The sequence below is a fragment of the Telopea speciosissima genome, chromosome 11 (genome assembly GCF_018873765.1).
Source record: "Telopea speciosissima isolate NSW1024214 ecotype Mountain lineage chromosome 11, Tspe_v1, whole genome shotgun sequence".
In the NCBI taxonomy this organism is placed as follows: domain Eukaryota; kingdom Viridiplantae; phylum Streptophyta; class Magnoliopsida; order Proteales; family Proteaceae; genus Telopea; species Telopea speciosissima.
The window spans coordinates 29,119,366-29,191,454 of record NC_057926.1 but is presented as its reverse complement, the minus strand read 5'-3'; the positions used below and the strand labels follow the sequence as shown (position 1 = coordinate 29,191,454).

At 40.8% G+C, this 72,089-nt stretch overlaps 3 protein-coding genes and 1 pseudogene across 3 annotated transcripts; 3 read left to right on the top strand and 1 right to left on the bottom strand.

The window, feature by feature from the left end:
- Positions 1 to 22,574: 22,574 nt before the first annotated feature.
- LOC122646089 (rust resistance kinase Lr10-like) lies at positions 22,575 to 23,951 on the top strand. Its single transcript, XM_043839563.1, has 2 exons — positions 22,575 to 22,603; positions 22,697 to 23,951. The coding sequence occupies exon 2, from the start codon at positions 22,735 to 22,737 to the stop codon at positions 23,812 to 23,814; it is 1,080 nt and encodes a 359-aa protein (XP_043695498.1). The 5' UTR covers positions 22,575 to 22,603; positions 22,697 to 22,734; the 3' UTR covers positions 23,815 to 23,951.
- Positions 23,952 to 27,522: 3,571 nt separating this feature from the next.
- On the top strand, positions 27,523 to 30,013 carry LOC122644922 (annotated as a pseudogene).
- An 8,732-nt stretch (positions 30,014 to 38,745) lies between these two features.
- Positions 38,746 to 48,292, top strand: LOC122646090. The gene is made up of 3 exons (XM_043839564.1): positions 38,746 to 38,917; positions 40,682 to 40,800; positions 48,138 to 48,292. Exons 1-3 carry the CDS (start codon positions 38,836 to 38,838, stop codon positions 48,249 to 48,251), a joined length of 315 nt encoding a protein of 104 aa, XP_043695499.1. The 5' UTR covers positions 38,746 to 38,835; the 3' UTR covers positions 48,252 to 48,292.
- Positions 48,293 to 69,152: 20,860 nt separating this feature from the next.
- On the bottom strand, positions 69,153 to 70,306 carry LOC122644921 (rust resistance kinase Lr10-like). Its single transcript, XM_043838287.1, has one exon. The coding sequence runs from the start codon at positions 70,242 to 70,244 to the stop codon at positions 69,153 to 69,155; it is 1,092 nt and encodes a 363-aa protein (XP_043694222.1). The 5' UTR covers positions 70,245 to 70,306.
- Positions 70,307 to 72,089: the final 1,783 nt, after the last annotated feature.

Below are 72,089 nucleotides of genomic sequence, written 5' to 3'. Positions count from 1 at the left end.
AAATGGAATGGTTGGGTCAAGTATGTAGAGACCACCATGCTTGCTACCCGTCGCAATAGTCTTCATCAAAAGTGGGTCCTGAAAGAGACATGAATCATTAGAAAAGGTGACAAGGAAATGAGAAGAAGTAATGAGTTTACTGACAGATAAAAGGTTATACTTAAAGGAGGGAACCAACAAAACATTATCAATGGTAAAACCAGGTAACAGGCAAATGGAAACAAAATGAGTTACCGATGCAACGGAACCATTAGGTAAACTAATGGGTAGGGAGGAAGGACATTCTTCAAGTTTATGAAATAAAGAGGCATCAAATGAAATATGAACCGTTGCACCCTAATCAATAATCCAAGAAGGACTAGAACGTGGCATATTGACCACAGGATTATTACCAGGCGGAATAAGTGCTAAGAGGTGTTGTAACTGCTCGGCTGTGAGAGTAGGTGCACTAGTAGCATCAGTGGTGGCAGCGGCAAATCGTGACACAGAAGAACGAGAAGAAGAACCATCATCAGATTGCTTGGCCTCATTGCGCTTGGTCCACCATTCGGGATAGCCATTTTTCTTAAAACAGTGACTGTCATAGTGGCCATCTTTATTGCAATATGTGCAATGATACAGTGGTTTGGTAGATGAAGTCGATCGAGGAGCACGGGTATTGACAGTGCGCATTCGGCCAGCAGCCATAGCGGCCTGATCGGGGACTGTAGGGCGCACTACATGAAGGGAATGTTGGCGTTCCTCTTAAACTAACAGTGCATATGCCTTTTTGATCGAAGGTAGAGGGTCCATGAGAAGTATCTGACTACGCATAGCAGCGTATGAATCATTCAATCCTTGGAGGAAGTCCATCAAATAATCAATCTCCAAAAATTCTTGGAGAGGTTTCAAAGCACCACAAGAGCAATTTGGCAGTGCACAATATGACAATAATTCATCACGATAACCCTTGACAGCAATGTACTAAGTAGACAATGATTCTGTACCCTGAACATGGGTAGATAAGGCACGGCGTATCTTGAATATACGCAGAGCGTTTTTTGGAGAGAACCGATCGCGAAGATCAGTCCACGCAGAGAATGATGTGTCATGCCACAAGATGCTATGAGATATAGAAGAAATAGTCGAATGGATGATCCACGATCGAACCAAACTATTTCATCGCACCCAATGAGGGTGATCTGGTGAAGAAGGATCTGGGCAGCAAAGGGAACCGTCCACAAAGGAGAGTTTGTTCTTGGCTTCTAAGCCATGATCATGGCCCGGTTCCATGTGGGGTAATTGTCCCCATCAAGTGGTGGAGAGACCAAAGCAGCCCCCGGCTGATCTGAAGAATGCAGAAAATATGGAGAGGTGGGAGATAAGTTTGAAGAAGGAGCAATGGCAGCCATTGCTGCAGTAGGCGTTGCAGCCATGGAGTCATCTTCCCAAGGCACATTGAGAGAAAAAAAGGATTGTATCTATTAGGCTGATACCATATTAAACTTTGGAATACCAAAGTGATTGTTTATACAATTGTGTAAAGAATACAATGAGGATAAATAGTGTAACCTACCTAAAATGTACAAGTAAAAAAAAGGAAACCAAGATGTACAAGATGAAGAGGGTAGGTAAAGGGGTATTATCGTAAGACTTACCTACAATTCTCTTGGTCTTAACCCAGAGTATCCATGGCCATCTTTGAACCAGGAGTCTACTTTTGGGGTTGGAATAATTTTGACTTTTCTTTACTTGATGACAAAACATTTTTATCTCTTGACTTTTTCTTGGAGAGCATGCATGATAAGAATCCACACGGACAGAAGTTGTCATCGTTGTTTGTAACATCTCTAGACAATGTTTTGTTGGGATATGTAAGAGGTAAAGTGAATTGAATGATTCAAAAAGAATGAAGCCAAAGATCTTCAGTTTGAACCTGTAGACAAATTTAAAAGAAGGTTGTCGGCTTGGAAAGGGTGCCTATTGTCCATGGCGGGGCGTGTGGAGTTAGTCAGATCAGTGATGTGCAGTATACCAATTCACAATTTCTCTGTGTACCTGTGGCCAGCCTCAGTCATTGTTCTAATGGAGAGATGGATCTGTAATTTTATATGGATGGGGGAAGCAGATAAATCCAAGGCAACTACGGTTCGTTGGGACAGTCTCTGTAAGCCCAAGAAGGAAGGTGGCCTTGGGATTCGACGCCTCAGAGACTTAAACTTGGCCTTAATTGCGAAGCTGGCATGGTCAATAAAAATGGAGCATACTGCCTTTGCTGCTTTCTTGGGATGGCGATTTATTGAAAAAGGATGGCACCCCAAAGAATCCAATGGGATCGCTCATCGTGCTCCCTGGGCTTCGCAGGTATGGGATTTCGTTCAATCTGCAGAAAAGTGGGTTGTGGGCAATGGATCCTCAATATGGTTTTGGTATGATAAATGGGTGGCGGAACATAGTGTTGAAGAGCTATTGAAGCCAAGCCGGATTCCCTCTAGCTTAACGGCAACAGTTTCTGAATTTTTAGAAGGGGATCATTGGGACTTCCCGGCTGTAACATCTCCGCCAATTCAAGCAGTGTTTGAAAAGATCAAAGCACTGGGCATCAAAGCAACAGCTAGAGAGGATCTTTGGATTTGGGCACATTCAAAAACAGGGAGTTTTACGGTGAAATCAGCTTGGAACGGCTTGAGGTTGAAGGCTAACCAGCCATCGTGGATCTAGGCAATATGGCAGCAAGAGTTACACCCTTGCAGCTCTCTGTTCGGTTGGCAGATGGCTCATGGAGCTCTCCCAACAGACGACAAGGTAAGGCAGCGATCAGTGCCTATTGTTTCAAGGTGTGAGCTGTGCCATAATGCATGTGAATCAGGCCAACACATTTTCTTGGACTGCAATTTCTCGGCTTAGGTGTGGAGAAAAATTCTCTCTTATTTTAGTGAAGCCTGGCCTGGGTTCCCATCGATTGAACTTCTTTTTTATGGTGGCGAAGGAAGACAAAGAGTGTGCCATTAAGCCGAGCTTGGGAGCTGGTTCTCATCATTGCCTGTCAGCAAATATGGTTGGAACGAAACTACAGAAGATTTGACAAGCGAGAAGGAACGCCGATGCTAGTGGTGAAACGCTGCTTGAGAGAACTTTCAGATTGCTCACGAATCAATGCAGTCATGGTGAAGACAATAGACGAACTGGTCATTGCAAGAAAGTTTCAAGTGACCATTGTAAGGTCATCAGCAGGCCCCATATTAGAACTCAAATGGGGTCACCCACCCCCAGGATGGACGATGTTGAATATAGATGGCTCGTCACTAGGAAACCCAGGATTGTCAGGTGCAGGAGGGATTTTCAGAGATCACAAGGGACATCCAATCAAGGGCTTCGCAACGTTCCAAGGAGTGGAAACAAATTTTAATGCAGAATTGGTGGCATTTTATGAAGGAATGAAAGAAGCGCAAGCACTACAAGTTAGTAAGCTTTGGGTGGAGTGTGATTCGGCATCGGGGGTCTCCTCCATACTCTCAAGCACATACCCATGGCGCTTTTTACAACAGTGGTGGGCAATTTCTGGATTCCTTGGCTCCATCCAATGGCGCATCACTCACTGTTTCCACGAGGTTAACACAGCGGCGGATGCACTCGCCAAAAGAGCAGCAACCCAACAAGAATCTTTCTTTTGGACCTCTGCTCCCCCTTACATTGCCCAGGCAATCGAGTGGGAAGCAATAGGTCGTCCCTATTATAGATTCTAACCAGCTTGTGGTTAGAGCCATGATGTCCCATTTAGATGTAACACTCGCATTTTAATCTTAATATATACGTTGCTGATCTTTACCAAAAAAGAATAACATTACAAACGTAGTTATTGAACAATTATCAAAGTACAAATATTGGAGCTGAGAATTCTCAGTGTAAATTTCATTGATAATCTTAATGTATATATACAAGAGAAAGGGAATAAATTCCTAGAAGGAATGGGCAGATTCTCCACATGTGATAATAGGAGAGAAAACCTATCTAAAATAAACACAAGGATCGTATATAGAGTTTCCATATGCATGGAACTCTATGTATGTCAATACACTCACTCAAGATGGAAAATCAAGGTAGCAAATCTTCAGCTTGTCCCTTAAAAATTGGAAACGCTTCGTGGCCAGCGGTTTTGTGAGAGCATCAGCGAGCTGATTGATTGTGTAAATAAATTGAACTGACAGTTGGCATTTTGCAACCCGATCCCAAACAAAGTGAAAGTCAATCTCTACATGTTTTGTACGGGCATGGAACATCTGGTTTGCAAATAAATATGTAGCCCCAATATTATCACACCATAAAATTGGGGGACCAGGTAAGAGAACACCAAAACTCGATGAATAAAGATTCAAGCCAAACCAACTCAGTAGCAGCATCGACCAAGGCTTTATATTCAGACTCTGTAGATGATCGGACAGTCATCCATTGTTTTCTAGATTTCCAAGAAATGAGGTTTGGCCCAAGAAAAATCGCATAAGCCCCTGCAAATTTGTGATCCTCACTACTACCAGCCCAGTCCGCCTCATAATAGTCTTAGAGAGTGAGGTCCTTAGACAGGCTAATGAGAAGACCATGATTCCGGGTAGCTTTCAAGTGTCAAGACATATATCCTCATATGTTTTGACATCAAGTAACACAAAACCCGTTTAACAAGAGACTAGTGTTGTTCTGGGGGGGCATGCATGTACTGGTAGACACAGTTGACAACAAAGGCAACATCAGGGCGTGTAAGAGTGATATATTGAAGAGCACCCATCATGGAAAGATATTTAGTGGTATCAGGAAATGGAGCACCCCCTGCATCAGAGGATTTTATAGTGGTAGCCATAGGAGTGGAGCACGGCTTGCAATCCATCATACCAGCCCGTTGTAATAATCAATCACATACCGTGATTGGGAGAGTAAGAGTCCCATAGAGTTGTAGGTAGCCTCAACACCAAGAAAGAAGGACAGTGGTCCAAGATCCTTGATCGAAAATTCAGAAGATAATTGACTAAGAAGAGAAGTTACCCAATCTACTGAACTACTTGTGGCCAAGATGTCATCCACATAAATATGCACAAAAATAGTATGATGCGCATCCTTAAAAATAAACAAAGATGGATCTGTTTGAGATGCCCGAAAACCCAATTGAAGAAGGTACTGAGAGATGTTGAAACCAGGCACGAGGGGCTTGTTTCAGCCCATATAAGGATCTGTTAAGCTTACACACATAATCTGGATGAGTGGTGTCAACAAACCCCGGTGGCTGCACTATATATACGTCCTTAGAAAGAATACCATGCAAAAATGCATTGTGCACATCAAGTTGTCGAACCGGCCAACCTTGAGAGACTACAAGTGATAAGATGGATCGAATAGTGGTGGGTTTGACAACAAGGCTAAATGTTTCAAGGTAATCAATTCCAGGTTGCTGATGAAAGCCTTTCGCAACCAATCTAGCCTTATATCGTTTAAGGGAGCCATCAGTCTTACGTTTGATGCGGTACACCCACTTGCAACCCACAAGATTCATAGAGGAAGACCGGGGAACCAAGGACTATGTACCATTTTTTAGAAGCGCATTAGACTCATCAGCCATAGTAACTCGCCACTCAATAATTTTGGAAGCCTGTGAAAAAAAAGTAGGCTCAAGGGGGGGGGGAACATCAATAGATAAAGCATGAGGCCTATAAGGCCGAGGGCGTAACTACATAGGGTGACCAGATGGTGGAGTGGAAGGATGGGCAGCGGGTGGAGGAGGGCCAGCATAAAGCTCTTGAAGAGAGTGAGTACAGGTTGGTGATGGGTTCGGTGAAGGGGAAGGAGAGGTGTTTGTTTGAGGAGAGTCGGGTGGGGTTTGTAAGGGTGGCGTTGAAGTGGGAGGAGGCAAGGCCGTTGGGGGAGGGGATGGCATAGCCGGTGGGGGGGATCAACAACCAGTGTGGATAAGGGAGGTGCAACCATTGGAGATGGTACTACACAAGGGAGATAGCCCCAAGGAGAAGGAGAAACAGGAGAATGAGAAGAGGCAAAACGAGAATGAGAAAGAAACAGAAAGACATGCTCATCAAAACGAATATGACGAGCAATCCAAAATTTTTTGGAATGAAGATCAAGGCAACAGTAGCCAGTGTGCAAAGGACTGTAACCAAGAAAGACATATGGGGTGGAACGAAAATCCATTTTGTGACGATTGTATGGGCTTAGATATGAAACAATAGAAAACACAAAGAAAAGAGTTATTCGGTGCTTTGTGATGGACTAATTGAAAAGGTGAGATTTTATCAGACACACATGAAGGCATTCGATTAATAAGAAATACAACGGTTTCAAATGTAAAGTGCCAATATTGATGAGAAACATGACCACGGGCAAGTGAGGATAATCCAATTTAACAATGTGACGTTGGCGGCGCTCAACAGCCCCTTGCTACTCATGAGTGTGAGGACAAGAGAGGTGATGAGAAATCCCAATAGATGAGAAAAAAGTGGGGAGAGTATGATACTCACCCCAATCAGTTTGAACAACATGAATTTTACGATTAAAAAGGTGCTCAACAAGCAATTGAAAAATGCGAAAAGTGGAAAAAACATCAGACTTGCGAATAAGAAGAAAATACCAATTATATTTAGTGTAGTCATCCACAAAATTATAAAATAATGCTGACCCTCAATAGAAGTGGGAGGCAATGGTCCCCAAACATCATTGTAAATTAAATCTAACAGAAACAAACTGCAGGAAGGGGAAGGTCCTAAAGAAAAACGACTTGCTTTGCCAAGTTGACAGGCATTAAATTAATTAGATAGACGAGTGAAATGACAAGACAAATTATTTTGACTAAGCATGAAACGTAAGAGACATTCATGGGGATGACCAAGACGTTGATGCCAACCATCTAGCGATGTCTGTTCAGCAATATTGGCAATTGGAGAAGAAACTGGATCAAAAGAGACAATGTAGAGACCATTGTTACTTGGTCCGGAAAGGAGTTTCTTGGTGACCTGGTCCTTAAAAACAACAAAAAATGAGATGAGTGAAATTCAAAATAAACACCATTTTCTTGACAAAATTTTTGAACAAAAAGAAGATTTTTAGAGATGGAAGGAACGTGCAAAATATTAGATAAACAAAAACAAAAGAGAATCAGAATTAGAGGGAAAAGTAGCAATACCAACATTAAAAATTGCAAGTCCTTTACCATTGCCAACATGGAGTTGATCAGGGCCATGATAGCTATCATATGATGAAAATGAGTTCAAATATTTTGTGACATGGTGAGAAGAACCAATGTTTGGATACCAAGTAAGGGCAGTGGAAGATGGCGGTGGAGGAAGTAGGGGAGGGTTAGAAAAGTTGGTAGTGGTTTGGGTGGGGTTGGTGTAAGGGCGGTAGGGTGTGGGGTTGGGGTTGGCTTTTAGGGTGGGGTGGTGAAAGAGGTGAGGCATTGAGAAGCAGTATGGTAAAGCCTATGACAAACTGTACACCATGGAGTGGGCCCTTGTAATGATGAACAACCCTTAAAACCACGGCCACGACCACCACTACCGCGGGTAGAGCCTTTAGAAGAAGGAACAACACCTGAATCAGAGGGAGGAGAACCCCATTGAATTGTGTTTTTCGTTGGTTAACTGGCCGAAGAAGATGACTCATTGAGGTAAACCTTGTTTAAAGCAGAACCATGAAGGAATTCATGGCTAAGCAGCATAGCATGTAATTCATCATAAGAGATCGCATCATTGCAAGTGAGCAAATAAGATACCATGTCATGGGAATCGTCTTTCAAGCTGCGATAAATATGCATGTTGAAGGTGCTAGGGTGAAGAGGTTGACCGGCTGCATAAAGCTCAACCGCAATAGCCTTAGCACATGTGAGAGGAATTGGGATATTGTCTCATCCGATTTCTGAGAGAGATCTTGAAGGGCCATGGTGAGTAACATTAAATGACTCTCAGAAGGGGATGAGAAAGAAGTAGAGAGAGCATCCCAAATTTCCTTACTCGATTGTTTGCCGAGGATGAGCGAAAAGACCTCCTCAATTATTGTAGTTGATTATACCAGACATATTGGTTCAGATTGTGCGACATACCACATAAGTTTATGACATCAGACTGTATAGAGATAAGCCATTGAACATGATAGTATAAACACAAGCCACTAGTTTAATTTCAAATTGCCACTATGACATTATGAGTATATAAGTGGGTCTGTAATCTATTTAAAATTTTGTGAATAAACCTCCAATGTAAGAAACCAGAGTACATAACTTAGTCCTAAACCTTATAAAGTTCTCATATTGGCAATTGGAGAGGTGTTAATAGATAAAGATTAACTTAAGTGAGGTTATTGATGTTGGATCACATTAATGTGTTGATTCACAAAACGTAGGAGAAACTGGAACACTCCATCATGCTGAAACATTCACTGCACCGATCCTAGGGTTCATGAACCCCCTGTAGAGATTTATTATGTTCCCCATCCAATTGATACTCTTTGGGCATTTGAATCTGTTGGCGGAAAAATTCAACACTCACACTCTAGGGCACATGCTCAAGGCGAAGACAATGCGGGCGTGCGAGAGCCTTTGCGTAGGCTCAAATGAGGCTATAAATAGCCTAATCTGACTTCCAACCAACAGGTCGGTCTCCCTCTTGCCCGAGTTAACTCTAAAATCTTTTGGGTTAAGCCAAGAACACCGATCAAACTAAAAGCCTCCCGGAGCAGATTAAAATGGGGAGAAGAACAAGGAAATGACAAGGACACAAATGAAGCAATAATAAATAAAAAGATATGCATTCAATCATACCATATACATGTGGGGACCCCAAGCTACATGTTGTGCCTCTCCACGGTGAATGACATAATTGTACATGCTTGAAACAAAAGTACAAAAGAAAAGAAAAGAATAAAAATGCAATCTGCAGGTGTTAACTATTGATAAGTATCTTCTCTTGATTAGGCTTTTGTCTTATATAGAAGAAGCCTTTCTCCCACCGTTTCTACTCGCAGTGCTTTTGTATCCCCCTTTTTCTCAAGGTTACTTCTCTCTTAACCGTTGCCATCTGCCATGTGTCCCGAAGTGGTTGCCACTTTCCACTGCACAGTGGTGTTGTGGTGGTAGGTGCCGCTCCCATAAACTATCACATTCTGCGGTTAAAGTACCATACCCTTGGAAACAACCGTCAAACTCGATCGTGCCCTGGCTAGTCACAGTTCAAGCCCTTCGGCCTGATTTCTCCCAGGTCTAACCTTGGCCATTCTTGGACTATTCGTGGCCCTAGTTCTACGGCTCAGTTCACATTTCTGGTCTTTTCTTGGCCGTCAACTTTAGGGTGTACACAATGCCCTTCACAACCCCTTTGAACGGTGCCACGTGGCTCAAGTTCATCGAGGGTTGTGGCCTGGCTAGCTCAACTCTCCGTTCGAGCTAAGCCGCCCTTCTCGGTTGCCACGTCTTCTCCCTTTAAGTGTTTCGCCGCCAAACTCCTTATCCTTGGCAACTTCCAACTCTGCCTCCCCTTTTTCCTGAATTTTAAATTATTAAAGAAGGGTTTCCTGATTTGATTGACAAACCTTTTCTGCCACGTCTCTATTGACGCTTGGCCATCAGTTTTCCATCCCTTTCCCTTTAAGAAGGGCACCACCTTTTCCTCTGACTCTCCACTATTCACCTTCTTCTCTTTTCTTCTCTATAAAATACCCCCTTTCTGCAAAGACCTTCCTCTGTATTTGTAATGGCGTAACCTCTTGCCGCGGACCACGACATCGAGGAGCTTATACTGCATAAATGAACCCTGCTTCCTCCTTCGACCCAAGTTAAGGTACAAATTCCTTTCCCAAAACCTCCTTCCTTTAAGCTTAGTCCTGCCTTTCCTTCCTTCCCAGCCAATGTCTCCAACTTCCTGAGATAGGAGAAGGAGAAAATCCATCTCCGCTCAAACCAACCCTTAGAGCTCAAAGAAAGAGCATTCGGCCATCTCTGGCCTTCTTATCTTCCTGATTGGAAGTTGTGGGTCGATTGTATGATTAGTCATGACGCCCCTTTCTTGTCGGATCATGGAATTCTACACACTGTAGTTTCCCAGCATCTTCATCCCTCTAGACGACCCTCTTCTTCAGGCAACCCTTCGTTTCTGGTCTCGGTCCACAAACTCTTTCCATTTTAGGTGTGGTATGATGACCTCCACCCCCACTCTTCTGGACGTAGGGGCCCTTATTGGCCTCAAGGTCGAAGGGGAAGAATTTATGGCGCCTCCCTAGGCCACACTGATCAGGACGATGTTTGGATAGACCATGGCCTCGATTTTTCTAAACGATCCAGCTTTAGTTTCTACCTGAACCAACTCCGAAAGGAATCTGGTGCAATCTCAAGCATAGAGCGAGCCTCATTTCTTCTTACCTAGATCTGTCGTTATCTAGCCTATGTTCGATCCAACAAGATTTCCAAAGCCTATCTCCTCCTGGCCAATGCCTGCTGATAGGATGCTTCATTGACCTGGCTTCTTTTGCTTTGGCCGCCCTCTACCAGGGTTGTAACGAGATTGTTCAGTCTGACTTTCTACATGGAGGCGGTCCCTTATGGCTCCTCCAATTGTGGCTTAGGGCTTACTTCCCAGCCCTGTATACGATCCAAGCCCCCCTTCAGTACCACACGGTAGCTAGTTTTCTCTATACTTCTCCTCCTCATCCCGACCAATGGATGCTAGAACAGTATCATGATTTTTTCCTATCAATTGAGTTTGACAAACATGGCAAATCCTTCATTCCCTCTACTTAGAGGACATTCCACATTGACTCTCTTTAGCCATTGAGCATCCCATGTCTGCACCCGCCTGATGGGGATGTTATTTGGTCTATTGGGACCTTCATTTTGGGGTTTTTCTTGAACCCTCCTACAATAATATGTGCGAAATTGAGACATATAACCCTCATTTCTTCGCATGCCAATTTGGCCTGTATCAAGCTATTCCCTGCTTCGACTACTACTCTGCTGGGAATTGCGAGCTTGATCGGTCGGTCTTTATTGACGTGAAGCGCATTCAATTTACCTCGTCTATGAATGGTTATGTCTTGTCCGAGTTCCAACTCCAGTATTTTAAACCAAACCCTGCAGTTTTTTAAGAATTCTCGACTTGGTGGGCGAACTACTTCTTTTCTTCCATTATCGATTGGCCTCTTCCACCTCCTCTCCCAACAAAGCAATTAACAAAAAGTCTATCTCTGGTGTACCTAGTCAAGCCGAATGAAAGAAAGGAAGAGTAGACGCTCCTCGAAAACATTCTGGTACATTTCTTGGCCTATGCCCTGCCTAGTGTAAGCAAGTCTTTAGCTTTCATACTCTGCTTCTTCACACCTTTTTCAGCTGCTCTCTCTGCCCGATCATCTGATGATGTTAGGGAAAAGGCTGTGCCATCAAAAATAGCCAAGAAGTGTAAAGTGGTTCCTTCCTCATCTGTCAGGCCGACTGGGCCACTTAGAGAGATACCCAAGAAGACCAAGAAGGATATGGTTAGGTCAATTGTTCCCAGGCCTAATCTCCAAATGACCCATAAAAAGGCAAGCAAGACAACCCTATTGACGGCCTCATCTTCCCTATCTGTGAAGGATCGTACCCGGTCTAATCTTCGCTCGAGCACAAGGACCAAGGCAGTTAAGGGCTCATTGTGGATCGGTGTTTCCAGCTCTAGTGGATCCGAAACTTCTTCCTCCAAGGGTGGCCCTGTACCAATCTCTCCTAATCCTACTGGTGGCATTACTCTCCCTACTGTGAAGGACAGCAATGAAGCAGGGAGCTCCTCTCATGGCCTCTCCCAACAACCTGTCCTGTTAGGAGAACCTTCGATACTCTTCGCTCTAAGACCCTGTCTTACTTGTGTCAAACATTAGCATACTAATCGTTCATCTTTCGCAGGCCACTAACATGGAGGCCTTCCTAGCTAGGCTTGACTCTTCTGATGAGGACGATGATTCCTTGCCGGCAGACATTCCTGATTCTAACCTTATTGAGAATGCGAAGATGACTCTCCTTCTGGCCACCAGGCAATTCTCTTTTAGTGATGGAGTAAGCGCTGAAAAGTTGACGGGCATTGCGGATGCCTTACAAGGTGATGTTATCTACTCTTGCCCTCTTTACCACAACTAAGGAGTTCCTAGACCAGATTGTTGTTCTTATATCAGATTTGGTGACCATGGCTCCTCCTATCTTAAAGGACATCAAGCTTCTAGAAACCGTCGTTGGAGAGGGCGATGCCCTGGACGAGAAGGCAAAAAGCATCCGGTCTAGGCTCAACGCCCTCTGTTCCACAATAAAATCTGGGGAAAACAAGCCGGTCTATCTTGATGCTGAAATCCAATGCCTAGAAATCGAACTTGCCAACCGCCGTACGGACAGAGCTTCTCAAGTGTTGTTGGTGAAAGAAGAACAACGAAAATTTCAATCTCTGGCGGTTGAAGCCAATTCCATTAAAATGCAGGTGAAGAAGTTTAAACCACTCTGGGTGAGTCGTACAGCATCATTGGCCTCCGCAAAAGATAGGATTGATGGCCATCATGGAGAAAAAATGGGGTGATACCTGGGCCTCTCTCTCTGATGATACTTTTAAGTAGGCCTGCGTACCAGTCACGAAACCTAGTGGGTATGCCCTCCAGTGCCTCCAACACCTATTTTGCTCCTTCGTATTATTTTCTTGTTTCAATCCAGCCTATTAACTATATTTATGAAATTTTGCAAGTGGCTACCATCAGCCCATATCCCGCATCGTGGGAATAAAAAATGTTCTTTCTTCTTTGTTTTTTATATATATAGCAGCTATTATAAACCGGCCTTAAGTAGCCGCTCAATTTCGTCCTTGATTTTTAAAACTGCTTCAGGGGCCATACGTTTGGGCAACTGTTTAACTGGCCTAAAGTTTGCTTTGATGGGTAACCGATATTCTATCAATTTACAGTCTAGACCTGGCATCTCAGAATAATCCCAAGAGAAGCAATCTTTGTATTCCTTCAAAAGAACTAGAAGCTCATCCTGAAAGTCGAGGTTAAGTAAGCTACTAATAAAGATGGGGTGTTTTTCATCCTCAGTCCGTAGGTTTATCTCAAGCAAAGGGTCTTAAACTTTGGCTAACGTTTCCTCCATCTTTGGGGGCGCGGGCCGTAAGTCTTCCATCCTGACCTCTAGCATGTGCACTGTTTCTTCTCTGGCCATTGCTTTGGCCACCGCCAATATCTCTTGTGACATCCTCTACTCCAGGCCGGATAATGTTAGCCTCTTCAGGATGTCTATCACTACTTCATGGTTCTTCTTCATGTTCGTCCTTGGTTGATCAGCGGCTGCCCATCTTCTATAGATGGCAGCGTTGCCCTTCTTAATGGGAAGATTTCCTCCATTACCATGGTTGTAACAACCAAGGAAGTTAGATTCCTGTGTGCATCTTTGCCCGTGAACTGAATAGGCCCAATCTGGCCATTATACAATATAGCCTCCACGTGGCTCACATCCACCATAAATGGCTGGTTATCAGCCATTATTATCTGGAGTTTTCCCCTATCCCGCCATAGGATGAGGGACTGATGTAAGGACGATGGAACACATGAATTCACATGGATCAAATCTCACCCCAGCAAAGCATTGCAATTCGCCATTGTATCCATGACAAAGAAGGTGGTCATCGACACATGACCCCCTACCAGGATCCATGGACCCCCATTTAGGGTCAATGGCCATGGATCTGAGGATACTTTATTGATCTTCGAACGCCCTTGGTCTAGTTTTGGGTGTGATTCACATCCGGATGTTGGATTTTTCTATGCAATATACAATTGGATTTGTATTTTCGAGCACTATCTAAAGGTGTAGATAATGATCCATGTTTTTGGTGCTAGGGGAATTCCCGGCAGCCTTTTTTAACACTACTTCTGCACCACTGGCTAATCTCAAGTGTTTTGTACTCAAAGTCGTTTATCTGAACCTTATCGGGGTCATGGAGGGGAAGGCTTGGCAGTTGTGGGGGTAAGCCCTTATTGAGAGAGATACAATGTCAATCCACGTCCTGTTGTCGTCATCGCCAATGGGGGAGTTGACAAAATTCAGCATCTACCGGCTCCATCCAACCGAACCCATCAATCAACCCCCTTCCACTAACCTATACCTATGCAATGATTGGGTGCTAGCCCATACATGACCAGAACATTACAAAACATACAACATTAATAGAAGATCTATAAAACCACAATTCTAGATCATTTTCGCATTGATGTCGCAATTCACTGCTTATGCGTTATAGAGACATACATTTAAATTCGGATATATATAGACACACACACATTCAAATTTCACATCCTATTCCCACCTATGTCGTGACTGACCAGTTCATGTCGTTCTTCTTATTCTCGCTTTCGTACCTCCCCAGAAAATCTGGTCACCTCTCTTTCTCTCTCCTCCACGACATTGTTATCTCTCTTTGTTCATTGACGGCTGCAAACTTTTTTTCACTATGTGCTGCAACTTCCTCATTCCAGCCACCAAGAACCAACAATAGTTGGGAATATTTCCCTATTTTAGATTCCATATTGTATTTAGGATTGTACAATGATATGGTATTTTCTTTTCTTTTTTTTCCTATAATATGTAAGGTATATCCATACATAGAAATAATGTATACATGTTATATAGAATATAATTAGATAGCATCTCATAAAAGTATACGTGCTCACATGCAATGGCCTAAATTTAATGATCCAGATCTGACGGATACTGAAAAAGTGGCGAAGGATCCTTCCTTGACTATGGCTGTGGGAAAACTTACTATGTCATTTTAGGAGAAATGTTTCTTGTAGGGTGTAAGTACCGTGGTCCTCGGGACGAGGGTTTCTCAGCCTCTTGGCGACAAGGATTGGCTTCGATGAATAACGGTGTATCGTTCTGATATATCATCATAGGGATTGGGATCATGCTTTATAAAGAAATGGAGTCGCCGCCTAGGGTTAGGGCCTAGGACCCAATGGGTGCAGCCCCATCCGGGGTTAGCGGAAAGGGCTACGTGATTCCATATGGTTTGGTCAGAGATTCAGGGTAAGTAGTCAGGCTACGAAGGTGGGAAGGTGTTAGGTACCCACCTCGCCCGGATAAATCGATCTTTCTACTAGATGCTAGTTTTCGAATATTCTCCCTTAATAATATATCCTATACTAACATATAAGGCTAAGTTATGATGCACTAATCATGACAAAGAAAGAAAAATCATTTTCTATGTTCACTAAAATGAGTTACTTTAATTGTCTACATTATGCCAAAAATAATAAGAAGGAAAGATACAGATACCTGTCAAGAAATACACGAAATAAACGAAAGTGCACTGAGTGCGAAATATGTGATGTCCCACGGCTCAGGTGGAGACGGACGATCGGCTTGTCTCTCTCTTGTCGGACAAAGTAAGGACTATATGAGATGGGTTTCGCTACTCAAACTTCGGGCAGAGTAACGGCTATATAAGGGATTCTTGTTATCTGTATGCAGACAGAGTAACGACTGCAAAAGGGGTTTTTATGTTATCCGTATACTGACGGGATAACCAATTCAAAGAGCAAAATCGCTCTAAATTCGGATGGGAAATCGAAGGATCTACCCCACCGAAACGACTTCACTCATTCACACACTCACGGTATAGAGAGGGAGAAAAAGGGGGAGAAAGGAGCAGAAAAGGGATAGAAATCGCTTGTGGAGGGTCCCCTAGCCCGAAAAACCTTAAAAAATAAGGGAGGGGGACCCTCAGCCCTGGCCAGATAAGTCCTCCACGGCTCTGTGGAGATGTCCACGGTGCCATGGGGGACTTTTCCAAGGCGTCGTGTGTGACGTTAGCAGGCTGATGTCACACCCCTTCATGGCGCCATAGAAATCAAGTACACATCCCTACGCTGCCGTGGGAAGGAGCCCACGGCGCCATGGGAGCGCAGTACCACTTTTTCAATCCTTTTGGGCCTTAAATGGGATCCTTTTGGGCCTTAAATGGGACCGTCGTGGTGGGGGAGGGTGAGCAATACCCCCTTCAACGTTTAGTAAAAGGGTCTGATAAGCCATTTTAGGGATGTTTAGGATGATTTGGTTCAGATGTAGGGACAAGAGTCCTTCTTGAGAGAGATACCGATGTCTGTCCGTGTCCTGTTGTCATCATTGCCGGGGGTGACAAAATTCAGTTTCTACATAGGGGAATGTACCACCGGAAAAAATGCCCACCCTGTAGATGCTTTCGTACACTATCTCATTAGCCACCACTTGTGCAGGGGTCACGCCGGCCACGTGACTAGGTAGCATTGTCTTGCCTTTTTTTAGATGGAAGAAAGATTTCCATAAAATAGGTACCGATCAAAAAAAAATTATCATTAAGAAAACAAAAAAGAGTTAATATGTACATTGATTCCTACTGTGACTTCTTGCAAAATCGTTTTCTAAGACACAGTGGATTAATTTAGCATTGGTAGCTGGATTTTCATCCTCTGAAGTATGGTGCAATGGACAGTGTGTGTACTATCTAGTGCACCACACTTGAGTTGATAAAAATTCTTGGGAACGTTATCCCTCACTGATGCTGCACCTACATCTACCCCTCCAGCTGCCAATACCGTTCAACGGTCCCCCCCCTCCTCAACAGAATTCGGCTCTCCCTCATCAGGCTGTGGTTCCTATAGGGGTTGTGGGGGGTGTGGTAGATCCGGTAGGGGTCACGGTGGTCGTGGTCCCCCTCAGTATGGCCGTTTCTTCTGTATAATTTGCCATCACACTAATCACCAAGCCCAAAACTGCTTTTACCGATCTCCAAACCCTTACCCCTATTATCCATCCAATCCACCCAACCATGGTCCATCTCCCTATACCCCTCAAGCCACTATGCCCAACTGCTACCTTTTCCATATCATTCTCCTCCACCATCATCAGCCCTAACTTGGTACCCAGACACTAGCACTACCCATCATGTCACCCCTGACCTTCAATCCATGACATCCTTTGACAGCTACAATGGTCCGGACAATTTACATGTAGGTAATGGTAAGGGTCTCCAAATATCTCATGTTGGTAGTGGTAAAATCACTTTTCCCACTTTCTCTTTTCAATTATCTGATATTCTCCATGTTCCCTCCATCACCAAACCTCTTCTTTCTGTTCAACGCTTTGCATAAGATAATGGAGTATTTTTTGAGTTTCATCCTTCCTATTTTTGTGTCAAGGATCAAGTCACCAAGGCGACGCTTCTTTTCGGTCCGAGTATGGGTGGTCTATATACCCTTCCCTCTTCCTCCACATCCTCCCCAACTGCCAGTATTGCTGAAAGGACTAGCTAGCTTGGATGGATGGCATTCTCGTCTCGGTAACCCTCATGAGCGCATCCTCCGTACCATGATTCGCCAAAATAATCTACCCTGTAGTTCTTCTCGTCTTTGTTTCGTGTGCCCTGCATGTCAAATGGGCAAGGCTAGCCATCTCACATTGCATGAAACTAGTTCCCGTAGTGAATTTCCCCTTAAATTAATTTTTAGTGATGTATGGGGTCCATCCCCTGAACTTTCTTGTGATGGACATCGTTATTTTATCATTTTTGTTGATGACTTTTCCAAATTTATTTGGTTTTATCCTTTAAAGGCCAAATCTGAAGTTTTTGGTGTCTTGCATCAATTTAAATTATTAGTTGAACGACAATTTTCTCGCTCCCTAAAAGCTATCCAAACTGATTGTGGGGGGGGGGGGGGCAGTACCGTTCTCTTCCCACATTTTTTGTAAAACTTGGCATCTCCCACCGGGTTTCTTGCCCTCATACCCATGAGCAACAAGACTCGGTGGAGCGACGCCATCATCATATTGTTGAAACGGGTTTGTCACTCCTTGCCCATGCTTCAGTCCCTAAGCAATACTGGCACTTTGCATTTGAAACAGCGGTGTATCTAATTAACAGCATGCCCTCCAAGGTCACAAATAATCTCTCTCCCTTTCAATTGGTCCATAACAAGACTCCCGACTACAATTTTCTACGTGTTTTTGGGTGCTTGTGCTACCCTCTCCTTCACCCATACAATCGTCATAAGATGGACTATAGGACCATATCGTGTGTCTTCCTTGGTTACAACTCCACCCATCATGGTTATCGTTGCCTTGATTGACTCCATAATCGTTTCTAAATTGCTCATCACGTTCGATTTGATGAATCGAATTATCCCTTTGACTCTCCCTCCATCCTTGGTCCGCCGCCATGCTCCCCATCTACTAGCTCTCCTTGGGGTGTGGCTCCCATAGGCCTTTCTCCCACCCAACCTGTAATGCCTACACCACCACCACCACATGTGACACAAAGTCCCTCTCCATTACCATTGTCCTTAGACTCCCCACCGGCAGTCTTACCACCCTCCCCAATTCCATTGGCTCAAATTACACCTTCCCCATCGGCCTCCCCTCCTCCACGAACTAGACTCATTTCTGAGTTATATGCCACCCCACCCGCACCGCCTGCACCACCCACTCAGCTTAACCCCATGCAACTCCGATCTAGAACCCAACGCCCACAAGCCCTAACCTCTTCACCCACCACCTTTAACCCGAACCTACATGTTTTACCCAAGAGAACAAAATCCCTGAATGGAGAACGTCCATGACTGATGAATTCAATGCCCTAGTGCGCAATGGCACATGGACCCTGGTTCCTCGACGCCCCTCAATGAACCTTGTGGGCTGCAAGTAGGTAAATCGCATCAAGCGCAAGGCTGATGGTACCCTAGAACGTTACAAAGCCCGCTTGGTGGCCAAGGGGTTCCATCAACAGCATGGAATTGACTACACCAATACATTTAGCCCGGTGGTCAAACCTACCACTATCCGCACTATCTTGTCACTAGCGGTCGCTCATCAATGGTCGGTCCGCCAACTAGACGTGCATAATGCTTTCCTACATGGTCACCTCACTGAAGAAGTGTACATGACTCAGTCTCCTGACTTCACTGATCCTAACCGTCCCGACCATGTATGTCACCTCCATCGGTCCTTATATAGCCTTAAGCAGGCACCCCGGGCTTGGTTCCATCGACTCACACAGTTCCTGGTTTCTTATGGGTTCAATGCTTCCAAAACCGACCCATCACTCTTTATTTACAATCATGGTGGTACCTTGACCTATGTTCTCATCTATGCAGATGACATCCTGATCACTGGCAACAAACTGGCCCAAATAAGCCGCCTTCTTTCATCCTTTGCTAAGGAATTCTCAACAAAAGATCTGGGCCCTTTACATTTCTTTTTAGGGATTGAGGCTCTATCTCATCCCCAGGGGTTGCTCCTCACCCAGTCTCAATACATTGGAGATCTTCTTACTCGCTCTGGGATGGCTGATTGTAAAGGGGTCCTTACACCTATGGCTACCACATCCAAACCATCTGATGCAGGGGGTGCTCCATTCTCTGATGTGACTTTATACCGATCTATTGTTGAGGCACTGCAGTATGTAACTCTTACCAGGCCAGATGTGTCATTTGTTGTAAATCGGGTCTGCCAATTTATGCATGCCCCTACTGAAGAAAATTGGGAATGGTGAAGCGTATACTACGCTATCTCAAGGAAACTCACGATCATGGACTTCTCCTTCAAAGAACACTTGACTTCCATCTTCAGGCCTTTTTTGATGCTGATTGGGCTGGTGATGGGGCAGATCGTAAGTCTACAGGTGGTTTTGCATTATTTTTGGGCCCAAATCTGGTCTCTTGGGGCTCAAAGAAACAAAAACCAGTGGCACGTTCATCCACCGAATCGGAGTACAAGGCTTTAGCCGATGCTGCAGATGAATTAATCTGGTTGAAGTCCCTTTTTAATGAAATTGGCTTTCCATTAAGGTCTCCACCGATATTATGATGCGACAACATTGGGGCCACTTATCTCTAGGCCAACCTTGTTTTCCACGCCCGCACAAAACACATCGAGATCGACTTTCATTTTTTGCGTGATTGTGTGGCCAAGAAGTAGTTGACCGTTCAGTTCATTTCTACCAGTGATCAGATTGCTGACATCATGACTAAGACATTATCAGGTGCACGCCACCAGTTCTTAAGGGACAAGTTGAAGATCCGCTATCATCGGCCTTCCACTTGAGGGGGTGTATGAACCGATCTTGAGTATCCCTCTCTCTATGGATACTCAAGATCGGATTCTCCCATTTTTGGAATACCCAACTCACTCAATCTCTCAACATCCACATGTGATAACCATTGCTTATTCAGAAGATTGCAATCCCATTAAATCACATGTGATATAAAACAGATATGAAACTTAATCCTATTGCAATCCTTTTGTAATCCTTTGACAACTCTCTAGCAACCAACTAGGGATCCTCTATGACCTTCCATGATCTTCCATGTAATTGTATATATTCCCATATTGGAGAATCATTTTGAATAATGGAAAAATACTGTTCTAACAATCCTTATCACCGATTCTCTTTCCTGGCTTTTTTTTATTCTCCGCCCACCAAACTTGACTCTTGGATAACTAAAATCACAACCATAACCATGAAAACTAAGTAACGAAAGGGCGAAGAATAAGAGGAGCCACTAGGACTAAGACGAAGAATATTGACTCACAACCATGAAAAATAATTCACTATTCAGTTGTTCTCAATGAAGCAACTGAGGGCCCACCAGCAAGAAAACTAAAAATCAGTCAACTTGAAAACATATTAACTAAGAAAAAAAAATTTGTAAATGTAAGTCCAATTTCCAATCATTTATCATAATAATGAGTCGACTAAGGAGAGCAATCCAGAGATGAGCAAGAGCCCTATGCAGACTTCTGTGGTCTTCTTCTTCGTCTCCTTCTTCCTTCTCTTCGCCATAGCCATCTCCTCGTCTCTAAACCAAACAAATGACTGCAATTTACCATCAATCCGGTGCAGCGATACCGGTCCTGACATTCGATTTCCTTTCTGGATAAAGGGCCGGCAGCCCGAGCACTGTGGCTATCCCGGCTCCGGCTTCGCGTTATCTTGTACTGCCACCAACGAAACTCTGCTGGAGCTTCCATTTTCGGGTTCTTTCTTTGTAAGGAACATAAACTATGCATCACAGACTGTGAGTATATACGACCCACATGGCTGCCATCCTCAAAGGCTTCTTCATATCAATTTATCTGCTTCTCCCTTTCTTGATGGAGGATCTCAACAAGCTTATGAGTATGATCCGTATAGTGTCGTCACTTTCTTCAATTGTTCAACAACAAAACGGGATACTCAAGGCTATGGATCCCTGATTTCCTACCTTGGCGTCCCTGGGCACGAAGTTTATGTCTTCGCCTCATCTCTACGTCTATCAAGCATTCCCTTGTCGTTTTGCAAAACAATTAAGACACTCTCTTATTCAAACCCAAGTTTTATGTATGAAATTTCTGAAATTAATGCCACATGCTTTTATCTTCAACTGAGTTGGTCTCAACCATCGTGTGGAGTTTGTGAAGCAAACAGAGAATATTGCGGATTGAAGAACACCAACGAGTAGACTGATGAAACCAATGCTTTACAGCCCCCAAATCTCCTTCACCACCAGCCTCTCTCTCTCTCTCTCTCTCTCTCTCTCTCTCTCTAATTCTTGATCTTAATTTCGGTTTCATGGAAACCCTAATCTTCGAATGATTGCCTTTATACTTGAAACTATCAGACGTGTTCTGTTTGTGCCTTAAATCTACTTTCTCTGTATTCTGTAAGCTGGGCTTTTTTTAATTATTATTATTATTATGTTATTTCAGTTTTACTTTTGCACACACATACACAATGAAACTGTCAATTACGTAGTTTACCAAAAAAAAAAAATCTGTTAATTACTGTATGTAACATATGTATGCATAAATACAAAGATTTTTTTTTGGTGAAAATAAATTTATTCAGAGGAACGGGAACATATATACAAGGATAAAAGGAAGATTTGTTATATTTAAGATTATTTGTAGCATATATTTGTAATATATGCTACAAACATATTTAAAGTATATTTAAAGAGATGGAGATAGACGTTTCGGGAAGATTCCGTTTTAGGATTTGCTATTAAATTCTAGTGTATGGCTGGTAGTTTTATCGTGATGGCCATAGGGGGGAATTTTGACTTTGCTTCTTGTTGATGTTTATTTGTTTGGTTCTCTATTTCGTATCATCAAGGTCTATATTTTTTTTTTAATCTTTTCTTAATGCAAAGCATCTTTTAGCAAAAAAATTATTATATCTATGGTAACACCATCTCTCTCGCTCTCTCAAAATCTTATTATGATCAAGGTTGGTTACAACATCATTGTAACCTTACTTTGTTGTCCTTTATTTTATTCTCAAAAATTATTAAATCATGGGTACAAAAGGGTTTTTTAAAATTAATTGAAAGTGACTTATTATTATGCCATTTTTAAAAATTGTCACTATCCATGTGAAATGGCATGCATTAAATAACTTTTAGGAATAAAATAAGAGATAAAAAATAAGGTTATAACTTTTTAGTTCACTTAATTATTATTAGGGTTTTTTAAATTAGTGAAGGTGTTATGTGTTGATTCCTTTCCTTTTCTTTTTTTTTTTTTGTTTTTTTTCTTTCCCAGGTGCATCTGCGAAGAAAGTGCTTACAGGTAAAGCCACAAACATATTCAGCTTTAGTAAGATTCATGTGTTACTGTAAAATTCTACTTTGTCGCTTATTAATTTTTAGGTTTTCATTACAGGCGTAACCACTGGTACCTTTCTTCTTGTTGTGGCAATAATGATATCCATAAAAAAATACCGTGACTACAAATCAGATAAAATTGAAAAAGAAAACCAAGTGAGGATTCTAAAGTTCTTAGATGACTACAAATCCCTCAAGCCCTCAAGGTACACATTTGCTGACATTAAGAGGATTACAAATCAATTTAAGGAAAAACTTGGACAAGGAGGTTATGGTAGTGTGTACAAAGGAAAGCTTTCCAATGAAATTCTAGTTGCTGTTAAGGTCCTTAACAATTCCACCGGAGTTGGAGAGGACTTCATTAATGAAGTTGGCACCATTGGTACGATTCATCACATAAATGTGGTTCGCCTAGTTGGTTTCTCTGCAGATGGATATAGACGAGCTCTTGTCTATGAATTTTTGCCAAATGAGTCACTAGAGAAGTTCATCTTTTCAAGAGATACTAAGAGAGCAGTCCTTGGTTGGGAGAAACTTCAAGATATAGCTATTGGCATAGCAAAAGGAATAGAATACCTTCATCAAGGGTGTGATCTACGTATTCTTCATTTCGATATTAAACCTCATAATATCTTATTAGACAACAACTTCAACCCTAAGATCTCTGATTTCGGTCTTGCAAAATTATTTTCCAAGGACCAGAGTGCCATCTCCATGACTGCAGCAAGAGGGACAATAGGATATATTGCCCCTGAAGTGTTTTCTAGGAACTTTGGTCATGTTTCTCATAAATCAGATGTTTATAGTTTTGGAATAATGTTGCTTGAAATGGTTGGTGGGAGAAAGAACATTGACAACACTGTAGAGAACACTAGCCAAGTGTACTTCTCCCAATGGATCTATAATCATCTGAGCCATGGGAAAGAGTTGGAAATCAGGATAGATGAAGATGGAGATGCTAACATTGCTAAGAAGCTAACAATTGTGGCTCTTTGGTGTATCCAATGGTACCCAGTTGATCGTCCTTCAATGAAAGTAGTGGTTCATATGTTGGAAGGAGACAGAGAGAGCTTGATCATGCCACCCAATCCTTTTGAGTCTACAATGCCTTCAAACACTAATGTAGGTAATAGTAAAAGACCCCTCTGCACGAAGTTACCAATCATCTCTGAATAAGGGTGTGCACAATATGTTGTTCTCTTTGATATCTATATAAGTTAAGTAGCATGGCTGAACTTCTACCCATCAATCATTTCAGCCAGTATGTTTAAGAAGCTTTGAAATTGATGATGAATGGTCTTGAATTTATTCTATCTATAGCTATATATCCTATTCTCTCTTTTTTTTTTTCTTTTTTGGGGTGTTTGTTTGGAGTCCTATCTATAGCTATAATGTTCACCATTGAGGTTTCATGGTAGAATAAACATACATTGATACAAGCTTTTACATAATCATCTTTTTAAATATCTCTTGTTTGTCAATATTAAATAATGGACAACATTTAGGATTACCTTAACGGTGTTCAGAAAAACATAGTGGAGACGGATCGAGACATTCTTGCTCAACAGTCAACGAACGGAGAGAACACATACAGTCTAACCCGATAGGTGATTGCAACGGATGCAATCTTCCATAGTCCAAATCCCAGAGCAGTGATGGATGCTCTAGAAATGCACACACAGAGTATGGAAGAGGAAGATGGAGACTTGCAAGATTTTTTGAGAGAGAGGGAGAGTTCGCACGTTTTGGGGGAGCGGTTGTAGGTCCCTTATATCCTCAACCTACTCCCCTCTCCCTCTATTACTTGTTTTAGTACAAGTAGGGGACTTGAAGTGCCCCCTTCTCCAAGTAACTCTAAACGTCTCTATTGGGTCCATGGTTGCCCAGGTGGGCACATGGATCGGGTAAAAAACCGATCCGATAACTGTCACTGAAAGAAAAATGAAAAAAGAAGCCCTCAACATCATATTAGTAGGGAGGTTATGTGGCCCAATTACTACATCAGCATAATGGGAGTTGCTAGTACATGGTGTAGTTTCCTATCCAAATAAACAACTACTTTGATGGAAAGAGATGAACTGGATAGGGTTAAAAGTCTTTTGATTGTCTCTCTGGTTTTGTTTTTCGGTATTACTATCAAATACTATATATATGTGAGACACATAAGGGTTAGAAAGCAACCCTTTCATTGTTCACTGTTGATTATCAGAGAAAGCCGAGGTTCATCGGAAAAGCTTTAATAGAGATTGATTAGAAAAAATAGCAATCTGATATTTTCAAGATATGAACCCAAATTGGTAATATTTCCAAACCAGAGTTAATATGGTATTCGATGTCTGGAGTAACAAGAAGCAAATGAAGAAGGCAGCCATTTTACCACCATGGAGCATCATCCATAACTACATCGATCACAATCTTCTACAAACCTAAACAACCATGAAGGAGCGACCATCAGACTAACATTCTAAGCACCCATCAATTCCTAGGATGAGATTAAAAATTTTCTTACAGAATGCATTTAGAGAGATGAGGCTCACCCATCAATGGACATGGGTTTGTGTGAATGGCGAAGAAGATAACAAATGCTTACCTGATCGTCGTCACTCCTTCCCTCACTTCGTTTGTGATAGTCCATTAGTAGTCCCTACCTCCTTTAGATGCGTATTATTGAGGCTAGCTACAATGCCTCTATCTCCTATTGTAGGCTGATATGTCCGCCATTGCTTATCCGCCCATAAAAATACCCAAACTTGTCGGCCTCTGACAGGCAACCTCTACCTGAAAAGATTGAAAAAATCAGTCATTCACAACCACTAATGAAGGATTCCTCACAAAGTTAAGGATTTTTAATCCTTTTTAGAAATCAAATGGATTCGGTCTTATACATACGCAAGAAAGGTAATCAAAAAATAGAAAGAAGTACTCATTCTGCCACTTAGTTGTTTTTGGTCCAAAGATGAAATTCTAAATGATAGTTGGTTATGTTCACCAATTTTTGCGCCTTCATTTCAATTGAAAAGGCCAAAGATAAGTAGAGTCCACTTTAGTAGGACCTTGACCAGCACCCGAAACCCACATTCCATAGGAGATTGTATAGACATAGGCGAAGTATTCACTGATATAGAGTTTCCTATTCATAGGAGACTCCATATTTAGTTTTCCAGCTATATTTTATTTCCTATTAGGTCTCAACCATATCACATGTAATGTTTGTGTCATGTATAAGCACACACAATCATAATCTCTTACTAGGGTTATCTCATTGTAATTATATATAAACTCCATTGTAAAGATATCCAATATACAATACAAACTATTTCCGGTCATTTTGCTCAAAAATTCCCTAGCGAGTCCAGGGTACCGGTGAGCTCCTCGCTCACTCCGACGGCCTCATCATTCCATCGGTGAGCCATTTCCCAGGCTTACAAGGTCTGGTTATCTGGTGAAACTCAAGGACAATACCCCCAGACCAGGCAAGTATCACAGCACCCTTACCCCTGGTTATCTCTACCTCCTCCCACAATCCTCTCTCTAACCTGCGATTACACCTGCTCCAAACCCTCGATTACACCTGCTACCTCTTTCCTACCCACGATTCCTCTCCAAATCCACGATCCCTCTCCACAGCCTAGCCCAAACCGATTCTACCCCACAACCTCGCCATAGACTACATCACCTCTAAACCCTTCGACTTACCTCTCCAATCTCGAGTCTCCCATACGTCTGTCTCAACCCAACGCTCGATTATCTCTTAACCTTGATCTGTATCAACCCAACGCTTGATTATCGCCACCAAACCTAAGCACCACCTCTCCATTCTAGTTTTTATCTCTCACAAGGCTTGTCCTTGAGCTCGGTATTTTCCTTCTAGTTTCCTCAACTCTGATTCCTTCGATCAGATTATCTCTTTGATTTCTGCTACCTCACACCCAAGCGCACCTCCCGGATTATTCCACAGCCATCCATAGCTTTTGAGGATCCCTCTTTCTCCTCCACCACTCACTTAAACGTGATTTCTTGATTTCTCAATTTCCACAGTGTTCCTCCCAAGCCTTGATTTCTTCTCTCAACCACTAGCTATATCGATAGCGTTTTTCACGACCCACGATTTCCTCTGAATTTGCTACCGTACACTACTACGTTGTAGTGTTTAGTCCGCAATTTACATTGTGGCTTGCCTTTCCGGCAAACTTGGTAAACCATTTTCTACTCTATACTGGGTAGCGAACTCTGATACATGTTGGCCCTGTTACAACTGTGAAGGGTCTTTGTTACTTTACCCTGTTTTGCTGTATATTACCTTGCTCTGACATATATTGTCTTATTACATTGTGGCTTAAACTATTACCTTGTTCTATTACATATTCTGTTGTACATTATTTTTACATTGTTGCTATGTAATATTCTTTCTATTGTTGCCTCTAATTCCATCAGTGTGCTTTATATTATTCTAACATCCTGGCTGTTGTTTACTGTTTATTGGTTCTATTACCCTGTTCTATTACCTATTTTATTATACATTGTTTTTACATTGTTGCCATATACTATTCTTTCCATTGTTGCTTCTAAATCCCCACCCTGATTGTTGATTATTGCTTACCCCTCATATTTGTTTTTTTTTGTTTTTTTGTTTTTTTGTTTTATTGTGTTTTTTTTTGTTTTTTTTTTGTGTTTTTTTCTTGGGCTTATGTCGTGCTTATCTTCACTTTGCTCTGATTTAAAACTTTACCCTATAAATCATATTTCTTTTTAAATTACACCGTTATATTATATAGTAGTTATCTTATACTAGTGCGTTAGGTAGGCAGCCGGCACTATATTCTATACAGCCAATCCCTTTTGCATGGATCCTACTATCTTTTGATTATCCATTATCTTGTTTTATATCATGTCTTCAAGTACTAATCATGTTCATAAGCGTAGGATTAGATTTGCATCCTGGAACATCGGATCTTTGACAGGTAAGAGTATGGAGTTGATTGATGCTATGCGAAGAAGAAGAATTAATGTGGCATGCATTCAAGAAACTAGATGGAAGGGCCACAAAGCGAAGGCATTAGATGATTTCAAACTATGGTACTTGGGAGATGAAAGTGGGAGAGGTGGAGTGGGCATAGTTGTGGACAAAGACCTTAAGAACGAAGTAGTGGATGTTAAAAGATTTGGGGATAGGATCATATCTATCAAGTTGGTGCTAGACAACGAGGTTATCAACATTGCTAGGGCATACGCACCCCAAGCAGGTTTGGATGAGAGTGTTAAAATACAATTCTAGGAGCACATGGATGGATTAGTACAGGGTTTTGGTTCTGGAGAGAAAATTATTATTGGAGGGGATCTTAACAGACATGTGGGCAAGGATTGTAGAGGCTTCGAAGAGGTTCACGGAGGATACGGAGCTGGAGAGAGGAATGAAGAGGGGATATCAGTGTTAGACTTTGCGATAGCGTTTGACCTGTGCATTGCAAATACCTTTTTTAAAAAGAGAGATAAACATTTAATTACCTACAAGAGTGGGCACCATGCAAGCCAAATAGATTTTTTCCTAACAAGAAGGTCTGATAAACCTTTATGTAAGGACTGTAAGATTATACCAGGAGAGAGCTTAACCGCCCAAAAAAATTGTTATATCTATGGTAACACCATCTCTCTCGCTCTCTCTCAAAATCTTGTTGTGATCAAGGTTGGTTACAACATGATTGTAAACTTACTTTTTTGTCCCTTATTTTATTCTCAAAAATTATTAAATCATGGGTGCAAAAGGGTTTTTAAAAATTAATTGAAAGTGACTTATTATTATGCCATTTTTAAAAATTATCATTGTCCGTGTGAAATGGCATGCATTAAATAACTTTTAGGAATAAAATAAGAGATAAAAAAATAAGAATATGACTTTTTAGTTTACTTAATTATTATTAGGGTTTTTAAAATTAGTGAAGGTGTTATGTGTTGATTCCTTTCCTTTTTTTTTTTTTCTTTTTTTTTTTTTTTTTTTTTTTCTTTCCCAGGTGCATCTACGAAGAAGGTGCTTACAGGTAAAGCCACATACATATCCAGCTTTAACAAGATTCATGTGTTACTATAAAATTCTACTTTGTCGCTTATTAATTTTTAGGTTTTCATTACAGGTGTAATCACCGGTACCTTTTTTCTTGTTGTGGCAATAATGATGTCCATAAAAAAATGCCATGACCACAAATTAGATAAAATTGAAAAAGAAAACCAAGTGAGGATTCTTAAGTTCTTAGATGACTACAAATCCCTCAAGCCCTCAAGGTACACATTTGCTGACATTAAGAGGATTACAAATCAATTTAAGGAAAAACTTGGACAAGGAGGTTATGGTAGTGTGTACAAAGGAAAGCTTTCCAATGAAATTCTAGTTGCTGTTAAGGTCCTTAACAATTCCACCGGAGTTGGAGAGGACTTCATTAATGAAGTTGGCACCATCGGTACGATTCATCACATAAATGTGGTTCGCCTAGTTGGTTTCTCTGCAGATGGATATAGACGAGCTCTTGTCTATGAATTTTTGCCAAATGAGTCACTAGAGAAGTTCATCTTTTCAAGAGATACTATGAGAGCAGTCCTTGGTTGGGAGAAACTTCAAGATGTAGCTATTGGCATAGCAAAAGGAATAGAATACCTTCATCAAGGGTGTGATCTACGTATTCTTCATTTCGATATTAAACCCCATAATATCTTATTAGACGACAACTTCAACCCTAAGATCTCTGATTTCGGTCTTGCAAAATTATTTTCCAAGGACCAGAGTGCCATCTCCATGACTGCAGCAAGAGGGACAATAGGATATATTGCCCCTGAAGTGTTTTCTAGGAACTTTGGTCATGTTTCTCATAAATCAGATGTTTAAAGTTTTGGAATAATGTTGCTTGAAATGGTTGGTGGGAGAAAGAACATTGACAACACTATAGAGAACACTAGACAAGTGTACTTCTCCCAATGGATCTATAATCATCTGAGCCATGGGAAAGAGCTGGAAATCAGGATAGATGAAGATGGAGATGCTAGCATTGCTAAGAAGCTAACAATTGTGGCTCTTTGGTGTATCCAATGGTACCTAGTTGATCGTCCTTCAATGAAAGTAGTGGTTCATATGTTGGAAGGAGACAGAGAGAGCTTGATCATGCCACCCAATCCTTTTGAGTCTACAATGCCTTCAAACACTAATGTAGGTAATAGTAAAAGACCCCTCTGCACGAAGTTACCAATCATCTCTGAATAAGGGTGTGCACAATATGTTGTTCTCTTTGATATCTGTGTAAGTTATGTAGCATGGCTGAACTTCTACCCATCACTCATTTCAGCCAGTATGTTTAAGAAGCTTTGAAATTGATGATGAATGGTCTTGAATTTATTCTATCTATAGCTATATATCCTATTCTCTCTTTTTTTTTTTTTTTTTTGGGGTGTTTGTTTGGAGTCCTATCTATAGCTATAATGTTCACCATTGAGGTTTCATGGTAGAATAAACATACATTGATACAAGCTTTTACATAATCATCTTTTTAAATATCTATTGTTTGTCACTATTAAATAATGGACAACGTTTAGGATTACCTTAACGGTGTTCTGAAAAACACAGTGGAGACAGATCGAGACATTCTTACTCAACAGTCAATGAACGGAGAGAACACGTACAGTCTAACTCGATAGGTGATCGCAACGGATGCAATCTTCCATAGTCCAAATCCCAGAGCAGTGATGGATGCTCTAGAAATGCACACACAGAGTATGGAAGATGGAGACTTGCAAGATTTTTTGAGAGAGAGGGAGAGTTCGCACGTTTTGGGGGAGCGGTTGTAGGTCCCTTATATCCTCAACCTATTCCCCCCTCCCTCTATTACATGTTTGAGTACATATAGGGGACTTGAAGTGCCCCCTTCTCCAAGTAACTCTAAACGTCTCTATTGGGTCCACAGTTGCCCAAGTGGGCACATGGATCGGGTAAAAACCCGATCTGATAACTGTCCCTGAAAGAAAAATGAAAAAAAAAGCCCTCAACATCATAGTAGTAGGGAGGTTATGTGGTCCAATTACTACATCAGCATAATGGGAGTTGCTAGTACATGGTGTAGTTTCCTATCCAAATAAGCAACTACTTTGATGGAAAGAGATGAACTGGATAGGGTTAAATATCTTTTGATTCTCTCTGGTTTTGTTTTTCGGTATTACTATCAAATACAATATATATGTGAGACACATAAGTGTTAGAAAGCAACCCTTTCATTGTGCACTATTGATTATTAGAGAAAGCCGAGGTTCACCGGAAAAGCTTTAATAGAGATTGATTAGAAAAAATAGGAATTTGATATTTTCAATATATGAACCCAAATTGGTAATATTTCCAAACTAGAGTTAATATGGTATTCGATGTCTGGAGTAACAAGAAGCACATGAAGAAGCTAGCCATTTTACCACCAGGGAGCAGCTTCCATAACTACATCACAATCTTCTACAAACCTAAACAACCATGAAGGAGCGACCATCCGACTAACATTCTAAGCACCCATCAATTCCTAGGATGAGATTAAAAGTGTCACGCCCAGATTCCTGTACCATTGGAATCTGTGACCAGAGCTTACAAATACGCTCCACACACCCACCAGGATCACTGATGTAGTATTTAAGCTAACTCATCCACACCACATGTGTTAATTCAAACGACCAGATGAAATATAAATAATCATAATCAGAGTAGCAGAGACTATGTGATAACATAAATATATTGACTGTGGCAGTTTATTCAAAGTTATCATTTCATCACATCAAGATGTCAACAATTATAGATCATTCCCATCAAGACTTATGTATTACATAATATTTCGATAACACCTCACTCATAACGGGAATCTAAATAATAAGGTGACAAGGTATCAATGTAGCAAAACATAAAGTATAAAAATGTGACCCACTACCTAAGCTACTACTCCCCCTGGTAGCAAGCCTCGCAGTAGCAATCCGATCCATGCTCCCTAACCTTGGGACTTCACCATCGCTAATGCCCTCAGGGACATCATACACTGAGCCGACCAACTCCATCATACCTTCATCATTATCTAAAAAGAGGTTTCCATGAGGAATGAGCCCAATGAGTAAATCGAATCATGCAAATGGCTGCAACATTTATAAATGCAATCACAAGGATGCAAACCAAACATGATAAACGAATCCCACAGTGTCCCATACCACCAGGATAATTCGTACATCAGGTCTGATTTACAGTACTGCCACATGAGTTCAATTTTGTTATTATCCACCTGACAAACAAATGCCTAAGTCTGGTCTAGTGCTACTCCAACACCCTAGGTAGCATCCCCAGCCCTCCACCTCTCACACGCGGATGGCCTATCCGGCGATGTCAAACCCGAGTTGCATAGGGAGCCTGCCGGTCTCGGACCTCGATCGGACTCACCGGTCCCAGCACCTCAATCGGTACACACTGGTTAACCCAGCAAACCCCCAAAGATAACCCCACTGCCATTATTCCGATCCTTGCGTAGGAATCGTCTCTCCCAGCACCTCAATCGGTACACACTGGTGTCCTCGTGGGGGATTATCCAACACATAAACCCCTGTTGGCAAGGGTCGTAGCATCGGGTATAGTGTCATCCTAACTAGCATACATCTAATGCATATTAAGGTACGTACACACGTCGGCCAGAGGTCGAGTCCAGAGTCCCTCCACATCGGGCTCGCTATCCTCTCGCACCCTCTAACTTACACGTGCACATTATCCACCTACCAAAGAAATGCCTAAGTCGGGTCTAGTGCTACTGCAACACCCTAGGTAGCATCCCCGGCCCTCCATCTCTCACACTCGGATGGCCTATCCAGCAATGTCAACCCGAGTTGCGGTTGGAAGCCTACCATACATGTGTACGTCCTGTACGGCAAGCCCCCAATATAACCCTAACTCTCACCCAGTCTCGGCGCCCACTACAGAACCAATCTGTTGAGAATGGTACCCCAGTCCGTCGAAAGTCACCACCGGTTACCCAACACCTTACCCCCTATTGGTAAGGGGTGTAGCACTGGGGAAGTGTGATCCTAACCATATGGTTCTAAATGAGTAAAGGTGCATGCATACGTATAGGCCAGAGGTTGAGTCCATAGTCCCTCCACATTTGGCTCGCGATCCTCTCGCCCCCTCTAGTTTACACGTGCACATATAGTTATTTCCAATCTCTTATCCCAAATCCGGTGCACACTACGGCACCTAGATCACATCAATCTCACACATCTCGTACTCATCACACATTCTCATATCTCAGATCCCAAGTCCAGCACACACTACGGCACTTGGAGCACATCAATCTCACATATTTTGCATTCACCACATATTCTCATATTCCAACACATGGCCATATCCGTTCTCAACACACATAACCATATTCAATCTCAACACACATGACCATATTCAATCTCAACATATATAACCATAACCATTCTCATCACACATGTCCATCTCACCATTCAATCACATTCGCATTCTCAGTCTCGTCACACAACTATGTTCTCATTCAAAATCTCATCACAATAGTAATTCGAATATAAAATACATCCTAGCATCTACATTAAACATGGAAGAATTTACCAAATTATCTCTAACAAAATAGGCATTATTAGTCATACACTCTAGACCATTAAACAAATAGATACATGTATGGCAATCACACAACGAGATATATAACATTCCAAAATAGGGTCGGTTATCCGAATTCCTCACCTTGTTCTTCAAATCGATGATTCAACCAAAATTCCAATTCTCGCGTGTACCCGTACGGCTCCTCCGGATGGTTGTAGTTACCTAATTTAATATTTTTTAAAAGGTATTGATAGTTATAGATAACCCTTATTAAAATCCCTCAAAACCCCTTCTTAAACATTGTCGAAGTAGGCAAGGTCACTGAAGTAAATTCGATTGTGGTAAAGTTGTCAATGCACATTAGTCATCTTTGAACCCAACTTAAAGGGTCTTCCCCTTAGATTTGGATAAAGGTATCTTCATATGAAATGTAGCTCTTCAAGTCTAGTTTACAACGCAATTTTAATCACATCGATTGAGTGTGTATCGACCACGTTATGGTCAAAACAGTGGGTAAAGGTCAGAAAAATGGTAAGAACAGTTTCTGAAAACGGTAGGAAGGCTTCTGGGTTGTTCCTACCATTTTCTTCCTACCATTTTGTTTCTACCATTTTCTTCCTACCGTTTTTAGGCAGAGAGAAAAAGGTACGAAGGCATGTCTGAAAAGGTAGGAAGGCACCTGGGCTGCTCCTACCATTTTTTTCACCCGAATGCATCTACCTTTTTACATTTATAGATTCATATTGAATCCTAGGCTTGGGGCTTTGGTTTCATGGCTCAAATATGTGTATCATGGGGCTATACCATGCAATTTTAGTTAGAACTATTACCCAAATCTAGGGTTTTAGGTCTTATCATCAAGAGGGTCTACTGTCAACAAAACCCTAACCGTGCCTCCTACCCGCCATCCACTGTCTATCATACACACCCGTCCCCCACCCCCTTATACCCCTCTTACCCGCCACCACACCTTTACCTGATGGCCAATTATACCACATCCAACCCATATATCCTTCCAACTCCACCACCTAGTTTCCAGACAGTGGAGCAACAGATTATGTGAATCCTAATCTTCATCATTTCTCCTCGTTGAAGGCATAAATTGGTCCGGATCAGCTCCAAGTTGGTAATGGTAAGGGGTTGTCAATTTCTAATATTGGTTCTATAGTTCTATTTTCTCAATCCCGTTCTTTTAATTTATCAAAAATTTTGCATGTTCCATCTATTACAAAATCCTTAATTTCTGTTCAATAGTTTGCAAGTGATAATAGCGGCCTTTTTGAATTTCAACCTTTATTCTTATGAAGGATCAAAAAACTAGGCATACCTTGCTCTCAGGACCGAGTGTTGCATCAAATTATCCACACACATAGTTTACCTTGTAGTTCTTTTCAAAAGTGTTCTCTTTATCTTTCCTACCAATTGGGCAAGGCAAGCCGTTTATCTTTACAAGAAACTCATATACATAGTTGTTATTTTTTTCAGATGTTTCGGGACCTTTTTTTTATTCTTCAATTGATGGCCATTGGTATTTTGTTATTTTTGTTGATGACTATACTAAATATATTTGGTACTATCTCCTCAGTGTTTTTTTATTTTCAAATTTTTAAACTTTTTTTTTAACCCAAATATTATCTGGGACCCTGGCCAACCCCTACGATTTTATTAAAAGATCAATCAAAGAGTATGAAAGAATACAAGGGGAGGGACATACCAGCCTTACCCCAATCGAACAGATATTAAACCATCGCATTCAAGAAAAGCTCACAGCCCTTACAAGCAACCCCAAGCAAAAAACCTATTTCCTTAACACAGGAAAAATTGTCTCTGGTAATCCGCCGAAGCTCCAGAGGGAGATTCATCTCCCCACTAAAATAATTATCAGATGTCAAATCACAAGCTAAATTGGCCAATCAGTCTACTGCCCTGTTCCCCTCTCTATAGGTGAAGGAGATCAACGGCCTAGTAGACTCGATGAGATCCATAATCTCCTGGAACCAATACCAACCCTTCCAAAGACTATACCTTCTTTTTTATACACACTTGATAGTCACCTCCGAGTCAGAGTTAACATGAGTTCCCACAAACCCCAAATTTGCACAAAGGCTCAAACCATCCCTCAACGCTCTCAGTTCTCCAATGTTATTTGTGCAAGCACCATAGTGATTAGCGAAAGCAGCAATTACATGACCATTCTTGTCTCTGATTATGCCCCCCACTACCACCCTCCCACGGATTTCCCCTGCAAGCACCATCGATATTGAGCTCCACCATAGTGAAAGGAGGGCACCAGAACACGGGGATAGGAGGACGTCGGACAATCAATTTTTGAGCAATCCCAAAAAATTGGAGAATCATAGAGTCCTGGAGATTTGAATGCTTACGAAATGCAGGAAAAAAAGGAACCTCTCTCACCCAATTACAGATTACCTCCACAATGTGACTGGCCGAATGTGCTCTTTCCCCATGCCTACGATTGTTCCTCTCTTTCCACAATTCCCAAACAACAAAAAAGGAAAGCAAAACAATGATCACACCACCGAGACCCCTTCCATGAGCATGACCTTGCCAGAACAAAACTCTACATCTCACATCCTGGGTGGGCACCAGTTCTATGTCAACCAGTTTTGAGAAAAAAACCCATACCCTGTTAGTCATTCCTCTTACCACCAAACAGTATGTTGCCGACTCCCGGACAGGAGATCCACAAAATAAGCATTTAGAAACAAGGGGAATGCCCATTGCCATAATTACAACATCCGTTGAGATCGAGCTGCAAAGCACTTGCCAAGTAAAAAAACCAATTTTAGACGGCAACATCTGGTTTCAAAGCCATTTCGTAAAAGGCTTCTTCGGCGAAGTAGACATTTTTAGACTTTAGTTGAGCGCTATTTTAATCAAAAAATTAGGTCAGTCCAAACTGACTAGGGCGAGTTTCGCACTCTTCGTTAATATTTTGTTCACCTAGGAATCGTTCATCAGTTAGCCTATCCTCACACCCATTAGCAACAAGGCTTTATTGAACTGCGTCATCGCCACATTGTAGACACACGACTCACTTTACTTGGCCAAAGTTCTGTGCTTCAAACTTATTAACATTTTGCCTTTGAGATTGTGGTCTACCTTATTAATCATATGCCCTCCCTTGTGATTAAAAATATTTTCCCTACCTTATTAATCATTCTAGGGGTAATGATAATTTTATAAATGAAAATCTCAAAAACATGATAAAATTAAAAAAATATCATAAAAAATATTTTTCATGCATTCCATTTTGTTTCAAGTAATTTTAGAAAATTTCTATGTGCATACATGCTCATCATATGTCACAGCCATGCATAAAAAGGCACTCTTGCTCTTTGGGGCCATTATGGTAATTTAACAAGTGCAATCCCAAGATGACTTTCCACCACCATAACTTGGCACATTTGGTCATTTTTGAATGTTTAATATCATTTGAAGTTCCAGAAATGGCTTAAAATTACACATCCCGACAGTATTACCATTTTTCTCTTTAGGGGTATTTTGGTCATTTACGATCAAATCATGTTTTGGGCTCCGGAAGGCTCTTATCCTTCTCTTTGAATATGCTAATTAACCTTTATAAACATGTTTCAAGCATACATTTGCATTTTCATCAGGTTTTCATGCATATTTGCATTTTTCCCCTAATAAGGGCATTTTTGTATTTTTAACCACTCTGCACGTTTTTGCCTTGTAAGTATTCTTAATAATTCACATGCATGGCTCTAATGTTATTTAGTCATGTTTCCAGCATTTGTAACATTTAAATGTGATTTTATGCCTTTGTACACATGTTGGCCCTCTAGAGGGGCACTTTCATAAATTTGGCTCTTAAATTACATTTTCATTCTGACACTTTTCATTTTCCATCATATCATCCCTAGCCTAGGGTCTTAATCATTTTTTTGTAGTTGAATTTGTTTTTACCATTGAGTTATGTCATACCCCGCATTTGATTATGATAATTTACAATATTTTATTGGGAAAGAGAACACTACTTGGTCGCATGCATCGTGCCGCCCTTGTGCCAAGAAAATTTTCTGCCACAACTCCCCTAATTTACAAAAGGTGGAAAGATTAAAACGGGGAGAATAATGGTAGGAAAGATGTTTTTTGTAAAAGTGTGAGAAGCAAAGAAGCACTGCAGCCCCCACAATCCGACGAAATCCGCTAATCAACCATCAATTGCATTTGGAGTGGCACTCCAGTACCCATGAATCGTCGTTGTCACAGGAGGAGGGAGATCTGATGGAGGCCTTTAATGTGTTTGACAAGGACGACAACAACTCTATCTCTGCCCCTAGGGTTGCAGGGGATCCTCAGGAAGCTCAGGATGCCCAAAGGCCGAGACGTACATCAGTTGAATTGAACAGATGATGATCTTCTCCATTGATCGCAAAAGAAGCACGAAATGGAGTTGCAGGTGGTCCTTAGAAAGAACTTGTGAAGGACTCTATCGTGATCGTGAACGATGGGACAAAAACTTTATTTTCTCCAGTCGAGTGAAAATTCGTTTATTAGAGAGTAAAATTTTTCTGCTTCCTTTTTGGAGCTTCGATTGTTTCGACATAAAATTTTACCTGAAGAAAAATAAACATTGGAAAACTTTTCAACATGTAAAATTTTTCATGCCAAAACAAACGGAGAATGTATGAATTCTGTTAAAATTTTCCTTGTTATAAATTTTACAAAGTTCAAAACAAATAGCGAAAAATTAAATTTGATTACAAAATTTTAGTTTTCACCTATTTTACGCCGAAACAAACGGAGCCAGAGTACATTTTTGAGAGTGCAGGGAATTTCACATATGTGAGTGTTCGTGAACAACTCACAACCGTTCAAATAGAATCTATTCCGTGGGAATGTTCCATCTGGACGACTATGAGTTGTTCATGTATGTGAACATTCAAAATGGGTTTTTGACTATTGTCCACTGTTCCAGTTTAAAGGCAAAATTATCTCCTCCAGTTTTCTGCCCGGCCTAGTTCCCCAGTTCCTCTAATAGGGGGTGACGGACCCCACCTGGGTAGAGTGTTTGGGTAGGGATAAGGTGGTCATTCAACTCCCCCCTTATTAGAGGAATTGGGGAATTGGACCGGGCAGGGAACTGAACGTGATAAAGATCCATGCATTTAGCTCATTTTTTTGGTAGAAAGGGTAATGTGGTAATTGGAAAGAAAAAAGAGGGAGAGGATTGGAAAAGGATGGAAATTCGGGCAACCATCTGTGTGCTGTGCAAGAAATCCAAATTTGAGGAAATTCTCCCATTAATATATTCCGTTGATTGTTTTCCATTCCGCGCGACTGCGTGGGAGAGGGGGAGGGAGAAGGGGCGATCGATAGCTCACTACTCTTCTGCTACATTCCAATTTCTTGAAGAGCGATCGTTCCAGTTGATTATAAGTGAGATTTGTTGACACTGCTCATGATCGCAGTCCTTTGCAAATTAATCTGAGAGAGAGGGAGGATTTTTCTTGATTGGTTCTGCTCAAATAAGTAGGAATTGTGACGTGGACACACAAATTAACAGAAGCTTGATACAGGGGCTTTCTTCTCAAAGATCAATGGGTAAAAAGTCAGAGTCCTCCAGTTCTGGATCGCGCTTATCCTGCACCACTTGCTTCGATGCTCTCTCGTTTTGCTATTGCACGCACACTTGCCTTCTCTACCATGAAACTCGGTTTGATTCATCTCTAAATGCTTAGAATCCTCTGCATTTCGTTTTGTTACCTGCGTTCACCCTTTTGAATATTACTGTTTTGAACTTTTCCTTTCTATTTGCACCCAAAAAACATGAAAAAAAACTTTTCCTTTTTATCTTTTATTTATACAACCTTCTGCCCCTTCCCTCTCCAGGGGTTCCCATGGTAGGAAAACAATCTTAATTGAATGAGTTGTCTCTTTTTGAATCTTAAACCTTGCTTGTTCAAGAATTTATGGAACAGGGAACGTTTCATAAATGCTGAATGTGGTGTAATGGGCAAACTGTTAGTGGCATTGATCTTATTGCACTTGAATATTTGACCAAATGGGCTGGAAGATCAAAGAATAAGAGTCACTATATAGGCTGAAGGTGTTGGCTGGAGGGAGTTTAGAGGTCTTATTGGAAGTGAAGAACCAATGTGCATATGTTATCCCACCCCCCCCCAAAAAAAAAAAAAAAAAAAAAAAAATCAGAGGTGGTTAAAAGCTTTTCCCTTGGCAATCTCTTTTTATTATTGGGAAGTTCTTGGTTTAATTGGATCCCTAACTTAGATGGAATTTCAAATTTAATAATTTAGAGACTTATTGTGTACTAGGGTTTTGATAAGTTAAGGAGTCTCTTTAAGGCCTTGGATAAAATGCTGCTGTAAGACTGTACCAAAATGAAAAGGTGGTGGGAAATTATGAAGATTTTCTAAGGGCTTGAATTGGGGCATTTACTTTTTGGTTTTTATTTTGTTAGGTGATCAAATGTTGACAATAGTTGGATCTGTAGTTTCCATTGGAGTTTAAGGAATAGAGTTTCTAGGATTTGGAAATAAGGTTTTCAGAATTTAGAGTCAGAACAATCTGATTCAATATAATAGCTGGAAAAGAATACCCATTTAGGAATTATTATAAGAAATAAGGATAAAATAGAGAATAAAGAAGAGAAAAGAAGATAGACAAATTGAGGATATGGTAGACAACCCACCTAGGGTTCCAGCATATTTTTGTCTAGTCCATTTGGACCTTGTAAAGATTTGGGGGTCTTTTCTTTCTTTATTAGAAAACATTTTTGATTTATCGAGAAACCAAAGAAAAGAAGATGTATGGAAGAAATGGTAGTTTAATTTATTGGACAGAAATATGTGTTTTTGTATTATGGAATTTGATACTAATTGGCTTCACATCAATCCTCTTCAAAAATGTCTCCTAATATGGATTCATTACTTGCAACCTCTGAAGTTTGACCTCGTCAACTGGATTGAGCCTGCATTACCAAAGATTTGATGACTTCCAAATGGAAGAAATGGGCTACAAGTAGTGGAGTGATTTAGAGTAAAATTTCATAGTAGGCTTGATAAGTTGCACTTTGTTTTGTACCAATCAAAAATGATAAACAGAAGAGAAAACAAAAAAGAGATACACATGTATAATTGATGTGTGATACTGGAATCTTAAAATTTCTCTGATTAAGCATTAGCTTACTACTTCAGCTTTAACCTGCTGTGTAACTTTCTTGTTATCATTCTCCCGTCCTTTTTCACTCTTTGAACAAAGTTGAGCTGACTTAATTTCTAGCTGATTTTTTTTGACTCCTGAACAAAGTTGAGTTGAATTAATTTTTAGGTGATGTTTTAATTACATGAATATATTTTCATATTTGTTTATACTTTTGCATTTAGCATTAGGCTGTTGAACTGAAGGAAATTCATGTCTTGTCAGCTCCAGTTCACCAGATGCAGCAATATTACAGGCTTGGAGTACTTGACAACTGTTCTGAGAAGTGGAATGCTCTATTTGACTGTTTGAGTCTGAAAACAAAACGATCTTCTGAGATGAAGGTGAGTAATAACTGATTCTATTTGTCATATTGAGGTTCATGCAACATGTTTATTTTTGCCTCCATAATGGGACCACCTAGTATGTTAGGCTAAGTACTTTTGATCCACTTCTTTTCGTGTTTGTATCATCAAAATCTTTTCTATACTTACTTTTGATCCACTTCTTTTTGTGTTTGTATCATCAAGATATTTTCTATTTTGATGGTTTTGCCAACGGAGATCCTCCTAAGCCTAATGTGTTTTATGCTGACTTAGGCTTTAGTTGATTCAATGAAATATTTTACAAGAACTGTCTTAAAAGCAAAAGGAAATTATATAGGCCTAAAGAGATAAGAAATTATTTTACTGAATGTAATACAAAAATTTGGAAAACAACTTCCAGTTTTTTTTTTTTCTAATATTGTTCTTGAAAAAGGGTTGACCAGTCTAACAACGATTTGTGACATGCCTTATGTTGCATACAGATTTGAATTGTCCAGTTTTTTAGATTTCTCAATTTAAACTGTCTATTTCACAAACCTGGAAGCCTTCTTCTCATTACCTGGAAAAAATAAAGGGCAAGCTCTATGAATAGGCTTTTTGCTGAAGTGGCTAAAAGAACAAATTCAAAATCCAGGATTGTATTTGTTGATTCTGAGAATGCTACTTCTGGAATTTTTAAAGAAGGTGATAAGGAAGCAAAGCAATAAGAAGCAATGGAACTGGAAGGGACAAAGAAATTATTTACAGATTGGAATTATGTCAGTCAGCAGCAATCTGATAGTCCATGAAAGCAAAGGACATTGTAGATGAAGTTAATTTCTGAAACTCGACTCGTGAAGTTATTTTTATCCCTGTGGAAACATAAATATTTTTCCAATTTCAATATGTTTCACTCAGGTTTTTGGCAATTTTCCCAATTTTTTTCAGATTCAAATCCTAGGGTAAGAGAAATAGCTGTTGGAAAAGATTCGTTGTAAATGTTACAGGCGTCAATTACAGGCGTCAATTCACAATGCTTTGTGAGGGGTGTATGTTGTCTTTGTTACAGGCGTCAATTCACAATGCTTTGTGACACTAAGTTTAAGCCTTCCAAAAATAATGCTGGCATCTTGGTCCATGATACAAGTGCCACCCTTGGACCCCCCCGGTCATATGGCTGGATTCTTTTCCTCGGTCAACCATGCCCAAATATGTTTCTTTGTCATGTTGGAGTGTGGGAAAGATAATAACAATGATGATGATGATTTGACTTTGCCAGAATTTTTTTGCTGTAAAGGTAAGCTACAAACAAGCAGAACCTTAGTCTCATAGCAGGGATCCAAATATCTTTGAAGGATAACTAATATGCCTTTTGGGATGTTGGTGAAGTAGGCAAGGGAGTGAAAATCCCCTATTATGATTGTGGGTAAAGCATCCAAGGGAATTCAAAGGAGAAAATCCCAAAACAGAACTTAAGGAAGATGTATACCTCGATCATCCAATAGGCTGGTAATGGGAGCAAGGCAAAGAGTATGGTGGGCAACCTGCTGCAAGTATTAGATTTGTGTTCTGTACAATAAGGGCAGTTCATTTTCTGAATTCTGCCATGGCAAACACTTCTCTATTTTAAGATGTTAGGGACAAGCGTCTTTCTTATTAGGTGAGCATTTTGGGGGCTGGTAGGTTAGTTGATGAAGATGCAAACCCAGGTTTATGGTAATATATTGCAAAAGGAATTGTACCAACTTATTAAGTATGCCATGGAAATGTTTGGTTTTGCCACTGGGTAATCCCATTATACATGGTCATGACACAGCAATTTAAGAGTTTTGCTTTTGATTTGAATTATCTGACTTGGCCATTTTGACCGACCCTGGTAAGATGCAGATTCTTCTTGCTTAAAATATGGGACAGATATATTAAGCTAATGTTTGGATCTCAAGATAAGAAAAGAATAGAAAAAATAAGATAATTGTTCAAAACTAGAATACTAAAAAACAGAACTGAGAAAACTTGAATGATCTATTGTGATCACCCAGGCACCTTTATTTATAATGCTGGAATACGAAATTACATGACCAAAATACCCCTGCCTAGCCAATACAGCTAGGCAGTACATAAACAACTATAAAACATAATACTAAAGCACCCAAAGGACCAGAATACCCCCACGGTATTCTGGTTTACATTATTCAACACTCCCCCTCAAGTTGGAGCAAATATGTCGATCATGCCCAACTTGACTAGATTAGGGTGAAATAATTTTCGTGCACCCTTGGTGAAGATATCGACAAGCTGATCCGAAGAAGTCACAAAGGGAATACATATCCGCCCATCTTCTAATTTCTCCTTGATGAAATGCCTATCCACCTCAACATGTTTGGTACGGTCATGCTGCACCGGGTTGTGTGCTATACTGATTGCAGTCTTGTTATCGCAGTACAGCATCATAGGAAGGCGAATAGGCAGACCCAAGTTTTGTAGCAACCCTTTAAGCCAAAGTAACTCACAAATACCTTGTGCCATAGCTCTGAATTCAGCTTCGGCACTAGAACGAGCAACTACATTCTGCTTCTTGCTACGCCAGGTAACAAGATTTCCACCTACAAAAGAACAATATCCGAAATGGACTTTCGATCCACAACCAGCCCAATCAGCATCGGTGTATGCCTCTACCCGTAGGTGACCATGTGAGGACAAAAGAATGCCCTTTCCAGAGCCGACTTCAAATAATGTAGAATACGAAGAACAACCTCCATATGAGAAGTGTAGGGATCATGCATAAATTGACTCATGCACTCACAAAACAATGTCCGGACGAGTGTGTGAAAGGTAAATCGCTTCCCTACAAGTCTTTGGTACCGCCTTTATCAATAGCTCACCCCCATTTTCCTTGAGCCGAACAAGAGGATCCATAGGAGTGTCCGAAGGGTGGCGGCTTAGCAAACCGGTTTTAGCCAACAAGTCTAGGACATACTTTCTTTGGGAGAGAAATATGCCTTTCGCAGATCTGACCACTTCAATCCCAAGAAAGTATCTTAATTTGCCTAGATCTTTAATCTCAAATTCCTGGCCAAGGAAGGTCTTCAACTGTCTGATCTCATCACCATCATTGCCAGTAACCACTATATCATCAACGTAGACTATAAGAACAGTGAGTTTTTCACCAACCCTCTTGATGAAGAGTGTGTGATCAGCATTACTCTGCTTATAGCCCACAGAAATCATGGCCTTGTGGAATCGACCAAACCAAGCCCGGGGTGACTGTTTTAGCCCATACAGTGCACGCTTCAGCATGCACACTTTTCCTCTATTACTGTCACAAGAGAACCCTGGTGGAATGTCCATGTATACCTCCTCCTCCAGTGCTCCATTCAGAAGGCATTTTTAACATCTAGTCATGTGCAACTCCCAACCAAGGTTGATCGCACAAGATAACAACACACGAATCGTATTCAACTTTGCAACAGTGCAAAGGTCTCCCGGTAGTCTATGCCGTATGTCCGAGTAAAACCCTTGGCAACGAGCCGTGCCTTATATCTATCCACGGTGCCATCCACCTTCTGTTTCACCACAAACACCCATTTACATCCAACGGTTTTCTTCCCAGGTGGAAGAACAGCAAGCTCCCATGTGTTATTTTTTTTCAAAGCTTCCATTTCTTCCATCATGGCTGCCTTCCACTTTCCATCTGATAAAGCTTTTTGCCAATTATTAGGAACACGAACAGAAGAAAGAGAAGTAACAAAAGCACGAAATGATGGGGAAAGGGAGTCATAAGAGACAACATGAGATATAGGATGCTGAGTACAAGTCCTGACACCTTTGCGAAGGGCAATAGGCAAGTCAGAGAAGGAACATTACCAGGTGGAGAGGCGGTTCGGATCCGTGTTCGCAATTGGATGGGTACAGAGCAACAAGGATTGAACCCGATTATGTCTCCTTCCATAGGTCTTCATAGTGCTAACATCAATCCTCCTCTCAAATTCACTAATGGTTCTCTGGACAGGAGTTTGGGCTTGAGGGGTCTGGTCCCCCGAACAGAACCTCGGCCTGGATCGGAGTGGTCTCGCTCCCGAACAAGAACTTCTCCCCCTGATTCGGGGGGAGGACCAGAAGTAGGCTGAACAGACTCATTATAGACAGATTGGAGTGGAGGAGGATGCTCAACAGTCAACACATCTTCGCTAACACGCTCCCCCTGAAGAGGTGGTGACACATAGTAGGAGAGACGCTCATGAAACACAACATCCATGCTGACAAAAGTCCGACGGGATGGAGGGTGATAGCATTTATACCCCTTCTGAGTAGCAGAGTACCCCAAGAAAATGCACCGAAGACTACGGGGTTCAAGCTTGCCCGGGGACCTGGTATCCCGGGCATAGCACACGCAGCCAAACACCTTAGGGGGAACAATAAAGGAGGAAGAGCCAAGTAGTAGCTCAACAGGGGTCTAGAGTGAAGGACCCGATCGGGCAGCCTATTAATTAAATAGGCGGCATGAGAACAACATCCCCCCAATGAACCGAGGGGACATTCCGGCAAACAAAAGGGCACGAGCGACCTCTAAGAGGTGGCGGTTCTTCCTCTCACCACACCATTTTGGGCTGGAGTATCAACACAATGGGTCAGGTGGAGGATCCCATGGGCAGCCAGGTATTTTTGGAACCGACCTTCCATATACTCTCGCCCATTATCACTCCGTAAAATTTGAATAGTGGTATGAAATTGAGTTTGAACCAGCTGGTGAAAGTGCTGAAAACATGAGAAAACCGCACTTTTGTTGTGCATCAGATAAACCCAAGTAAACCTAGAATAGCAACCAATAAAGGTGACATACCACCAATGACCCGAAAGGGCAACTTTTCTACTAGGACCCCACACATCAGAATGAACAACATGAAATAAAGAAGATGACCTTTTATTAGAAATAGGATAGGTGGAACGTGTCTGTTTGGCCAAGACACAAGGCTCACAAAAAAAATCTTCTTTATAATAAGTTTTGCCGATTGCGGGAAATAAAGTAGATAAGGTTCCTAAAGGGGGATGTCCTAGTCTAGAGTGCCATAAGTGTAATTCAGAGGAAAAAGATGCTGGTGAACAAAGTCTAGAAGGTAAAGCCGGTGTAGATGCAGGATCTCCATCAAGCAGGTACAATCCGCCATGCACTTTACCCGATCCAATCGTCTTCCCCGAGTCCAGTTCCTGAAAAACACAATGAGTAGGAAAGAATGTCACTTTGCAGTTTAAAGATTTAGTGATACTACTAATGGAGAGAAGGTTAGTAGTAAACTTGGGAATATGTAACACAGAAGATAAAGTCAATGAAGGAGAACAACCAATGGAGCCCTTCCCAGATATGGAGGAGAGGGACCCATCAGCAATTTTTACTTTGTCTTTACCAGAGGCAGGGAAGTAGGTATTAAAAAGACTGGAGGAACCTGTCATGTGATCAGTAGTCTGTAAAGCTGATCTATCAACCTTAGGAGTAATCATCATAGCAGCCCTCCTTGTCTCTTCACTGTGAACATATGAAAAAGTTTCCTCCAAAGTGGGAAAAGGAACCCGACCAAGAACCTGCACCCGAATAGGGTCATAATCATCATTAAGTCCAGCCAGGACGTCATAGACTCGAAACTGATCCACATAAGTGTGGTAGGCTATAATATCTGCAGCAGTAGTAGGCAGGAATCGAGCATAGTGATCCAGTTGCTGCCATAAGCACTTGAGGGCAGCATAGTACTTGGTGACTGTCATCTCTTTCTGGGTAGTGTGTTGAAGAGTCTTTCGGATCTCATAAACCTGAACACCACCCCCTGAACGACCATAAGTACCCTTGACAGCAGTCCATATCTGAGTCGCAGTGTCAAGGAGAAGGTACTGACTAGAAATGTCAGTGGTCATAGAATTCAGAACAAAAGACATCACCATCGCATCATTAGCTGCCCATTTAGTGTGGGCAGCCCCTTCTTCAGGGGCTGTTTGGTGATACCAGTGAAGGTGGCCAGAGTCCCCGCACCACAAGTGAGGGATAAGGATTTGGCCCAAATCGATAATTGGTACCATCTAGTTTTATGGCGAATAGAAGATAGGAAAGAAATCATCCTGGTCCGATCTCCTCCAAGTAGATGATGTAATCTCCGAGTCACCCATAATGCGCAAGAAGGTAAAATTCGAGTTTTTTGAAAATAAATGAATTTCAAAAATTCTCGCGATGTCGATCCAAATTGGACAGACTCATCTTCAAAAACAATAGGAATTTAAGGCTGAAACAGTTGTCGAGTGCAGAATATAACCAGGGAAAAATCCTCAAAAAATCTTCCCAAACAAGACCTAGAAGAACCAAATCGATAAAGTGTCAGGGTTTTGCAAAACCCTAACAGTTGGGATCGATAAGAAGAGGAAAGAGGCTGCAGCTGTGGGGTCTTCAATCAATGTGAAATCAGAGAGGATAGAAGTTGTCGTAGGCCTGCATTGATGCTCCAAAGAAACCAATTGATCTCCCAACTGTTATGAGATCGATCTCCAAAAAAAACTGAAGCAATCCTGAATCGCAGAGAGAGATAATGGCAGCAGCTATCGATCTGAATTAGGTTTTAAAATTGAGGTGAGATGGAGGGCAGCACTCGAACCATAGATGGATCACCTCATGGGTGCTGCCCTAAAAAGGTTGAATGGATCAAAGGAAGAGAAGAGAGAAGGGAGAAGGGAGAGGAGAAGGGGGAGAGGAGAGAAATCGAGAGAAAAGGGTTGTTTTTTTGAACAATCGAGCAGGTCTTAGAACCCTAGCTCTGATACCATGTTCAAAACTAGAATACTAAAAAACAGAACTGAGAAAACTTGAATGATCTATTGTGATCACCCAGGCACCTTTATTTATAATGCTGGAATATGAAATTACATGACCAAAATACCCCTGCCTAGCCAATACAGCTAGGCAGTACATAAACAACTATAAAACATAATATTAAAGCACCCAAAGGACCCGAACACCCCCACGGTATTCTGGTTTACATTATTCAACAATAATAAAAATTTTGAATTTGAGGAGAGATGGACACATAAATCAATCATTACATCATCATGATTTTACATCATCATGATTTTTGTCTCGTTATGTTTTTTTCTCTTCACCTTTTCTTTTCTTGGCATACAAACATAGTCTAAAGGAGAGGAGAACAGAAAGAAGGTTGACGCAGGTTTGAGTATTTCGGTGAGGCTGCTATATATCTGCATCATCACATTTCCTTTAATTGTGCTCTCCTTCCCTTATGCTTTGTTGCTATGATTTCATATTTGCAGTTTTTTATTGGTCCTCGTCATTTACAGTTGATGCGTAATTCTTTCTTAACAGTATGACTTTTTGCTTTTCTCAGGAAATTTTGGAAACTCGTGAGAAAACTAAACCTCACATCTGGACTTTTCGGACACCTGAAGAAGCTTCAGATCATTGGAATGAGCTGTTTGGCCATGTAAATGACCCAGAGTGACTAAATTGGAACTTCTCCGTTTCCTTGCAGATGCTGATGATGGTTTGATTTAATGATCTCTGTTTCCCCGATATATCGCAATCGAGGTAGGTGAACATTCAATAGTTATACATACAAGGGACAGAATCACTAAAATCTCACATGGTTATCATGGGAATCTCCCTTTTCGAAACCCTTATTTTTTAATTTTTAGCCTCGAGTTAGAAGAATACGATTAACTCGCCTAATATATATATTTTTTTCTTCCAAAGAAATATGTAACTAGATGGATGATAAAATCCGTTATATGATAGAAGAAGGTTGGTAAGCTATCACAATCGGGTGCTTTGAAAGGACTTCAGAGGTTGAAGACCATCTCTCTCTGATCTCCTCATGAGATGTTGTAGATGTGAATACATAATTATCTTCAGAGATAATTACTGGAGTAAATAGAGATTCAGGTACTTATGGGACCAATTGGTTGTAAGAAGTATATATTTGTCAAAGATGTTGAGAAAGCAATATTGCAATTTATAAGGCCTTTCAGTCACTAGTCTATCACTCTATCATCTGCAATTCTGCATTCTTGATGTCTAATAACCTATTGGGCAAAAGATCTATCTAGTCGTGAAGCATCTGAACCAGTGCATGGGCCAATAAGAGTGATTGCAGGAGCATCTGACTGAATGTGATTTTTTAGTTCAATGGGGGCTGAGTGGTAATTTTGCGTGATCTTACGTTTGGGTGCAAGAACCACATGACCGGTTAGCGTTCATTTTCAATAACCTATTATATAGGAGATTAGATTTTGCTACTACTTGATAAAATCTAGAGTTTCTATCCCCTTGACATATATATTGAGTTTTGGAATTTTTTTGTCCAGTAAAAACTTTTTAGTGGCAACTCCAACTCATTCGATTGAATTATACTATCCTTTTAATAGGATTTTGTCCATGCAATTCAGCTAGTTTTGCTCAAATTGTGACTTGAGAAATAAAACAATTTAAAGTAATTTAATTAATTTCAATCAACTGCAAAAACATTTTGAGAGTATATGTAGAATGCAAAGATAAACCAATTATTGTTTTTTTTTTATCAGTTTAGTATGATAATTGGTTCAATAGCATACTGGGTCTAATAAGTTTTAGTCAGTTCAAAACCGGTGGTTAAACGGTTTAACTTAAAACCAAGATTGAACCATTTAATAAATTGCTTCATTTCTTAATACCAAAATTGAACTGTTTAATAAACAATTTTCTGGTTTTGAACTTTTGATTGAAACGATTCGATTTGATTTCAATAAACAATTTCGGTTTGCAATTCGCACCATATTACTTCTAAATAAATGAGATTAAACTGTTTGTATCCAAACTGGCAGTTACAACATACACTAGTAACATCTTTTCTCTTTTTTGACCTTGTTAAATACACAAACCACATGCCAATACTCAAAAGACCGACATTTAGGATTGCAGAATTTTATACAAAACTAGGTATATTTGAGACGATTGATCCAAGAGTTGGGGTTTGACATTGAAGGACTTATGCGGCTCTTGTGATAAGTAAGCTTATAAGCATTGCTCAACCTGACAAAACAAAGCATATCAAAGTAGACTGGCACTTCAAAAGGAGTAGATAGATTGACTTTGTTCCCTTGGTCATATCACTTGCAGCATTTTTAATGAGGTCATTTTTGTCATTTCGTACCCATTCTCCTCCCCTCCCCCTTGCCATCTTTGTTTCAGAATTGAAACCTCCTCAACCACCGCCCATGACGGAGCTTCCCTTCCTCTCTACATCTCGCTGACAAGCACCACCGCCTCCTCCAAAGACTCCCCTTCTTCTGACATCTATCAAGCAGTTTTCTTCCCCGCTTCATTTTTTCTCTTTCCTTCCCCGCCCCCTTCATCCCCTTCCTACCTTTCTCACATCCCAATTCCGGAACTCCTTTATATAATTTGGAAAAATATTCTTTGTGCCGGGGGCGCAGGTTGCGCCCAGACACATGGGGGTGGGTGCCATGACCACCCTGCCCCCTGAGTGGCAGGCACATGTGTCTGGGCGCAGCCTGCACTGCGGCACAGAGAACATGAGCCCATATAATTTATAAACCAACTTTCTACTGATTTTGGTTTCATTCGGTGAACTTGGTTGTGGAGAGACGTGCCTTTCTCTTCTGCCATGCCTAGAGGACAGGGCGATTCTCTACAAAGATGGCATATGGCCAATGAACACACCACCAAGCACCACAGATTCTTAATTCGGTGCTTACCCACGAGGAAACAATTTCTAAACAGTGAAGCTCCAACCTTCATTCAGAAGGGCATCGTCTCCTGCTTTATACTATTTGTGGCATTTATTCTCAGAAAATTATCTCCTCCAGTTCCCTACCCGGCCCAGTTCCCTAGTTCCTCTAATAGGGGGTGGTGGACCCCACCCAAGTAGAGTGTTTGGGCAAGGGTAGGGTGGTCATTCCAGCCCCCTTGTTGGAGGAACTGGAGAACTGGCCGTGCAGGGAACTGGAGGGGATAAAACCTCACCAATTAACCATCTTTTTCTTGACGCTCTATTTGTTTCGATGTAAAATTTTCATAAGTCAGATTTTATGCCAAAAAATTTCCATGTAAAATTTTCCATGTTTGTTTTTTATTTATTTTACATCGTAAAGTTATTTAAGATAATTACATAATATGCCATTATCCCAAAATTGAATTAGGCCACCCATAATATTATAAAAACAATGTATTCACATAGAGCACACAAATACATAAGCCTTATGAGATCCATCTAAGGTAACAAAATTTCCAACATGAGACAAGACATACCTTCATAAATTCTAGAAAAATGTTCTAATTTCTTAATAATCAATTTTTTCCAGACCCATAAGGTAGGCAGCTCTAAATTGATAATTTTGAGAAGGGAAAAGTCTCTATGAATATAAGGCGTAAGAAACATCCACTACCATTTGATTTTTTTTTTAACAATTTTTTCTCTCAAGAAATTTAATTAAAAAAAAATCCATGTATCAAGATTTACTAATTCTGACTTGAGAATTTAAAGCTGTATCTTAAATAATGTTTTGCTGGATGTTGAAGTGATGCTTATGGTATTTACCAAAAAAAAAGAAAAAAAGAAGTGATGCTTATGATCATGGTGATTAAAGAATAATTTAAACATGGAAAGATTGATGAGTCATGAAACTATTTTGGAGTCTAGAGAAAAATGTGGTAGACATTACATGTGGGCTAAGAAAAGCAAAACAAAAATTACTTGGCTAAACGAGTATCTGAAAATGGGGAAAAAAAGGAGTAAACAGAATGTGTTACCTACAATATCTACCCCAAGGGCGGGAATTGGGGTAGCATATCCATGATGAGAGCCTACATCAGTTATTGTCTCCTGGGAGCCGACAGAGGGGGTCCAGTCATCAACCTCCCATATCTTTTGCTCCAGGATATGTTGTATCATGTGCAGAATCCTGGTGATGGGAATCTTCCTTATGGGAAATTCCTTACCCTTATCTTTCAGTACTTTGGGGTTCCTTTGGAGGGGGAGTACATAGAGAAGGAAAGGTCCAGGCCCATAGATAAGACTTTCATATTGAAGATGAAGGTGCCAGGAGAGGATCCACCAGAGGGTGACGAGCAGATTGAGATGTAGCAGGGAGATGAGGGATTGGATGCGGAGGAGCAGGGTGATGATGTGAATGATGAGGAGATGCATGGAGTAGAGAAGGGTGACATCGAGGGCATGCACGGAGAAAGGCAGGATATTGGTGCAGAGGATGTGGGTCAGGGTGACTTTGAGGGTGTTGACACTCGATACACTGACTTACCTGCCTATAAGGCGACGGGTGCCACCAGTTCTTAGATTCCAGTGCCATCCGAGTGGACACAGATGATGACACATTTTCAGAGCCTCGGTACCCAGCTTTCAGATATGGTGACTAGGATGGATCGGGGCTTTACTTCCTTGAAGAGCAGGGTGGGATCTGTCGAGTAGCGTCTGGATTTCTGGGATAGATTCTATAGGGTTGACTCTCGCCAGACACAACCTCCTCCTAGCGACTTACCTCCTACCAAGTAGTTCCTAATCAACTCCTATTGGTTCATGCTACGTGGTTATGACTGTCTTTTTTTTTTGTTTTTCTTTGCTTATGTACTTTTCTTTCCTTGAGATGTATTTAGTTTAGTGTGTTGTTTTTTTTTTTAGCTTATGTAATTATTGAATTGCAGTTCATGCAATTAAAACTTATGTAGTGGCTTAGCCACAGTTTCCTTTAATTTAATGAAAATTATGCACTTTTATTTAATTACATCTACCTCCCTTGTAGCTTTTAATTATTAGTTGTTTTAATTTTGTTTTAATTTTGGTAGTTTATTAACCCTAATCTGCATTCCATGAATGTAAGAAAAGCCTCACGCTCTGATACCAAGCTCTATTACACCCCAAACCACCCCCTGGGAGGATTAGGTAGGTGACCCGAATTGTGTAACGACAATCCGCCAAATCCCACGGATCTAGAAGCAGTTAATACATTCATGGAACCACATTCATTCACCTTACCAAAAGCAAGATCAGAGTGCTACAGATATACTACATGTGTAATAACAAAATAGAAAGCGTACCGATATGGAAAATGATGATAATATATACATAGATAAGTTTGTCTTGATACATTTCCCCACAACCCATAACTTAAAAACAAAGTTGATAAAGTTCAAAGCTAAAGTTACTATGTACGTAAATATACAGGGTGAGTAGACTCAACCCCAAAAAAGAAAACTGGAAAAACTACAACTGAACCTTAAACAGAACGGGGATAAACTCCTAGGCAGAACAAAAAGGAGTCCCCAAGACAAAAAGCATCAAATGCACTCTTCAACGGTCTTCATCAATGACCACCGAGAATGCACACATCATCGGCATGACCTCTGTCGGGGTCCATACCAAGATCATCATAATAACCAAGGCTCTCCTCCTCGTAGCCTCCATGCCACAAGCGGCATCGATCTACAAAATCATCTAAAGAAAAAAACATGTATAGCAGTGTGAGCCCCACTCGAGCTCGTGAGCAAAACATTATCATGCATGCACTTGCAATCACAATCCACATGATCCTATATGATATGCAAGTCCAGTTTATTATTAGGCACCTAGTAATACAACTAAGTCAGGTTAGTGCTACTATGATCCCCAATACATGTATCTCTGGTGTAGGCTTGGTTACCTCTTCCCACGATACACCCATTGAGTTGTCGGAGAGGATCAGTCAGCTCCCGCATTCGTTCACCAAGGTCAGCCCGACCAGCCCTCTGTGATTAACCCGTGGGACAATCCATTTCCTTTCTCTTTTCTTTTCTTTTCTGGCTCGTAGCCCATATTCACCATTCCGGCATTCTTTTCACTTCTTTTCTTTTTCCTCATATACATATGGTCGCCCCCATAGGCATCCAACACCTTAACCCTTGTTGGTAAGGGTGCGTAGCACAGGTGATGAAACTCTAACCCCATGTCTATATGGCATCGTATAAGTCAGGTGGTGTCAATCGCATCCCATACTATGGGCTACCATAGGCCTCATTTCCAAGCCGACTACGGCATCTATTCTAACATACACATTCATCAGATAAAATTCACAGAGTTGATCAACAGACAATCAATGTATAATAGTTTGAATAATTGAACTGAATTTAATAATCACAACATTAATATTTGAATTTAATTGTTGGCACAGCATCACAGATTACATGTACACATATGATAACACTTCACTCACCTGAGTTGGGTTCTAAGACCTCGGTCGTAAACTCAATTCCAAAAGCAGTCTGGTTGTTGACCTCGAGCGCGGGATCAAATCCTAGTTATAAATCAGAAATTGTCATGTTAGGTTTCCAGTCTATCTCTGGTAGGTCTAGGGTTAACCTAAGCTTACTAGGTTGACCCGGTTGTTCAGTTGGTTCTCACCTGGAATCCTCTGGGACTTGCACTAGGCCTTAGGTCCATGTCCCAGTGCATCATCCAGAGTCAGTGGCATAGGGGTAAAATGGTCATTATCAGTGGTTGTACCTGATTCTAGGTTAGACTAGATTCCCAGTGCTGTCCATAGCTTGTTTGTGCTGTAAGACCAACCACAGGCAGGGTTTCCTTCACCTACGGGGCCCACTTGGGTTCCAAAGCATTTCCTTCATAAGGGCAGATGTGAGGAAGGGCATTTATGTCATTTCCCACCTTCCTACACTATCTCATGGCTATTGGGTGAGATTTCCCAGGTAAGATTTCAAGAACAGCAGCAAAACCTTCACTGGGCGATGTCTCTGGGCATTGGGTGCGTCACCTAGTGCCCTCAAATCGACAAAGGGCTAAGTTTCCAAGGTTGGGCTTCAAAGGCAATGTTCAAATCTGATCCCTTTGCATGTTAGGGGGTTAGGTAGCCCTAGGGATGATCTCCATTTTGGTCCCAAATGGATCCTCCATCAGGCCCACCATTTGGTTGCCAGAGGCTGCCCAAATGATCCATAGGGGTTTTCCCAAACATGAATCTTAGTTTCAGCCACATGCAAGGCTGGAAACAGATATAATATGGTGGTTTATGGCTGCAATTACCTAGGGTTAGGTCTGTGCAACCTTAGCTTGCATCCAAGCTTCCAAACAACAAGCCGCAGTGATCCGGGGTCGGCCATGCACAACCAGATTCGGCTCTCACAAACAGCAAACCAGAATTATAAAATTTAATAAAAATTATAGATCTCCCATGCTCTATGCTTGCATGGAAGAACTGGAGCCATTCCTAGCACTTCCCAGCCATTCAGGCTGCCAGAGAGTTAAAATCAAGTAAAACACAGGTATGATGGAGGCGAGTGGTATATGTATATATGTTTATACCGAGATGTGCTTGGATGCCACAAAAATCAAGCCTAGGTGCTAGGAGCTGCTCTCCTCCTTCCTTCTTCCTTTCTCCTTCCTCTTCCTCTCTTCTTTCTCTCCTTTCTCTCCTCACGGTTCCAACAGTGCTAAGGGCTCTAAATGAGCCCAAGACCTGCCTATTTATAGGCCCAGCCCTCACTGAGGCCTGTTTGGCTATTAAGGCCCATTTTAAAAATGAGTTTTTAAACTGATTCTAAGTGATTCTGGGCACACTGGTGTGGTCCACATTGAACTAGGGGTATGAGGTGGTCCATCAGACTCCCCTCTATCTATGGAGGGTGCCCATGTCTATGTTGGGTGGTCCCCTCAATTAAAATCCATTAAAATATACTATTTCACTCACTGGGCGATGTCTCTGGGCCTTGTCTGCATCACCCAGTGCCATCGCCCAGAGATTTCAGCAAGCTGAATCTCAGTGGGGCTTGCACAGGGGTTTGACCCTTGGTTAGGGTATTGTTCCCACATGCCCTTTAGAGGTTTTTGCACACTTTTTCAGAGGTGGGTCCCATTATTATGGGGAGGAGAGAGATTACCCGGGGTCCAGGCCATACATAATGCTATGAGCTGTGCAAGTGCAGGGGTCTGCTATCCATCTTCTGACAGGTATGTAGGGGAACCTGTACAAAGTTTTCTCATTGATCTCATTGACTGGGGTGATACTCCACAGTGTTCCTGGTTACCTGGTCAGGGGTTCTTGCCCTTTAATCAAAAGTCCAACCAGTCAAGTGCAGGGTTTGACACTTCCACACCCACGATGCCTTGTTTCCTTCCTTAGCTCCTAAAAAATTCGATCGTGGGAAATAAATGGCCCGCATAAACCTGCTCCATAGCGTATCCGAGTTGTTCCAAAGTCTCCAAGTAACCTTTGCTAGCATAGCACGGTTGAACTGAAGCCTAAACCACCTCTCTCTTTCAATCTGCAGAGGCGAGTCCAAGAGATCCAATGAAGCTTTCGTTCCTCCTCCTTTTCCCCCCCAATAAAAATTAGAGAGGGTCTTCTAGATAGAATCATGATGTGAAGCTGGAAGTGCAAAGTGAGAAGCCCCGTAGCAAGACATGGAGCTAGCCACCGATTTGATGAGAGTTTCTCGCCCAGCCGAGGATAACAACCTTTGTTTCCAGCCCTGAACTTGCTTAGAGACCTTCTCTCCCAGCTCCCTAAAGATCTCCGCCTTGTGCACCCCAATCTCAGAGGGGAGGCCTAAATACTTTGAAGGACCTGCACCTTACTTTACCCCAAGAATGCGAGAGAACTGTTTCCTACATCCATCAGGGGTGTTTGGACTGAAGGTGATGCAAGATTTGTTGAGATTTACCTCCTGGCCACTAGCTTTGCAGTACACTAATAAGCAAGCTTTCAAATGAGTAATCTCTTGGCTTTTAACTTCTGAGAACAGTAAACAATCATCAGCAAAGAGCAAATGAGAGATGTGAGGGGCCTTACCATGAACACTGATCCCCTTGATGAGATTGCTGCGGTCGGCTTCACCGATGATGGAACTGAGAACCTGAGAACATAGAATAAAAATATAGGGAGAGAGGGGGTCTCCTTGTCGGATACCCCTTGTTGAGAGAAAAGAACCCCTCTCAATGCCATTTACAAGCAAAATGTAAGAAACTAAGGATATGCATTCCATAACAAGACTTACACAACGGTTACGAAAGCCCATACGAGCCAGGGTAGCCTTGATAAAAGGCCACTCTAACCTATCATAAGCCTTCCTCATGTCCAATTTCAACCCCAAGAATCTATTTTTTCCTTTTTTTATGCTTGATATAATGAAATAGCTCATGTGCAATAAAAACATTATCGAAAATCAATCTATCAGGGACAAAAACACCTTGGTGGGGGGAGATAATACCTTGCAAGGAGCCTCTGAACCGATTAGAAAAGATTTTTGAACTAGTGAGGACCTGTGAGGAGGCAGTTATGCTTCTGGTAACCTGTGAGGAGGCAGTTAAGGTGTTTGGAGGAGGTACAAAGGGTTGTAGATGGAGGCAAGAAGGCATAGGTGTAAAGGTTTCAGGGGCCTGATTGGTTGGGTTCTACAATTGAGCATCCGTTGTAGTTGCCCGTTGAGTAGGAGCATTGTTACTGTCCAAAGGATTCAGAGAAGTGGCTATGTGGGTGTGGTGTACTAGATGAATGGTCTGGGGTGTTGCAAATGATGAGGTGGGCCATATATTGGGTTTGGGGTGGTGTTGGGCTCTGAGGTGGTGACGGGGCACAAAGTACCAAGTTGGTGGGAGACTCCCCATAGGTATCAGCTTTCGGATTGGTTAGGGTAACACCCGCCATATAGTTTAGGAGAGAGAGGATTACAGAAGAGTGTATAGGGCACTTTTGTAGGAAATCATGGATAGGGAGAGGGAGTGGTAACGTATTGGCCAGAGAATGGGACAAAAGGTGAGGAGTTGGTTGATTACTAGAAGGAAGCCCTGGTGTCAACAAACCCTGCGAAAGAGCTATCATTGTGGGGCCCCTCTCAGTGGAATTCTGCATGGTGGGGGACAAATCTCCTGTCACGGCCCTGTCATCGTCCAGCTAGGGTAATGGCAGAGTAAGCCTGGTACGGCTAGGCCGCGTGTCAATTAGCCCACTGCTAAGCCCAGAGAGACCAATATCATCTTCTTCTCCGACGACGTCCTGCATGTTACCGGAGTTGGTGGCCATCCCTTCCGAGTTTGGTGAGCTCGAAGGTGTCATCCTCTCGAGCACGGGATGAATAGTAGCTTTCCAAAGAAGCCTTTCATCTCTGGGAGTTGCACGGATGTCTGCATGACATTTGGCCTGTGGTAAGGCATTGAATTGGCTGTGCTCATTGCAATCGTGCGTCTGCATATGCTGGAGTGTTTCATCGAACAGCTGGGTACATCTCTTCTCATCATGTCCTATCATGGCACAGAAATAGCAAAATAGGGGTAACCATTCATAACGAAGAAGCACCGAATAATTGACATCTTATTTATTTTAGTTTGCATAGATTGAAATTTGGCAGTATTTGGAGTTTTAAGATGATACTAATTTTTAGTTTTGAATTTTCAAGGGTTATAATAGAGACTTATTAGTTACTTTTATCTTTACTTGTGGTACCACCAGCACACTGAACCATAGATTTTTAGATCCTAATGAGATTTATTATTAATTAAGACTTCCGCTGTATTTATTCTAAGACTTGATGATCTGAGATGATCTTTTGAGATGATTGGTGGTTTATCATTGTTCACGATCATAACCCGTATTTCGATCTTGGTAATGACCCATACTCCTAGGGTGGGTTTTGGGGTGTTACAGCTTTGGTATCAGAGTAGTGGTTTGGGGTTGAACTTTGATCTATAAAACCACATGAGAATTATTGGAGATTGGTTTAGTTAATCTTGAACATAGAAACTGGTGACATAGGATTTTGAGAACTTAGAGACATTACACCTAGGATTGAACTATTAACCCTAGGAAAGTTTGTCTTGACTTTCTATGTATTAGAATTTTGGCATGGAGATGATTTAATGTTTCAAACTAATGTGCACCTATTATTGTTAGGTACAATGCCTCCCCATAGACAACCGCCTCCACCACCACTAGCTGAGAATGCTACAGCACCTCAAGATGCCCTACCACCACCACCACCTTTGGCACGGGTTACTCAAAGAAGATTTTATGGGAGCATTCATGACATTTATTAACTTTTTACAAAGAACAGGCCGAACTGAGGTAATCGGGACGCAACAACTCCAACAAAATGCATGAAGAGAAGATTAGACTGGAAGGGTCATGGAACGATTTAAGAAGCTGGGGCCACTTGCTTTCAAGGGAGTGGGACCCGACCCTGTATGGCCATCTGTTTGGGTTGAAGAGATGGAGAAAATTTTTTATGTTATGGAATGCATAGATCCTCAAAAAGTTATTTGTGCTACTTTCATGTTGAGGGAGGAAGCTTATAACTAGTGGAAGACTACCAAACAGATTTTAATAGCTGAGAACCCGGTGATTACTTGGGCAAGGTTTGTAGAGGTTTTCTACAAGAACTACTTCCCTGAAAGCCTAAGAGAGAGAAAAGAAGTGGAATTCTTACATTTGACCCAGGGGTCGACTCGATGATGGCTTACAAAAAAATTTAAAGAATTGGCATGGTTTGCACCAGACCACATAGATACTGATGCCAAAAAGGCAAAGAAATTTTTGAGAGGATTAAAGCCCCAATTGAAGGGAGCGATCATAGTACTGGAGTTGAGATCATATATTGAGATACTACACAAAGCACTTATCCTAGAGGAGAGTCTGAGGGACACCACTCAGGGTAGTACTAGCAAGGTACAAGGGAAGAGGCTCATGGAGATACAACACTCTAGAGATTACAGACCCCAGAGGCATCAGAAGACGTAACATGAGCAAACACCTCAGACTACTTGTCCGAATTGTGGCAAGTACCATAGTGGACCATACAGACAGGGAGTAGAGCATTGCTTTAGATATGGAGGAAAGGGCCATATAGCCAAAAATTGTGCAACACCTCTAGCTCAGAATGTGCCACAAAATGAAAACCAGACTGCTCAGGTACCCAGGCTGCAAATGACATTTCATAGGCCATCTTACTAGGGGCAGCCTACTCATCAGAGATAGCAGCAGCCCCCGAGGCAGCAACAGAAGCAGATACACCAGACTGCACAGGTGGGCCAGGCACAGAAGACCTAGAGTTTTTGCTCTGACGATAGAGGATGCTGAGGCTTCACCCACAGTGGTTACAGGTAAGCCTAGTTTTGAGGACTTGATTTATTATATAAGTTGATGATTAATTTAATTGATTGATGAATTGCATCCAGAACTGGGAAATGAAAACTAGAACCTAGAACATATTTCAGGTACATTGAACATTTCCACCATATCTGTCAATGTATTATTTGACTCGGGTCAACACACTCGTTTCTATCTAAATTATTTTCTAAGAAGATTAGTGTTGACCCTAAACCGTTAAGACCTTCCCTATTGGTGACCTTACCATCTGGAGAAAATTTGATTGCAAACACTATTTTTGAGTCCTGTTTGGTTTAGATAGAGGGTAGAGATATGCCAGTAAACTTAATTCTTCTTGACATGGTAGACTTTGATGTCATACTTGGCATGGATTGGTTATCTACTTTTCATGCTAGAATATAATGCTATGAGAAGGAGATAGTTTTTAGACCTAAGGATGATAATGAATTCAAGTTTATTGGGTTGAGGACGGGTAAACATGCATCCCCTTTGATATTAGCAGTACGTGCAAGGAAGTTACTCGCTCAAGATTGCCATGGCTTTTTGGCTTCTCTAGTTGATTTCAAGGATGAAGAGCAGCAATTGAAGGATATCCATATCGTCAGAGACTTCCCAGATGTGTTTCCTGATGACCTTGTTGGGTTACCACCCGATAGGGAATTGGAGTTTGCCATTGATCTAACCTGGTACGGCGCTGATCTCTAAGGCACCATACTAAATGACACCATTAGAACTGAAAGAGTTGAAAGACCAACTATAAGAGTTATTAGAGAAAGGGTATATCAGACCTAGTGTGTCTTCTTGGGGAGCACCAGTGTTATTTGTTAAGAAAAAAGATGGAACCTTGAGATTGTGCATTGACTATAGAGAATTGAACAAGGTGACCATCAAGAACAGATACCCTTTACTCAGGATCGATGACTTGTTCGATCAATTCCAGGGTGCAAGTGTCTTTTCTAAAATTGACTTGAGATCTGGGTACCATCATTTAAAGATCAAAGGAGAAGACATACCAAAGACTGCATTCAGAACTCGTTATGGCCACTATGAGTTTGTCGTTATGCCATTTGGATTGACTAACGCACCAGCTGCATTTATGGATTTGATGAATAGGGTATTCCATGACTTCTTGGATAAATTTGTTATTGTATTTATAGATGATAACTTAATATATTCCAAGAATAAAGAAGATCATGAGGAACATTTAAGGGTTGTACTGTAGAGACTCAGAGAAAAGCAATTATATGCCAAGTTGAGCAAGTGTGATTTTTGGCTTAACCAAGTTGTATTTCTGGGTCATGTTATATCATCTAGTGGGATTTCGGTTGATCCTACTAAAGTCAAGACGATTACAGATTGGGCCAGACCGACCACAGTTACTGAGATCAGAAGCTTTTTGGGCCTGGTTGGTTATTACAGAAGATTTATTGAAGGCTTCTCCAATATTGCTATACCTTTAACCAGACTTATCAGGAAGGGTGTGAAATTTAATTGGTTAGAGGAATACGAGAAAATTTTTTAAGAACTGAAGCACAGATTGATGACGACACTAGTATTGACTATACCAGTAGGAACTAGAGGGATGGTTATTTACAGTGATGCTTCAGACAAAGGTTTGGGCTGCGTTCTTATGCAAAATGGTAGGGTGGTAGCCCACACTTTGAGGTAGTTGAAAGATCATGAGAAGAACTATCCCACATATGATTTAGAATCAGCAGCGGTGCTGTTCCTCAAAATTTGGCGGCATTACTTGTATGGTGAGAAGTGTGAGATTTACACAGATCACAAGAGCTTGAAGTACTTCTTCACCCAGAAAGAACTAAATATGAGACAGAGACGGTGGTTAGAGCTAATAAAGGACTATGATAGTGACATTCACTACCACCCAGGGAAGGCGAATGTGGTTGCGGATGCATTGAGCAGAAAATCACAAGGACTTACAGCAGTCATTTTAACTGAGCAGATACGTCTTCAGGAGGACATCAGGAGCCTGGAACTAGATTTGATTGTTAGTTGTCCTACAGCATTATTTTCCAAATTCACCATCCAACCATCATTGATTGACCAGATTGAATTAGCTCAGACTACAGACCCTTACATGGTGAAGATCAGAGGTGAAATCCAGGCAGGGAAACAAAGATTGTTCCAATTAACAGAGGACGAAGTTGTGATGTATGACACTCGCTTGTGTATACCAGATGACACTAAGCTGAGGGAGTTAATTTTGAAGGAGGCCCATTATTCTCCTTACACCATTCATCCGGGAGGTACCAAGATGTACCGGGATTTAAAGGAACATTATTGGTGGAACAATATAAATAGAGAAATTGCTCTGTATGTGGAAAAATGTTTGATTTATCAACAAGTGAAAGCTGAGCATCAGAGACCATCAAGATTGTTGCATCGATTGAAAATTCCACAGTGGAAATGGGAACATATAAGCATGGACTTTGTCACTACACTACCGAAGACCCCTAAGGGACATGATTCAGTTTTGGTTGTGGTAGACCGTCTAACCAAGTTGGCACATTTCATTGCTTACTCTATGAAGTATTCTTTGGAGAAGTTGAGTCAGTTGTATATTGATGTGATAGTCAAACTTCATGGAGTGGTAGTGTCAATAGTGTCAGACAAAGATCTAAGGTTCATGTCCAGATTTTGGAAGAGCCTACATGAATCCTTGAGGACAAGACTAAAGATTAGTATAGCTTTTCACCCATAGACAGATGGACAAAGAGAGGGTGATCCAGATACTTGAAGATGTGTCGAGAGCCTGTGCTTTAGACTTGAAAGGAAACTGGGAGAAACACTTGCCTCTAGTTGAATTTGCATACAATAACAGTTTTTCGGCGACCATTGGTATGGCCCCATACGAAGCATTATATGGCAGGAAATGCCAATCTCCTCTTCACTGGAATGAGGTTGGTGAACGAAAAGTTATGGGACCAAAATTGATACACGAAGCTCAGGGGAAGATACAATTCATACAGAAAAGAATCAAGGCATCACAAGACAAACAGACGAGTTACGCCAACACAAAAAGGAAGGAGTTGGAATTCAATGTGGGAGACAGTGTTTTCTTGAAGATTACACCAATGAAGGGCGTAGTAAGCTTTGGCAAGAAAGGGAAGCTTAGCCCTAGATTCATTGGTCCTTTTGAGATTTTACAGATGGTCGGACTAGTAGCTTACCAACTTGCACTACCTCCAACTTTAGCCGGAGTACATGATGTCTTTCACATCTCATTACTCAAGAAATACATTACAGACCCATACTCTTAGGGTGGGTTTTGGGGCATTACATTAATAGTGCGAGGCACTTGAGCAGAGGGATGCCCCATTTGTCAATGCCATAAGTGAGCCTTCTCAAGTTTATCTTGTTGAGCAACAAAGGCTCCTTTTGACAGATCCAACAAGTAAAGCCCTTGATAAAAATGACCTTCACCAATCGTCCTCCCAGTGATTCTATCCTGAAAGATTACCTTATTTGGCAAAAAATTGACATCACACTTTAAGCCTTTAGTAAGGTTACTAACAGACAATAAATTTGATGCAAGAGAGGGAACAAATAAGACATCAGTAATGGCAGAAAAACTGTAAGTTTTTCAATTCCCTCAACCGCTACTCGATTGCCATTAGCCACGGTAATGGGAGGTCGAGTATGATCAGTTATGATATCAAACAGGTAATTTTTAGAATAGCACATGTGATCTGTGGCACCTGAATCAACAATAAAATAATTTTGAGATAATGCAGAGAGGGCAAACGTATTACCAGATGTCTGAACAATACTGCCGGAATCAGAAATTGGCTAGGAAGTACTGTTATGTTGTAAGAGTTGTTGATGTTGGTGTGCAATTTTTCCCTAAGAATCCTGGAAATCGGTCACACTAGCTTATGCAGCATCTTTGGTGGATTCTGCTCCTTTATCTTTGTTGAGACAAAGATGTGGAAACAAGATCCAGCACCTATCTTTGGTGTGACCATCCTTATTACAATGATAAAGAACACGAGAACCGGATCCACGTCCTATCTCCCTGCCTCTTGTAGACTGAGATTGCCCACCATTGTCAATGTGAGAATTACTATTGGCAACATGTGCAGTGTTTTCTACAGTTCCTCCTCCACTTATGGATTCAGAGTGCATTACCCTGCATCTAGTTTCTTCTCTCTGTATGGTGGCACAAATAGTAATAAAATTTGAAAGAATAGGACTCATAAGAATCTTCCTTTAAGGTCTTCATACTTAGGCCCAATGCTGACAAATAGTTGAAAATTTTTGTCCTATTCTTCACGCTGAGTATAGGTGTCTACAGATTGGGCAGGTGGCTTATACAGCCAAAATTTATCCCATTTTTTCTTTGGGTTACCAAAATGTTTAGTGAAAGTTTGATTTGGTGCTTGCTTGATATCTAAGATGCGGGCAGCATTATCAGCATGGCCATACATGTCGTTTAATGATCCCATAGGGATTTAGATGTCTCAGCGTATGCAAATATTTCATATATTTGGGGTTCCATAGAATTAAAAAACCATGACATAACCATGCTGTCAGTGGCAAGCCATTCAACATATTTAGTGTTACCACTATCAGGGGCCTTTATTTGACCATTAACATACCCCAATTTTGATCTACCTCGCGGTAGATAATTCAAACCATTCAACAAAACAGACGTGAGACGATTATGCATTTCAGTCCCACCATTTTTACCATTAACATCTGAACCAGTACTTCAATCACTCATGATAATAAAAGAGAAGGTGAAACAGAAACTTATCTGAGAAAGGAAGCAAAAACGATGGCACAGAGAATGCACCGAAGTACAACCAATGACACCAAGGATGCACCGAATCAGTATGAGGAATCAACATTGTACAACAACAGTGCACAACAACACACCAAGCACACTCACTTGTAGCACACACCTCAGCACCGAGAATGCATAGCACCAAGAAAACTTTTAGGAAAGGAGCAAGGATGTGAATACAGATTCAAAAAATTCTGTCATTCGCAGATTCAATGAAGCTCTGATACCATGTTTATAATTCTCACACACACAAACGACAAATAAAGTTAACGTGGTTCGGCCCTTGTTGCCTACTCTATGAAGAAAACCCTAGTTTTGCTTATCGTCTTAGGGTGAGTTCATTGAGTTTAAATAGGTTTTACAATAGAGACCTATATTAACACGATTGTTGTGATCATGGTTCTTGTGAATCACTAATTTATCTCCTACCATATAGGGATTATTTTCTTTCATAACAAGAAAATCACAATCTGCCAACCTAATCTTATCTTCACGATCTTCATAGCTTGGCAACCTTATCGGATCAAAGCCAGGCAACTTGATCTGATCAACACCATTTAATTTTGTTTTTTAGTTGAAAATATATTCATTGTGAATTCATTCGTTCAATCTATTGTCTTAAAATTCAGTAATGCCTTCTCTCAGTTTTGCAGTCGGGGAATATTGGTGATCCCTCAAGTCGTAGGTCACAACCAAAGCTTCAGGAATATCATGGCAACTTAATTAGTCTTCTTTTTCACCAATTTGTCGAGTACCCTAACCTCACAAAGACTATCTGCTGAACTACACAGTCGTGAGTCATGAATCCTGTGACTAAATACTTGAAAGGGAGAAGAACAACTCCTTTTATTTTCTCGTTTCTTTGTGAGAAATTCAAACAAAAACTGATTTTGAGAGAGTCGGCAAATCCATCCCTAACGATTCTTCAAGCCCTTATTCACCAAACGTAATCCATTGCTTCACAAGAAGAATAATCTCGTACTCATCTTAGTCAAAAAATTAAATACTCCAAAGTAAGAGAATCGTAGGGGACCACTGCTTTCCATCGGATCAGACCTCAAAATATCATGAATCGAAGTACAACCCTACACAAGAGAGAGATCTGAAGTCATGGATGAGTGAGGAGAGAAGAAAAAATCCTACGAGGTGAAGGAGAACAAGGAAAGAGACTAATAGGAATGAAACTCGTCAGTACAAGAGAAAGTTTGGAGAATAGGGTAATAGGAATGAAATCGGCTTGAGTATCCATTTGTGAATCTCTTCTCGTTTTAGGGCAGTTAATATTGAGAATCCGAAGTGGCTCGAGCTGGAGACTGGGAATTCTAGAATAGGCTGCATTCTTAACCGCATTCCAGGAATTTGAGAATAGAATGTTTAGCAAATTGCATTTTTTACAGTCCATAATGTATTCTTGATATAGAATGTACTCCCATTTTTATAATATAGAATGTTTTCTTAACTAAGAATGAGAACATTGTTTGGATAAATGTTTGTTTAAAATGCATTCTTGATTGTAGAGTACACAACCATTTCATCAAATACGTCATTGGTGAAATCTCATCGGTTAAAATCCTAGACATCTTTATCTCACAAATAAAAATATAAAAATTTGAACATATGAATTGACAATCTTATGCTATGACATGATCACCCCAACACTTCTATTCTGCAGACATTCCAACCTTACTAGGAAACCAAGCTTGCTGCCTCCTTATATACCGTCCATATGATCAAATGATTCCTCTTTTTTTCACCAAAGCATGCAGAGTGTAAGAGGGCGAGTTACCACCTTAAACAGATAATTAAACAAAGAAAAATGCATTCCTCCCTCAAGCGAACAACTGAACAAACTACCTTCGAACCAAAATAAAGGAATTTGCAGTCATGAAATCCAAGCCAGCTCCTTAAAAATCAGGTTTGATAAACAATTATCATCATTCAGGCTCTTCCCAAATATCATTTTATGGATTAATAGCGGTTACTACTATGTGCTATATACATTCAATACGGTATAAAAGATCAATAAAGGTACAAACTGGAAACAAAAGGCTATTTAAACATTTTAACAAACAACTCGTAGGCAAAATTTTCACTACTCGATGGAATGTCAGACTTCTGCAATCCAATAAAATTCAAATGATACATCTAACCCCATATTGATCTATACATTTTGGGGTACCCATCACCTCTAACTCCAGTGTAGGTTCTATGCACATACACATCAATTTCAAGCTCCTTGGCTCTCACATCGAACTCTACAACAACAGCTCTATTGGGACAAGGCTCAGTATTGGAATCCAAAGATGAAGAACTCCAAATTGAAATCAATTGATTCATCTAATTGCAGAGAGACACCAATCTGTCTTTCTTATGATTAGAGGCGATGATGTTGCAACTAGCATTAGCAAGATCCAAGCAGAATTCAAGATCAAGACCAGAAGAAGCGCCAATTACGATCACTACCATTCCGTCTAACCGATGCTGTGGCTCCAGATACATCTAAGAACATTACAAGACTGTATCTCGTTTCCGAACGAAGTCCGTTCCTAAGAACATTCCAAGATTGTAGAACGAGAATGCATAACAAACTGTGTTCTTGGTGTTCCAAAATGCATTCTAATCCCACAATACTTTCTAAGAAGGCATACCAAACATAGCCTAAATGTTTCAAAAGTAAAAAACCTTCAATGGAATCAATTACTACTCCTCGGATAAACTGGGAAGAACTTGAATCTTCAAACAGAAGAACTAACCCAACAAACTATTCAATCGAAAGATGAAATTGCATATTTTGAAGAAAAATGAAAATTAAGGAATCAATTACATCTGAAAGTTCCTATTAAGGGGTTTCACCATTGTTGGTGAGATCGTCATTGATAGAAGTAGCAGATAAGCATGAAGAAGAAATGGGAATAAAACTGCAGGTACGGTATGGTCTGATCCGGACCGGTCCAGTATAGGTCCGCGACAACGACTTGAAAATTAGCCAATTATTTATTAATACATTTGCCTGGATTGGTTTTCCTAGTGCAATCCAAATGGGGTCTTTGATGTTTTGACTAAGAGTGTCACTTGGTCCGGTTTATATTTTTTCAAGGTCAAAAACAAAATTAAACAGGATAAGAATCAGCCAAAATTAGAATCATTTTGTATTCGGTCTGGTTTTACCATTTTCTATTCAGTTTTTCATTATCTAGTTCCACATCCTGTTTATATGCAGTTTGTAATACTGGTTCACTTTTGGTTTAACCCTTGTCTCCTTTAATTTCATTCCTTTTACACCTAATTTGAGAGCATAACAGATAAATTTAGAATAACTAAAGCTTACCATCGCAATATATATTGTGAATTCTCTTACTACACATTCTAACATCATAAAAAGCCACCTTAGAAATATAGTCCCTTAGAAATAGAACCAACACTTTTTTGAACATAAGGTCGTACAGAAAATTGAGTTTATTAACTTCGGTTTCACCGGTTTCTATTCAGTTCCATTTTATCAGTTCTTATTCAGTCTAGAAGCATCAGTTATTTCGATTCTAAACCAAACTGAATCGGGAAGAAAACCTATGAAATGAGAATCAAGTCATTTCTCTACGGTCCGGTTTAGTTTGATCATAAATGATCTCCCTACGATCCCGATATGTACATAATCAAGGGAATTGCTTTTTCTGTTTGATTACAACAGGCAAACTATTCCTTCATTAGAAACCAAATAATTAATTTATAGCAGATTATGTTGGAAAAAATCAAATCAAGAAGGAAATTGTAGTCTGCTTTGAATGCGTACCAGCTATCTCAAAGGAGATATTTGCCCCCACACTACAAAAATCACCTTCAGGACTCAACAAAGCAATTAAAAAAAATGAAACACAGAATTTCTTTGAGAGACACTGATTGCAAGAGAGAGAGAGATATTTCGTTTGAACACTGCACTTCTAATTTATAGAAGTGAAGCACCTCTTCCGAAGCAGGCGTATCTGTTCACTTTGTATTTAAGCCATTAGATCGATTTTCATCCAATGTAACGGTCCAGATTAAACCAGAGATGAAACTACAATAGTCATATCATATCAAACGTGACCGTAGGATCTTCTAATCCGACGGATCTGATCATGTCAAAAATCAACGTACGCAGGATCGGATCGCTTGCAACGCGATGCTAAGTGCTAAGTGCGTGTGTAGCGCTACTAACACCTCTACATTACGCGCACGCCGTGCGTGCAGCGTGCGTGCTTGGACGGCTATGTCGTCCCGCATATACACTGTAGAATGTCTCTCTTTTTCGATTTAACTTAAGAGATAAAGAAGGTAATATAATAAATACCATTTATAACTCTTGTAGTTTTCCGATGTGGGACTAAAGCACTTTACCAAAATAATATAATGTTTATTTAATTTCTCATCTTATTACAATCTATCTAAAGGATTATTTTTAATTTGATTGAATCATGGAATTGTATGACAATGAATAACTTGATGATTCAGATATGGGTGATGACTCAATAATTGTATGACCATCTTCCACTCTTTCAAGTGGTGATGCTAGAAAAGGCTTTGGCGGCATTTGTAGAAGCTCCGTGGGGGATTCTAACATTTCAATGACTTTGCTCATAGAAGGGCGATCAATAGGTTTCATTTGTATGCAAGATAATGCGACTATGATCAACTTTCTTGCTATTATTTTGTCATACTCTGTTGCATCTTCCATTTCCATGTCTTCTCCTTGATTTAGTTTGTCATATATCCATGATGGGAAGTAAAATTGACTCGAAGCATCTGCAAAGGGATTCACATTCTTCCTTCTCCCTACCATGTCCATTAGCAACATTCCAAAACTATAAACATCAGCCTTATGAGAGACACCTCCCATGCTTTTGTAGAACAGTTCTGGAGCTATGTATCCTATTGTTCCCCTTGCAGCAGTGAGAGGAACAGTATTCTCATTTGTTGGATAGAGTTTGGCTAGCCCAAAATCCGAAATTTTTGGATTAAAATCTTCATCCAAAAGAACATTGTGAGGCTTGATATCAAAATGTAGAATTTGCATATCACAACCTTGATGGAGATATTCAATCCCATGAGCCACTCCTAGGGAGATCTTGTACATCCTTTCCCAACTACTTGAAGAAATAGTACCCTTTTGTTCTTGAGTGAAGATGTACTTGTCTAAGGACCCATTTGGCATGAAGTCATACACTAGAGCCCTTTTTGATCCCTCGAAGCAAAATCCGATAAGTCGCACCACATTGACATGATGAATCCTCCCAATGGTACCGACTTCATTCATAAAGTCTTGACCATTACCTTTAGAATTTGCTAACATCTTGATCGCAACAAGGTTGCCACTGCGAAGCTTTCCTTTATAAACAGACCCAAAACCTCCCTGACCAAGTTTGTCTCTGAAATGTTTAGTCATCTTCTTAATATCTGAATATGAGTACTGGATTAGCAATAGGTTGTTATGCTCTTGTAGGAATTCTTCAATGTTAGTATCCAAGGAGAGATGCCTTCGTCGTCGCAGCATATAATAGATCAAGAATATGGAGAAACATATATATCCCAATGTGGTTCTAAGCACCAAGAAGCTTCCTAGACAAAGAGAATATCAGATTAGCAAATCAAAAGTAATACCAAGTCCATCCCTTAACAGAATGGGTGTGGTTGGACAAAGGCAGAAAATATAGGATGATCAGAAACTCAATCATTAAACAAGACACTGCAAAATATTTAAGGGTTCTTCTGGCCTCAGCTTTTTGTCATCCCCGTCCCTTGCTACCCCCACCAGTCTATAAGAATACACAGCTAGAGATTCACATCATCAAAAGAAACAGTATCACGCCTTACCTATAATCCCAATGATACCGAATCCTGCAATTTGGAAAAATCACAAAGGAAAAGAAGTGAGTCATTGAAAAGAAAGGAACAAAGAAAATATTCTTTATATTAGAAATTAAAATGAAAAAAAAAATTAAGTGCAAGTCTTACCCAAAAACATGGCCCAAAAATATTCCAAAACACCTACAAAATCAAGGTACGAAAATGTATCAGCCATTCAAATATAGAAACTGGTTAAATTGGGTCAGTTAGGCTAGCAATTAGTAAAAGGTTTTCCCAAAAAAAACAAAAAAGGCAGTACTGGGAGAATGGAAGTTTTTGTGTTCCAATCAGCATGGTCTTTTATAATAAACTCTTGGGCAAAAGAATGCTAACCGGTCGTGTAGCCCCTGCATTAGTGCAAGAACCAATGAGAATGCACGTAGAAGCATTGGTTTCGAGGGGATTTTCAATTTCACTAGGGCTGAACGGTCTTTTCGCATGCTCCTGTGTATGGACACTGGAACCATGCTACTGGTTAGTATTCTCTTTCCCCATTTGGTTTCAAAAAATGAAAAGAAAAAAAAAAAAGGAATTATGATGACACAATGATTGATATATGTGTCTCTCTCCCCTCAAATTCAAAAAAAAAATTAAATTTGTTTTTCTTTTCTATCCATTTCTTGCCAACCAAACATAGCCTAAATTCTCACTTACAAAAGCGTGGCAAATGGGAAATTTTTCTTGTGCAGAAACTTTCTTGCTAACTGTCACAACCAAAGAAATAGCATCGAGAATGTGTCAAGAGTGATCAACTTGGGCACCAAGTTGTATGCTTCATTTTGTTTTGGCTAAAACTCCTTAAAAACATTTAGTTTAAAAGACATGGGTATGATTAGCAACAAGCCAATCTTCTGCCACTCGATGTTGTTCTTTTTTTTTTTGTGGGGTTCTGTTTGGTCGCAGGGGAATTAAAGGGAAGTGAAGTTAAAATTTCCCTTGACCAAAAAAGATGTGGCTTGCCCCCCGATGGTGGGTTTAGTCTCACATCATGCGGGCGGAGTGTGTGTATTTGTGTTTATTTGCACTCCGCAGTTTACAAGGTTGGTTAACCCTTTTGAGCTGGCATATGCACTTGGCCCAAAAAAAGTTAAAATTTCAAATTGAAAAAGAATTTTTTGCTTCTATTACGTCACATTCTTTTGATAGGAAAAGTAAAATAAAATTTACATTTAAAAAAGAAATTAATTAAGTTCTTCATACAATCATTACAATCATGTTGTGTAATAATTATAAAAAACTTCAGTTTCCTTTCCTTAATTTCCCTTGCAATCAAACGGGCGTATTAGTCTGCTAGTCCTTAATACTTTCAATTTCTAAAACAGAAAAACATTTGAAGAAAAAAGGTTTACTAAACATAACCTATCAAATTAAAATAAATATTTAAAACCCAAAATAATACATTCGTACTTACAGGAGAAATCACTTGGTTTGCAGTCCCTGAGGCAGATGTGGGTAATGGAAGGATCTTGGCCAGGATAGCAAGGATCTTTGG

Bases quoted from the DNA above. Each gene is read 5' to 3' on its own strand.
- LOC122646090 (XM_043839564.1), top strand. From the start codon at position 38,836: ATGGGTAAAAAGTCAGAGTCCTCCAGTTCTGGATCGCGCTTATCCTGC. The intron at 38,918-40,681 runs GCACGCACACTT...ATGTCTTGTCAG, and splicing joins TGCTCTCTCGTTTTGCTATT to CTCCAGTTCACCAGATGCAG. The intron at 40,801-48,137 runs GTGAGTAATAAC...TGCTTTTCTCAG, and splicing joins AACGATCTTCTGAGATGAAG to GAAATTTTGGAAACTCGTGA.
- LOC122644921 (XM_043838287.1), bottom strand. From the start codon at position 70,244: ATGCTGCGACGACGAAGGCATCTCTCCTTGGATACTAACATTGAAGAA.
- LOC122646089 (XM_043839563.1), top strand. From the start codon at position 22,735: ATGATATCCATAAAAAAATACCGTGACTACAAATCAGATAAAATTGAA.